Raw genomic sequence first — 70,558 nt, 5'->3', positions numbered from 1 at the left:
CCCGAAGAATGGATTCTCCCGGCGTTGCCTTGCGTCTTGCTCGGCTTGTTCCTGAGCCCGGCGGCGATCACGTCGTCGGGAGTTCCTTCGTTCTCTGAAGACACGTTCCTCCGGAGTTTCTCCTATCTCCGAGACCTCGTCTCGCGAGACAGGCTGCTCTGGATCTCGTTCTCCGGCCGAGTGATGTCGTCGAACGTTCCTGCGCCGGTTCCTCCGTCGGCGGGATTCTCGTTGAGGCGGTTCTTCTCCGGGTGTGGTCGGCTCATCGTCGGAGACGGTAGGCGACTCCACTCTCTCGATGAAGAGGACGTCGGGGTAGAATGGTGCTGCTGTCGTGGCGACCTTCTTTCCGTTCTCCTTTGAGGGCGGAGGAACTGAAAGAACAACTTGCTTCCCCTTGGTCTCCTTCTTCCTTGCGATCTGTGTCCATTCTTTTGTCGGGGAAGTAGATAGTGGAGTTCTCCGGGTCAGCGGGCCCTCGGCCCCTGACTTTCCGGAGACGATCTTTTTCCGGTGGGCTGGAGGTTGCGCTTCTCCGACATTTTCGGAGTTTGTTGGAGGAGACTTCTTTTCCGGCAGATCCGCAATGCGGTGTAGAGTTCCCTCTTCATCTGCTACGGATGAGATTGTTCCGAAGCAGAATACGGATCCGGGACGGTGGGTGATCTTGCTGTGGAAGGTGACGGCCATTGAGCTAGCTTGGATCGTCGACACACCCCCTACCTGGCGCGCTAGCTGTCGGTGTTTTGGGTCCGACCGCACACTCGGGGTTGCCCCTCAAGGTGTTTTTAGGAGTAGGACGGTGTCGACGACTGTAGCAAAATGGTTCGTGCCAATTGCACGAGGGAAAGTGGACAAGGTTTACAGGTTCGGGCCGCTTAGAGATGTGTAACACCCTACGTCCTGATGAGTATGCTGAGTGAATGAGGTTACAAGAGAGCTCTCTGAATTGAGAATGCAGAGAGTCGAAGTGGGTGGCTAAGTAATAGGGTCGATCGATCTGAAGGGGTGCCCCCTAGGCCTTATATACTCGACCGTGGGGCAATACACGTGGATATGATAACGACGTGTAGATAAAAGATAGTGAACTGCTTGAGTTTATCTCCTTGTAGTTCTGCCGACTTATCCTCGCATGGCTCCGTTGCATGGAGGCTCCAGCGCGGGAAAGTCGGATCTCTGTTGTGGTCACTCGCTCGACGTTGTGGGCCGTCCGGGTTCGCACCAATCCGGCCTCATGTCGATCTGCTTTGTTGGTTGTCTCTCCCCAGGCCCACGAAAGAATGACCTTACGATTTATTGGGCCCTTGGGCCTTTCGTGAGGTCTTTTACTCTTTTAGTGGACCCGGGGGATATCTATCCCCCACAGCCCCCCGCTACCGGAGAAGCCCTCTTGATCTACGTAGCCGCAACCACTCAAGTGGTCAGCGCCGCGATCGTGGTCGAGAGATGAGAAGAAGGGCATGCATTGCTCGTCCAGAGGCCGGTCTACTTCATCAGTGAGGTACTGTCCGAGACCAAAATCTGCTACCCAAAAATTCAGAAGCTACTGTACGCGGTAATTCTGACGCGGTGAAAGTTGCGACACTACTTCGAGTCTCATCCGGTGACTGTGGTGTCATCCTTCACCCTGGGGGAGATCATCCAATGCCGAGAGGCCTCAGGTAGGATTGCAAAGTGGGCGATGGAGATCATGGGCGAGACAATCTCGTTCGCCCCTCGGAAGGCCATCAAGTCCCAAGTCTTGGCGGACTTCGTGGCTGAATGGGTCGACACCCAGCTTCCAGCAGCTCCGATCCAACCGGAACTCTGGACCATGTTTTTTTGACGGGTCACTGATGAAAATGGGAGCGGGTGCGGGCCTGCTCTTCATCTCACCCCTCGGGAAGCACCTCCGCTACGTGTTGCGCCTCCATTTCCCGGCATCCAACAACGTGGCCGAGTACGAGGCTCTGGTTAACGGGTTGTGCATTGCCATCGAGCTAGGGGTTCGGCGCCTCGACGCTCGTGGCGACTCGCAGCTTGTCATCGACCAAGTCATGAAGAACTCCCATTGTCGCGACCCGAAGATGGAAGCCTACTGCGACGAGGTTCGGCGCCTGGAAGACAAGTTCTACGGGCTCGAGCTCAACCACGTTGCTCGACGATACAACGAGACTGCGGACGAGCTGGCTAAAATAGCCTTGGGGCGGACGACGGTCCCCCCGGACGTCTTCTCCCGAGACCTACATCAACCCTCAGTCAAGACCGACGACACGCCCGAGCCCGAGAAGCCCTCGGCTCAGCCCGAGGCACCCTCGGCCCAGCCCGAGGCACCCTCGACCCCCGAGGGTGAGGCTCTGCGCGTCGAGGAAGAGCGGAATGGGGTCCCGCCTAATCAAAACTGGCAGACCCCGTACCTGCAATATCTCCACCGAGGAGAGCTACCCCTCGACAGAGCCGAAGCTCGGCGACTGGCGCGGCGCGCCAAGTCGTTCGTCTTACTGGGTGACGAGAAGGAGCTCTACCACCGCAGCCCCTCAGGCATCCTCCAGCGATGCATATCCATCACCGAAGGTCAGGAGCTATTGCAAGAAATACACTCGGGGGCTTGCGGTCATCACGCAGCGCCTCGAGCCCTCGTTGAAAATGCCTTCCGACAAGGTTTCTACTGGCCAACCGCGGTGGACGACGCACCTGCCAAGGGTGTCAATTCTACGCAAGGCAGACACACCTGCCCGCTCAGGCCCTGCAAACAATACCCATCACCAGGTCGTTTGCTGTGTGGGGTCTGGACCTCGTCGGTCCCTTGCAGAAGGCACCCGGGGGCTTCACGCACCTGCTGGTCGCTATCGACAAATTCTCCAAGTGGATTGAGGTCCAACCCCTAAACAGCATCAGGTCCGAACAGGCGGTGGCGTTCTTCACCAACATCATCCATCGCTTTGGGGTCCCAAACTCCATCATCACCGACAACGGCACCCAGTTCACTGGCAGGAAGTTCCTAGACTTCTGCGAGGACCACCACATCCGGGTGGACTAGGCCACCGTAGCTCACCCCATGATGAATGGGAAGGTAGAGCGTGCCAACGGCATGATTCTACAGGGACTTAAGCGAGGATCTACAACGACCTCAACAAGTTCGGCAGACGATGGATGAAGGAACTCCCCTCGGTGGTCTAGAGTCTAAGGACGACGCCAAGCCGAGCCACGGGCTTCACGCCGTTCTTTCTAGTCTATGGGGCCGAGGCTATCTTGCCCACAGACTTAGAATACGGCTCCCCGAGGACGAGGGCGTACGACGACCGAAGCAACCAGGCCAGCCAAGAAGACTCACTGGACCAGCTGGAAGAGGCTCGGGACATGGCCTTACTACACTCGACACGGTATCAGCAGTCCCTGCGACGCTACCACGCCCGAGGGGTTCGGTCCCGAGACCTCCAGGTGGGCGACTTGGTGCTTCGGCTACGACAGGACGCCCGAGGGCGCCACAAGCTCACGCCTCTCTGGGAAGGGCCGTTCATCATCGCCAAGATTTTGAAGCCCGGAACATACAAGCTGGCCAAAAGTCAAGGCGAGGTCTACAACAACGCTTGGAACATCCGACAGCTACGTCGCTTTTACCCTTAAGATGCTTTCAAGTCGTTCATATGCCTCGTTCATACGCAAATAAAGTCTAACCATCAAGGAAGGGTCAGCCTTGCCTCAGCAAAGCCTGACCCTCCCTCGGGGGCTAGAAGGGGGAAACCCCCCCTGCGTAAAAATTTTCCTCAGAAAAAGTCTTCCACCAAAACGACTTTCGTGTTTCCCGACTATATCAGTAACAGAACCCCGAGAAGCGAATAAGAGTGCATGTAAGCGGCAAGGCCGACCGAGCCGAGGGACTCCTACGCCTCCGGGATACGGACACCTCACTCGTCACCTACCGCGAAAAATAACTCTTACTTGGGTAAGCGATCCTGCTACTGACGAACAAGTCCGGATACGCGAAATAGGAGGAAAAGAGACACAACTTTATATCACGATGACAAAGTGTTCAGGCCTCGGCGGCCGCGAAAGACACATACGTGTTCAAAACAAACTGCTCCAGTAGAATCAAGCATCGCCCGGGGGAGGAGCGGCACCCTCGGCTTCGTCTCCAACCTCGGCTTCGTTTCCACCCTCGGCGAGATCCGCCCCGGCCTCGGATGGCGGCGCAAGCGGAAGGATTTCCACCTCGAAAGAGGACGCCAGCACCGCGCTCGGGCCCGCGGCGGCCGCCTCAAGCCTCTGAACTTCGGCCAGGGCAGCTTCATCTTCGTCGGAAAGGCAGTACCCCTCGCTGACCCGCTCCAGATCCACATCATAGTGGGAAGCGAGCACGGCGAAGGCCCGCCTAACGCCGTGATGCAGCGCCTCGTGGAGTCTGCCGCGCGCGCGGTCACCCAAGGCCTGCAGGCGACTCTGGGGGGAGCTTCCCGAGGGGACATCGTCAAGACCAAAGACCCGGCAGAAGGCCGAGATAGCCTCAGACATGGCCACACGGTCGGCCTCCTTCTACTCAGCCGCCTGGGCAAGTGCCTTGGCGGACTCGTTGAGGGCAGACTCGAACTCTGCAAACAGCCAAAACAGAATTCTTCAAACACGAGTTGAAGAGTGAAGCTGAATCAAAATCTCAAAACAGCCAAGACATACCTTCAGCCCGGGCACGCTTCTTCGAGGCTGCGGCTTGGGCGGACTGAGTAGACCCGACGGCCACGGCCAGGTCCTATGCAAGGGCTCCGGCCCGAGCAGATGCCTCGGCTAGCTGGCCTCCAAGGGCCTCAGCCCGGCTTTCAGCCTCGGCGGCCCGGCTCCGAGATTGGTCCTGCTCACCGATGACCTGGCCAAGCTCCAACTGCCGCCTCTGCGCATGTCGCTGCTGTCTCCGCCCCCAGCTCGTCGCAGAGCAATCGAAGGTCCGCCGCCTCGGCGCTGCATTAGGAGAGGTGCTCGGTAGCCTCGGCAAGCGCGGTCCTCAAGAACCACAGCGAACCCCAGACATCGGCCTCGCGGTGGATGAACGACGACTTGGCGGTGCTCAGATCCGTCAGATCCTGAGGAAGGGAAGCAGGGCGTCACAAAGGGTGCCTTGGTCACGTGAAAGGTATGCTTGAAATCCTTACCTGGAGGATCCTGGGAACGTTCCTGGCAAGGACATCCATGGTCGACCGAAGCGACCCCATCGCTGCCTCGGCACACTCGCGGAGCTCGTCCCGAGACTGCTCCTCCCGCTCATCGTCAAGAACAAAGAGGGGCTTCGAGGCACCACGGGTCCAGAACCGGAGCGCCTCCCCACGCCGCTCATTGGGACCGCGCCGCGCGAGGATGAGGTCGCCGCTCCCCAGGACGGGCCGCGGTTCTGCGCCCCCTCCTCCAAGGCGTCGGCACCCCCTACGGTCGGCGCATCGGGTACCTCCTCGACTAAGGGGGCGGGCTTCCGATCACTGGCCTCGGGTAGCAGCGCCTCAGCCATCTCAGCATCGGCAGCGACGGATGGCTCCACGGGCAGAACGGCAACAGCCTCGGCAGAGGCTGGTGCCGGCGTCGACAACACGTCAGGTGGTGTGAAGGCCGCGGCCGCGCCAGCAGTCTCCCCCGGCACGACGGCCGCCTCGACGGAGGGGTCAGCCTTGGGAGCTCGCCCCACGGCAACTCGTGCCGCCTAAGCCCCCCGCTTTGGGGCATCTTGTGAGGAGGCCAGCCGGCCGGCGAGGCCCGGTGCGGCACTGGCTGCAGAAGCCGGCGCCGTCTTGAGGACCTTCTGGGGAGCCAGACCAGTCGAGTCGTGCCTCCGTTTGCTGGGAGGAAAAGGAAAGGCAGGATCAGGAAACACGAAGAAGGAGCCGGGACAGAGGTATCCTCAGATACTTACCCACTCCGGACCACGACCAATCGTGCCTGCGGGGAGGCCCCTCGGGCCTCAGCCCCCGCAAGCGCCGCCAAGGTCTGCCCCGCTGCCGGCTTCGGCACCATCCCCGCCTCGGGCACCCGGGGCACCGAAGGGACGGTTTGCCCAGGCGCAGTCACGACGACATGAGGACCAACCTCCTGTGCGGCCGGCATGGGCAACTGCTCTTGGGGGACAGGCGGGTCAGCCTGACTCCCCGGGGTCACCTCAACTACCTCGGCCGAGGGGTCAAGTACCCCCTCAGCCTGTCCCTGTTCTTTGGACCGGGACCCTGATGCCCCAGCCCCAGATACCGACGGCGCCAGCTCACTCGGGGGCTGGCTTGACGACCCCTGGCCCAGCCTCAGATCCGGGCTGAGGCCAAGGCGGGCCGCCATGTCGTCGTCTTCGTCATCATCATCGTCGTCGTCGTCGTCAGGCGTCTCCGGCGATGGCTCCCTCGGAAGCCCGTCCCTCTCCTGCTTCCGACGACGCCTCTCCAAGGCATCCCGAGCCTGCATCCGCTCGCGAGCCCGAGCCTTTTTCGCGTCCTTCTTCTCCTTCTTCTTCTCCGCAGCGACCCTCCGCGCGGCTCGGTCCACCGCGTCCTTCGGGACCGGTGGCAGAGGGCTTGTGAAACCTCAACTCCTGGAGACGGACGGAAATCTCGGCAGTGAGAACCAAGGGCAATCTGACACAAGAAAGAAGAAGGAGCGGACACTCACCAGGGATATGCACCCGCGCTCGGGACGCATCGAGGGCTGGGTAAGGGCGCTGGCATCCAGCCTCCCTACCATGTCGGCTACCCGCCTATGGAGGTCATCGGCAGGGAGGGGGACCGAGGACATCTGCGAACCCTCCAAGTCGACCCCCCGCGTCATCTCCGAAAGCAGCAGCCACCGCTCCGTCAAGGGGAGCACCCTCCGGCGATGGATGGCGGCAACCACCCCCGCGGCGGTGAGCCCTCCGTCTCACAGCTCCTGCAAGGCCTCCAGAAGGGGCTGGAGATTCTTCTGTCTCTCGCGTGGGGCCCCATAGCGCCAGTTGCTGCCGGCGGCAGTCACCAGTCGTTGAGAGAACGATGGGAGCCTCCCATCGTCGTTCCGGAGGTAAAACCACCGGCGCTGCCACCCCTTGTTCGAAGACACAAGGATGGCGAGGATGTACTGTAGCGCACGCGCCTGCCTCAACTGGAGGATGCAGCCACCGGCCCGCACCGCCATGCAGACTCTCTTTTCCCCCGTCGTTGAGGCAAAAGGCTCCGCGGAGAAGAGATGGGTCCACAGATCCCAGTGGGGGTCAATCCCCAAAAACCCTTCGCAAACCGCCGCGAAGATGGCTGCTTGCGCGATAGAGTTGGGGTTGAGATTGTGCAGCTCCACCCCATAGAAATGCAGAATCGCCCGCATGAAACGGCTTGCCGGCACTCCGAACCCCCGCTCATGGAAAGAGACGAAACTCAGCACATACCTCGACGGCAGGGACGGGGCGACTCCGCTCGGAGGGACCATCCACTCCGGCTGCGGGTCACCGGAGAGGGGACGGAGCAAGCCATCGGCAACAAGGGCCTCCATGTCGTCCACCGTGACGGTGGAGAAAGGCCACGGGTCGCGCGGCGGAACGACGGTTACCCGGTCGGCCATCACCAAGCGAAGAGGGTGGCAGCGGAGCAGACGAGGTGCGCGGTTCTCTTTCTCTGGCTATTCCCTCAGGTTGCGGAAACCAAAGAAGGAGGCGAGCAACAGAGTAAAGAACCACCACCGGTCCCTCTTCCGAATATATAAAGGCCCGGGCAAGACCCGTTCAACACTTCACCCGAACCCGCCACGAAATTCAAAACTCGAAGGCGAAACGCCCGTTCCTCGAACGGCTCGCGCAACGGCTGCCCCGCGAACCACTCGTCCCGTCGCATTAACTCCGCGGCAGGGCAGGCGGCACCTTTGGCAGGCGAAGCGGGCGACGCTTCACCTCCGCCATAATGACCGCGTCAAAAAAGGTGCGCCACATCGTCCAATTTCGTATCCTTTTCCTCTTCCCTTTCTCTCTCTTGCTACAGGGACCGGGAAAGGGGATACTCTGAAAGGGATCCTTCTCTGCGAAGGAAGCGGGCCCCGAGCCCTCCTACTGATCAGAGGTTCGAAGGCTGGCCCCTCGGAAGGGTTCGACAGCCGCCTCAGAGCACTCGGGCTCCGCGCCCACTACTGGTCAGAGGTTTGAAGGCTGGCCCCTCGGAAGGGTTCGACAGTTGCCTCAGGCCGCTCGGGCTCCGCGCCCACTACTGATCAGAGGTTCGAAGGCTGGCCCCTGAAGGGTTCTACAGCCGCCTCAGAACACGCAGAGCGAGGGATGACTCTGGGTATGCCCGATACATGGCCGAGGCTCGGGCTACGCTCCCGAGGTACCCTAGGACATTTCCAAGACCAGCAGGAGCGATTCTGTAACGGAATCCCATCAGAGGGAGGCATCGAGCCCTCGGACCCTATCAAACGGGACCGGGTCCGGCAAATCACCTGCAGGTACTTTTGGAGCGCGCCTCTGGGCCACTAGCCGACCCTTATCGAACGGGGCACGGGCGTCCACTCGGATCACTCGTTAGCAACTCATTGGAGACACCATGTTCGGCGCCCTCCGAGGGCAACATGGCGCTTTCCCCCTCCTCCTTGCGGAAAGGCGACGAAGGGACGTATGATAAAAGCCGAGTCAGTCCTTGACCGTCCTCTCGCTCTGTGCGGAGGCTCGGGGGCTGCTCTCGCAAACCCGGCTCCGGCCAAACCGTTGACAGCGTCAACATACCAGCCCGAGAACTCGAAACCCGACTATGCACCCGGACTACGACCAGTTCGCATGAGGGAACAATCAGACCGACCAAGGCATCACTAAAGGCACTAAGACCTCGAAGGAGTCAAACCACTCCTCCGAGGCCGCGGGGGCTACACCCGGCGGGTGCGCTCGCGCGCACCCACCAGAACGAAATGCAACCGAGAAAGGCCGGTCCCCTTGCAAAAAAGTGCGACAAAAACCTCCAATCGAATACCAACACTCCCTTTGAGGCTCGGGGCTACTGTCGGGGACCATAATTAGAGGTACCCCCAAGACTCCTAAACTCGGCTGGTAACCACCATCAGCACAAAGCTGCAAAGGCCTGATGGGCGCAATTCAGGTCAAGGCTCCGTCCACTCAAGGGATGCGATCTCGCCTCGCCCGAGCCCAGCCTCGGACAGGAACAGTAGACCCAGGTGGATTCATGCCTCGCCCGAGGGCCTCCTCAAGCAACGGGCGCACCTTCGACTCGCCCCGAGGCCCAGCTCGGGCAGGCTTCGCGGAGAAGCAACCTTGGCCAGATCGCCACGCCAACCAACCGCATCGCAGGAGCATTCAATGCAAGGATCGCCTGACACCTTATCCTGACGCGCGTTCCACAGTCGATAGGGCCGAAGTGACTGCAGTCACTTCGCCTCTCCACTGACTGACCTGACAGGAAAACAACGCCGCCTGCCCTGCTCCGACTGCTGTGCCACCTGCCAGGGTGAAGCTGACAGCAGCCAAGTCCAGCCTCGGGCGCCATAGGAAGCTCCGCCTCGCCCGACCCCAGGGCTTAGACTCAACCTTGACCTCGGAATACGGTCTCCGCCTCGCTCGACCCTAGGGCTCGGACTCAACCTCGACCTCGGAAGACGGTCTCCGCCTCGTCCGACCCCAGGGCTCGGACTCGACCTCAACCTCGGAGGAGTCACCGCCTCGCCCGACCTCGGGCTCGGACCGACCACGCCGCAGGGGGGTACATCATTACCCTACCCCTAGCTAGCTCAGGCTACGGGGAACAAGACCGGCATCCCATCTGGCTCGCCCCGGTAAACAAGTAATGATGGCACCCCGCGTGCTCCATGACGACGGCGGCTTTCAGCCCCCTACGGAGGCAAGGAGACGTCAGCAAGGATCCAACAGCCCCGACAACTGTACTTCTACAGGGTCTAAGCGCTGCTCCGACGACCACGACATCACATGAACAGGGCAGCAACACCTCTCCGACAGCCACGTCGGCATGTACATAGGGCGCTGGCTCCTCTCTGCTAGACACGATAGCACATCGCTACACCCCCCATTGTACACCTGGGCCCTCTCCTTACATCTATAAAAGAAAGGTCCAGGGCCCTCGTACGAGAAGATGGCCGCGCGGGAGGACGGGCTGACGAACAAGGCTCTCTCTCTCCCTCGCGAACGCTTGTAACCCCTTACTGCAAGCGCATCCGCCCTGGGCGCAGGACAACACGAGCCGCAATTCTCCTTATTGTTCCCCCTTGTGTTTCGTCTCGCGCCGACCCATCTAGGCTGGGATACGTCGGTCCAGGGACCCCCGGGGTCGAAACGCCGACAGAAATGATATTTTATGGTTGTAATGGTGTATAGGGAGAAAATATAGGGGAGAATCACTGCGGGAGATGAAAACATAAGAGATGAAATGTTGATGTGACGTAAAAAAATAATATATAAAAGAAAATTTAGAGTAAAGTGCTGCGAATAGCCTAACTGGCTGTCCCGCCTCTTTCAGTTTCAGGCGTTCAATCACTAGCGCGGTTATGCTCTGAGCTAAACCCTTGTAGCAGAGCGAACGAGGAAAAGTTCTCCGTTTCCACTTTCCTCCTTTCTCCACGCCCCGAACCTGCAGAAATCACCCTTTCCACCCCACCCCCCGCCGCTCGGATCCCCAGGCCAGCACGGCCTCCCCTCCTCCCCGGCCCGGTCCAGCGGGTTGCATGGTCCGCGGCCGCCGCTTGTGAGCCCGATCGATGGCCACGACGGAGGCGCGCCGCCTCGCGGTCGTGCCGCAGCTAGGTGAGCCGTCCCGTCCACTTCCCCTCCCCCGTGATCCCATGCGCTTTGTTTGCTCCTGATTCCTGAGGCGGGCGTGCTTCGATCTGATCTGAGTGCTTCGGTCAACGCTCCGGTCGTGGTCAATCGGGCAGCCGGGAGATGCGGGTGTCGCCAAGGCGGAAACATCTCTCCGCGTCGCTGGCGCGGGTCTGCGGGCTCTGGGCTTTCCTCGTAACTTATCGGGACTATGGATGTTTGTTACTTTGTATTGGCGTCGGGACTCTGGGTGTTTGTTACTTCGTGCTGATGCCGGCACGGAGGCGTCGGTATGTCAGCCCTGCGGTCGCTGCGGGGCAGGGAGGTCTTTGTGAGAGCTTCCTCGTTCAGGGTTTGTGTGCTTCTCGTAGGGAATCACTGCAAGCAATGGAGTATTTATCAAATACTTGCAGATAGTTACGCAGAGATTGGAGGCAAATTTGGGTGTTAAGCAAGTGTTTGGTAGTTTTGGTGCACTATGGCCGGGAGTTTGTGAGTAGGGGAGGGTCTTATCTATGCGCTCTCTAGTTGGATTTTTCCTGGCCCTCTGACAGCTCAGGGATGAGGAAAAATTGCTTGCTATTTGCTTTTGACAGCATCCATTCTCTGACCTGCTGGAGAATGTAGCGAGGTCAGGGTTGGTTATGTTATGAGGGTCTGTCCAACTGAATCGTGCAATACCGCGGTTTCGGTCGCTGTTTGCATTGCACTGCTTGGAATTTGGATCCCATGGTCATGATAGCCATTTTTGTTCATTGTTTCCAGTAACAGTGCCTCTTTTTGTCTGAAAGAGCCAAAGAGTTTCAACAACAATAACACCAATACCGCACCTTTTATCCCAAGCAACTTAGGTGGGCTAGGGCTAAAAATCCAATAGAACCCATAAATCAAGGTTCACATATATGGATAGTTGTTTTCCGTAAAATCCTATCAAAGCTAAATCTTTGGTTATATCTTATTATTTTAAGTCTCTGCTTCTTTCCATGTCAACTTTGGTCTTTCTCTTGCTCTCTTCTTATTGCTATCGTGCCTTAGGATTCCATTACGCAATGGTACCTCTGGAGGTCTTTGCTGGACATATCCAAATTATCTCAACCGATGTTGGACAAGCTTTTCTTCAATTGAAGCTACTTCTAGCCTATCAAGTATATCAACATTCTAGACTCGATCCCTTCTTGTATGGTCACAAATCCAATGCATCATAAGTATTTCTGTAATACATACTAGCTGAATATATTGGCTTTTGTAGGCCTAACTTCTGCACTATACAACATAGCAGGTCTAATCGCCGTCCTATAAAATTTGCCTTTTATCTTCTATGATACCCACTTGTCATATAGAACACCAGATGCTTGATGCCACTTCATCCAACCTATTTTGATTCTTTGGCTAACATCTTTATCAACATCCTTGTCTCTCTGTAGCATTAATTCTAAATACCGAATGGCTTATTTGGGAGCAAGGGGATTGGAGGGGATTTTTGAATAGTAAGAGATTTTAGCCATCTCAATCGCCTTGCTTCCAAACACGCCCTAAAGCTTTCCTTCCTATGCACTACTTGACCTTCCAAACTAACTTCTCCTTCCTCATGTGTAGTGCCAAAATCATATTTCATAGTTTAGTTCTACTGAGCCTAAAACCTTTGGATTCTAGAGTCTCCCACTACAATTCTAGTTTCCTATTTACTCCTGCTCAACTTTCATCAACTAGCACAATATCGTCCGCAAAAAGCACACACCAAGAGATATTCCCTTGTATGTCCCTTATTCATCACCAAGGCAAAAAGGTAAGGGCTCGAAGCTGATCCTTGATTAAGCCCTATTCTAATCGGAAGATCATCTGTGTTCCCATCACTTGTTCGAACACTAGTCACAACATTGTTCTTAATAAATCCATCTACTTTGTCGGAACTTTGTGTTTGTTCAAGGCCCACCACATAATATTCCTTGGTATTTTGTCATAAGCCTTCTCTAAGTTAATGAAAACCATGCTTAGATCCTTCTTTGTTCCCTATACTGCTCCATCACTTGTCATATTAAGAAAATGACTTCCATAGTTAACCTTCTAGGCATGAAACCAAAATGGTTGAAAGAGATCTTTGCTACTCCTTGGACGATGCTCGATAACTCTCTCTCATAGCTTCATAGTATGGCTCATGAACTTAATTCCTTGGTAATTAGTACAACTTTGAATATCTCCCTTATTGTAGATCGGTACCAATATACTTCTCCTCCTTTACTTGTCAGGTATCTTGTTCGACCGGAAGATATGGTTGAACAACTTGGTTAGCCATACTATAGCTATGTTCTCGAGACATCTCAATGTCTCAATTGGAATACCATCAGGGCTCATTGTCTTACCCCTTTCGTCCTTTTCAATGCCTTCCTAACCTCAAATTCTTGGATCCCACACATAAAGCGTTTATTGGTGTCGTCAAAAGAGTCATCAACTGAAAGGTTGTGTCTTCATCCTCCCCATTGAACAATTTGTCAAAATACTCTTGCCAAGTGTCATCAAAAGAGTCATCCAATTGAAAGGTTGTGTTTTCATTCTCCTCATTGAACAATTTGTCAAAATACTCTTGCCGTCTATACCTGATCTCATCTTCCTTTGCCAAGAGGTGCTTTGTTTTATCCTTAATGCAGTTAACTTGGTTGAAATCCCATGTCTTCCTCTCACGAACCCTAACTATCCTATATATGTCCTTATCTCCTTCCTTTGTATACTCAAGCATTTGTAAAGATCCTCATAAGTCCTACTATTTGCCACACTTATAACTCGCTTTGCAGTCTTCTTTGCTACCTTCTACTTCATTGTGTTGTCCACACTTTTGTCATGGTACATACATTTGTAGCATTGTTTCTTTAAAGATGTTCACCTTTGCTTTTTGCTAACCTTATTTATGCTTTGTGGATGAATTTGGTGTGTGTCAAGTTGATAGCTTATGTGTGGGTTACCTCAAAATTTGGTTTTTGTTAGGGTCAAGGTGGGGTTACGATAACTTTCTGTTTCTCCAAACTGGATATCCATTTCTGTCAAAGTTTCTGTTCCTGCCTTGTGTTGAGCGTGTCTGAAGCCAGCAGAAAATGGGTGCTCATTCAAGTTGTAGTCAAAAGGTTCAACAAAACTCTAGTTAGTTCGTGGTACTTAACTCCGTGTTTTGTTGCCAAAGGTATTGCAAACTTTATCTGAATGGGCTATAAACATTAACATGTGATCTTCCGCAATTCCAACCATGACATCTGTTCTGTGAAATTTTCTGTGTTGTGATTTGAACTTGGCTTGATGGAGGTTCATGCCCTGTTGGAACCTCACTTAGTCAATCAAAAAAAAGTTTTACCACTCTGTTCTGAAACAATTGCATGACACATTTTATGAATGTCTGTTCGTATGGAAAGACTGCTGATCACAGCTACACTGCTTTTCTTGACTTTATTTCATGATATATGAACAGATATCGAGCAGATACTGAAGGAAGCTCAACACCGATGGTTACGCCCTGCTGAAATATGTGAAATACTGAAAAACTACAGGAATTTCCGTATTGCTCCAGAACCACCAAACAGACCACCAAGTATGACATCCGTCTTCTACTCCGAATATTGATGCAGCTTATGGGTGTTTTAGAATAAAAGTAATTAGTTTAGTAATTACCAAGTGTTCTGGAAGCCCAGATGATGATAGCCCATAGCACTGTTACTGCCTCAATTCAGATTGCATGCAAATTTATTTAGAATTTTAGATTCCCCTAAGCAATTCAATACTTCTAAGTTCTACCTTCTGAGCTCTACCTAACTTTTCAGTGTTTCTAGTTTCTTATTGCCCGCTTTATGGAGTGAGTGTGTTTACGAAGTCTTGTTATGTGCTGTAAAGGTACTTAACATGTGATGTGTTAAACTAGGATCGCAATGAGCCTGCAGGTTTCTGGCACTGAACAATTCTTTCTTTTGGGTTTCATCTCCATTAGAATGGCTAGGTTTAACGTTGGCTCGCCACTATCACAACCTCCTTTATCAGGGCTTGGGACTTCCTATGTCGAGACAACATAGGCGGAGTTCACTGAGCACTTCTCGTGTCAGAAAATTTGACATCCCTTTTTTCGAATATGCAGAAGAACTACACATCATTATATAAGAAGACCTTGTCAAAATACTTGAACTTCTCTTAATCCCTGTGTTTACATCCATATACTAGTGCTAGGATGTGGCTGTTGCTTCAGTAACATTCAAACCAAATTATCATAAAGTTGATAGAGATCTGTAATGGTACCACTATAATGTGCAACTTCGTGTTGATCATGATCACTAACATATTTGATGACATGCCTAGGTGGCTCACTTTTTTTATTTGATCGGAAAGTATTGAGATACTTCAGGAAGGATGGTCATAATTGGAGGAAGAAAAATGATCAGAAGACTGTCAAGGAAGCCCATGAAAGGTTGAAGGTAAGTAATTTCGTTTATCAGTATCTTCTCTCTAATGATCCATTTCAATGCTGGCCAACCATTATTTTTCAATGGTAACTTGAGAATAAAACTGAATATCGTTCATAATGGCAGTCTGGAAGTATTGATGTGCTTCACTGTTACTATGCTCATGGGGAAGAGAATATAAACTTCCAAAGGAGGACTTACTGGATGTTGGAAGAGTAAGTTGATTGCTGTGCCAGAGTCCCTGTTGTGTGAATATAAATTCACCAATCTCTGTCATTTGTGCACCAAGTTCAACGGTGTTATTATAGGTGTTTATGCGAAAGGGCCTCTAGTGGTCTAGCCTAGTGGTTAAAGGCTTCCGAGTAGCACCTCCAAGTCCTGGGCTTCGATTCCCCTCGTGGGCGAGTTTTTCGTCTTGGTTAAAAAAATTCCCTCGCTGTGCCCCATCCTCTCTCGGGTTACAATGTCCTGTGCGCCACCCTCCAGTTGGGCCGTTGCAGAGTGGACGTGAAGCTGGCCCGCTAGTGATGGGGGCCAAGGTTTGGGGATTGTCTTGTTCGGGACCATTGTTTCGGTCTCTTAATATAATACCGGGAGGGCGGTCATTCCCTCCCCGGCCGAGTTTTTTTATTATAGGTGTTTATGTTGATGAAATTGAACCCAAATCTGAGAAACCTTTCTCTTTGACTTTGCAGGGACTATATGCACATTGTACTTGTGCATTATCTTGAGACAAAGGTAACACTGATTAGTGCACTCCTTTTTGTTGTACTTAGCATGGCTCTCTTTCTGCGAAGATTTTTATTTCATTGCTTAGTATGTAGAGCGAAGTGCTTTGGTAGCATATTTTTGACACATGTTCTTTTTTTTTTCCTGTTGCGCTGCTAAATGACAAGAGCACTGATATTTACTTTTACACTGTTAGCTCCATGAGCAAATATACATGTCAAAACATACCATATTTTAGAAGATCCCTTTAAGTTTATATTAAAAGATTCTATGGGTCTTGTAAATTTATTGCTTCCGATGAATACTCTTCATGGTTTGGATGAACCGAGTGGTCACATACTAACTGAACTATATGTGTTTGCTTCTTACTGAACATATTTACACACATAACTCACAAAATCAATGTCTTTTGTTCATTATCATCAAATAAATAATGGATGTTATAGGTTTTGACTTTGTGGAATCTTTGTTTTACTCCATTGCAATTTAAAAGCTCGTTTGTACTTTGTACCGATTTTGCTTCCGAGAGAATCAATGTTTAAGCTTTGAAACACACCAGTTTAATATTCTTCACCTTTTCAGAAGTCGTAATTTAGAAAAAGAAGTCAGTGCTGGTTTTCAAAATATGATAAGTCTGTTGCATATAGTGGCACTATACAAACTGTTCAACACTTATAACCAGGTAAACAAGAATCCGCTATATTTCTAGCAATTCCATGGAGGTCAATGTTATAAGCTAGTTAACTTGACAGTGAAACACAAATTGATACAGGTTTTATTTCAGCACTGTTTGCTTTCATATATGTTCTCAAGTTGGTTTATGTCCTGTTTCTTGTTTCAAATGTTGAAGAAAAAGGATTTTAGCAGGTTCTGTTGGAATAGAAATTTTGCATCACCTATTTTGCTCTTGCAAGAAGTTGCATACAATCCTTTCCCCCCTTTTGATGATGTGAATCACTTTCAGGGTGGCAAGTCATCTCGTGCTAGAGGAAATAACATTATTCAAGAAGCTGCTGTGGGTAGTCCTTCACAGATTATGGAGGTAGAAAGCTCACTTAGTGGACAGGCCTCAGAATACGAAGAGGCAGAATCAGGTAGGAAGTTTTGGCTTTTGGTCTTATGTTATGGAAAATAAAGTACCATGCGGCTAAAATAGTTTCACTGATACATACTCCAATTATGCACAGAATATCTAAAGCAAAATTCGGTGCAGCAGATATTTATTCAGGAGGAGCTGGATACGACTCTTTCACTTGGATGCAACAGCATGAAAATGGAACTGGACCCGTGATAGATTCTTCTCTCTTCAGCTCTTACACACCTGCTTCGTCCATAGGTAATCACCACTAGAACTTACTTCTATGTTCTTTGAACCTTATTGTAGTGATTGTAATACCTTTCTTTGCCACAAAATAGCAGGTAATTACCAGGGGCAGCATGCCACACAAAATAAAAGCTTCTATCCTGTTAACCAACATAATGGTCCTCTCATTCTTAATGGATCAAGTGACATGCTTGGAACAAATGGCCGTGCAAATCAAACTGATCTTCCATCATGGAATTCTGTGATAGAACTGGACGAGCCTGGTCAAATGCCCCATCTCCAGTTTCCTGTCCCTTCTGATCAAGGTGCTACCACGGAAGGCCTGGGAGTTGATTACTTAACATTTGATGAAGTATATTCTGATGGCCTCAGTCTCAACGATATTGGTGCAGCAGGAACTCATGGGAAGTCATATCTGCAGGTATGTTGGTCTATCATTCCGTGCATTGATACTTATGAAGTTCTTAGTGTATGATTCAATAAACCATGGTAGTCTACTAGGGTAAGATATCCTTAGTTACAAGATATAAGGAAAATATATAAATGTGTTTCCAATTTTATATTATAGCTGATATATTTACTGTTTGCCTCCACCAATATGGAAATAAAAAAACTGCCATCGTCGTTGATTTGAGAATTCAACTGTATATGTCTGTGCATGTACAAATGCTTTTGTGATTTCTATCTTTTAAACTCCCCACCTCTACTACTTTAAAGAATGGGTTTCATGTGTCGTGCGTCACACACGAAGCGTAGATATCACCTAACAACCAGATAAGATAAGTCTTATATATTGCAATTTGCAACCAACTATACAACCACCATGAGCGCCTCCTCCTCCCTGTTGACTTCGTATATTAACCCTCAAGTTCCCATCTCTTTCTTCGTCGGCACCTCCCCCACCCAGATTGTTCCCAGTCCGCACCGCCATAGAGGACATCATCCTCCTCTATCGTCACCGTATATTAACCCCTATCTCTTTCCCCGTCATTGCCTCCCTCATCTAGATTCTTCCGCACTACCATAGAGGACATCGAGCAGGCCATTTTGCTGGCCTCCGACTCACCAGCCGCCGCTGCCTCACCCCACCCATGGCGCCGCCTTACCTTCCCTCGTTGGTGGTTGTTGACAAAGAATTTATGAGATAATAAGGTTGATGATAATATATGTATTGTTTATTTTTATATAATCGTTGTACGCTAATATTTTATCGAATATTTATGTGCCCTCACAACGCATGGGCATTGTACTAGTTTATGGTTAAAGATGGACTTTAACTGTACTATAACTAGCGCATTGTTGGCTTAAATTAATTATATCCATTTTTTATAATGCCATAACCATTATAAATTTTAATTCATACATTTTTATCTGTTTTTTATGCTAATGGTCATTGGAATCTGTATAATTATTATGGCATTACATTGCTTCGTTAAGAGGCTTAACCGAGATTTTTTCCTTTGTTTCAATAAAGAACAGGGAGAATTAGTATGCATAAGCAGCAATACTGTACTTTTGTTCTCTCTCCGTTCCTAGTTTTTTAGACATTTAACTGAAGTTTTTGCATTCAGTTCTCTAGTGCTACTGGTGATTTGTCTGCAACAGAGAACAGCCTCCCTCAACAAAATGATGGTTCTCTGGAGGAGGCAGCCATTGGCTATCCATTTTTGAAGACTCAGTCATCTAATCTATCTGATATCCTAAAAGACAGCTTTAAGAAAACTGACAGTTTTACAAGATGGATGAGCAAAGAGCTTCCTGAAGTGGAAGATTCTCAAATTCATTCTAGTTCTGGGGGGTTCTGGAGCACTGGAGAAGCAAATGATATCATCGAAGCATCAAGCCATGAGCCGCTGGATCAGTTTACTGTTTCCCCGATGCTCTCGCAGGAGCAGCTCTTTAGTATAGTAGATTTTGCTCCAAACTGGACATATGTGGGTTCAAAGACTAAGGTATGGTACAGCAAGTATGAAAAGTTCATTCATAATTTTTCTCTCAGCTTCAATGTAAAACATTTGATAAGACTGTTCTAATGTTTCTACTTCTTGCACATATTCTCACAAAAAGGTTGCATGCTATACAGATTTTAGTTGCTGGTAACATCCTGAATGACAGTCAAATCACCGAGAGATGCAAGTGGTCATGTATGTTTGGAGAAGTTGAAGTTCCAGCAAAGATTTTAGCAGATGGTACTCTCATCTGTTATTCGCCCCAGCATAAACTCGGTCGAGTTCCTTTTTACATTACCTGCTCCAACAGGTTGGCCTGCAGTGAAGTGCGGGAGTTTGAATTTCGACCAACTGTTTCCCAATACATGGATGCTCCTAGTCCACATGGTGAAACAAACAAAGTTTATTTCCAGATACGCCTTGACAAGTTGTTGTCCCTTGAACCAGATGAGTACCAGGCAACTGTATCTAACCCCAGCCTGGAGATGATTGACTTAAGTAAGAAGATAAGTTCACTGATGGCGAGTAATGATGAGTGGTCCAACTTGCTAAAGTTGGCTGTTGATAATGAGCCTTCTACTGCTGATCACCATGATCAGTTTGTTGAAAAATTGATTAAGGAAAAATTGCATGTCTGGCTTCTAAATAAAGTTGGTATGGGTGGCAAGGGACCCAGTGTGTTAGATGATGAAGGGCAGGGCGTGCTTCACTTAGCAGCTGCCCTTGGATATGATTGGGCTATAAGGCCGACACTTGCTGCTGGCGTGAATATTAATTTCAGAGATGTTCATGGGTGGACTGCACTCCATTGGGCTGCGATTTGTGGCCGGTAAGTTAATAGGTGACATGTTATACATTTGGCTTTCTGCTTCACATATTGATCTTATGGGAATGATTTAACTTGTGATGCAGAGAGCGGACTGTAGTTGCGCTTATTGCTCTAGGAGCAGCTCCTGGAGCTTTGACAGACCCGACTCCTGATTTCCCTGGAAGTACACCAGCAGATATCGCATCAGCTAATGGCCAAAAGGGAATATCTGGTTTCTTGGCAGAGTCTTCTCTGACCAGTCATCTTCAGGCCCTCAATCTGAAGGAAGCTAATATGGCTCAAATATCTGGTCTACCTGGTATTGGAGATGTTACTGAGAGAGATTCACTGCATCCTCCAAGCGGAGATTCATTAGGTCCTGTTCGAAATGCTGCTCAAGCTGCTGCGCGGATATATCAAGTTTTCAGGGTGCAATCCTTCCAGAGAAAGCAAGCGGCTCAATCTGAGGATGATAAAGGTGGAATGTCTGATGAGCGTGCCCTCTCACTCCTTTCTGTCAAGCCACCCAAGTCAGGGCAGCTTGATCCTCTGCATTCTGCTGCAACTCGCATACAGAATAAGTTCAGAGGATGGAAGGGGAGAAAGGAGTTTCTTCTTATTAGGCAGCGAATTGTGAAGATCCAGGTATGTAAATGTAGTGTATCATGTGCTAGTTGAGAATACTGTGCAATATTGTCAAATGTCAGGATCCTTTAAATGTAAAATTGCTTCTGTTGGTCACTCATTTGTTCGAAAAAGACTCGGGACTTTGTTCTCTGTTTGCCACTTAGTACTAATGTGAACTTCCTAATGCAAAGGTGCCTACCTGCGAAGTCAGCTTACTTTTTGGTTACTAGTGGCTAGTTGTCAGTATGACAGCATAGTGTGATAGTGTACTTTAGTATGCCTTATTACTGCACTGCATTTATCTCATTGTAGTGTGCACTTTGACTGAGCTTTTTTTTTTACTTTCATCGCATCGTTTGATGGCTCAGGCTCATGTGCGAGGTCAACAAGTGAGGAAGCATTATCGGAAAATAGTTTGGTCTGTTGGCATCGTGGAGAAAGTTATATTGCGTTGGAGGCGTAGAGGGGCTGGCTTACGTGGGTTTCGGTCTACAGAAGGTTCAGTGGAGAGCAGCAATGGCGGAACGAGTAGCAGTTCAATCCAAGATAAGCCTTCTGGGGATGATTATGATTTTCTGCAAGAAGGACGAAAACAGACTGAAGAACGGCTCCAGAAAGCTCTTGCGAGAGTGAAGTCCATGGCTCAATACCCAGAAGCAAGAGATCAGTACCATAGGATTTTGACTGTTGTGTCAAAAATGCAGGAGTCTCAGGTCTCAGATCCGCACACTGATTTATTCTTTGAAATCTTTAACTGTATTTGACCATGAACTCCTTTCCTTTCTGTCGATTTCTAATCCAAATGAGAGGTGAATACTGTATTGAAACACTGATACCGTTTTTGGCTGACAGGCTATGGAAGAAAAGATGCTGGAGGAGTCAGCAGGGATGGACTTCATGAGTGAATTCAAGGAATTGTGGGATGACGACACACCTATACCTGGTTATATTTAGTTTTCAAACCTACTTTGTTGGATTTCTCTGTAGATTGCCTCCTTTGTCTTGAGTGCTACTGAATTGATGGCGCACATAGCTGATAACCCGAAGTAGCGTTGCTGGAGCAGTGGAGCATGACCTGACATGCTTGAATTTGGACTTAGATGTAGTATTTCATTTGCCTTATGTACAGTAGAATGTTCTCTACATTTGAGGAAGCCTTGTATTTACTGTGTGAAATCGGTGTAAAGAGTTTGACATTAGAGATCTTACCAGATGACTTAACGGTTGCATGTGTGGCGTGCAGTCCAGAAGTTAGGAATTTGACCCGTCGTGGCTTTCTGAACCGATCAAAGGCTGTGGCCGTGCTCATCATCTACTACCACCATCGCCTCGGCCAGAACCACGCCGCTCGCCTAGCTAGCTGGGGTTTGAATGACTTTCGACGCCATGGACTCCCTTCGGCTCTAGGAGCCATCCTCTTGCTCTTCTCTGCGTCTGCATGTTAACAGCACTAGCCTCTTGAACTCAACTAATAACAGCAAGGTACTAGAATGGAAGAGAATCTGGGTACAAGAGAGATAAAGCTGGGGAAGATGAACAGACTAGAGAATGGAGGAAGATGAACAGACTAGAGAACAGAGGAAGATGAACAGTAAAGAGGTTCTCTGTTGATTCCTTGATATCCATCGCCTGTGCAGCTTCTCCATTTTATAGCACAGAATACCCCCACTTGCCTCCTTTCAAGGGCCCACATGACAGTGTACTGACATTCCCCAACGCTTAAAATGCGGCTTGCCCCCAAGCCGCTGACCCTTATCGTCAAGTTGCCGGAGGCCCTGCACAAATCCAATCGCTCAACTCCATAGGTGGAGGCCATGGTTGCTTAATTCCACTCATGAGACTAGCTCTTGCAGCTTCCTCAAGATTCTCGGGAAAGCCAAAAACAGCACCACTATTAATGGATTTGAAGAGCTGAACCTTCTGTGCGTCTCTCTGCTCCAAAATGCTATAGGTGACAGTATTTCTCCTGGCCGTCTCGACGTGCACATCGGGGCCGCGGAATGAGCCGCCTGGCTTGGCGAAGATGTTGTCGTACTTGTCGACGTTGAGCACCTTGTGGCCGCCCATCTTGACCCACAGGCGCTCGCCGGCCTGTTCTAGCTTAACCACTGTTTCCATGCTCGTCGTCCATGCTGCCATTGTCATCCCCTCACCAATGCGATCGTCAGCCTCGTTCTCAACGATGGACAACCGTCGCACTTCGGAAAGATTATTCGCTGCTGACTCAGTGCAGAAGTTCTCATGGTCATACACGTCCTTCGCGAAGGAGCAGATCATGATGGGCATCCTGGCTCCCGCGGCTCCATTGCTTCCGACCGTGAGACGGAGCAGGCCTCTTCCGACCAGCTCGTCGAAGCAACGCTCCGCGGCCTCTGTCAGCTGCACCTTCGTCCTCGCATCTCCACCTTCTTCAGCGTGGGAAAAGTAGCCCAGGAACATGTCGTGTTCTATGACGCCGGTGATCTGAAGCAGACGATCACTGATGCCGCGCAGGTCGCCGCGGATGCCGTCCTCGACGATGTAGTTGTCGTTGTCGGTGATGATGTACTGTTTCGAGTCTTCTTTCCCGTTGGCGGCGGCGGCGGGAACAGACCTCCGCCTGGTGTGGGATCCAGGCAAGCCGTCGAAGAGGCCGCAGATGAGTCCCAGCGCGTGGAGCGCGTCGAAGGGGATGACCTCGATGGGGTTGGCGCCCATGCAGCCGAGGCGCGACACGAGCTTGGACGCGTCGACGATGACGATGAAGTGAGCGCCAACGCCCACGATCATCTTCTCGCGGAACAGCGAGCCGCCGCGGCCCTTGACGATGGAGACGATGAATTCGGCCCTCTTTCCACTGGTCTTCAGTGAAGCGGCCGTGTTGTGGCCGTAGTTGGTGCCGCGGTTGAGGACCCTCATCGAACACTTGGTGAGCGTGTCGAAGGGTACATCCTCCTCAATGCTTGAGGTAGTTGGTGCTGCACGGCGCGCTCGCAGATCGCCTGGCGCTCGTCCTGCCAGAACTGCGCCACGAAGTAGCAGATGTAGGGGAAAGGGATGTCGGCGACCACCCACCCCTCGAGGATGCCCAGGGTGAGCAGCTCCATCCGCGGAACGGACGCACGGTTGAACGTGAACTCGCACGTGTCCAACGGAAACTGCGACAACTCCGGAGCAGAGTGCTCCTCCAGCGTGTCCGCCAGCGACAAGCTCGCCACGGTGAGTAGCTGCAAACCCCATGCATGCTCCATCTGAACCCATCATCACCAGGGACGAAGTGGATCGACATAGGCGCCATGGCTGCTGGGTTGCGACCTCTGCTCCGGTCTCATCTCTAGGAAGTTCGTGCGTCGCCACAGCCTCCACCTTGTCGGCAATGGCACCGCCCGATTCCTGCTCGACACCTCCTTCTTCGTCCAGAGTTTGGCGTCGGCGGTGGTCGACGGACGCCATCAACCTATTGTCGGGTGCAGGGGCCCTGTTGGTGGCCTCACAGGTGGGCGTGAGGTAGGATTGCTCGGATCTGTCGTCGGAGGAGGAATTGCGTCCCCTTGCGGGCCGCTCGTTGCAACGGCCAGCAAGCGCTCTAGCACCGGCTCCCGCCATGGCCTCGTCGCGGTACGATTCGTAGACGATGGAAGGATGCGACGGAGGGTTCGCCACGTCGCGGAACGGCTCGTCCACCTCCTCAGCTTGCGGCTGCAGCAGCTTGGCGAAGCGCCAGTCGAGTCGAGCCTCGGCCGCGTCGCGGTACGACTCGTAGACGATGGAAGGATGCGACGGAGGGTTCGCCACGTCGCGGAACGGCTCGTCCACCTCCTCAGCTTGCGGCTGCGGCAGCTTGGCGAAGCGCCAGTCGAGTCGAGCCTCGGCCGCGTCGGCGAGCAGCACCGCCGCCGCGTCGACGGTGGAGGAAGTGTATGGACCGTAGTAGTCGCCACGGTTGGAAACGTAGTAGTCGCTGCGGTTGAGGACTCTCATCAAACACTTGGCGGGCGTGTCGACAGGTACCTCCTCCTCCTCCACTAGATCTGGGACAGCGCCCACGTCACCAAGCGCGCCTACGGCCGTATCGCCAAAAACTGGCTCTACGGGCCCTTCGCCGGTGTTGATGAAGAAGCTGTCGGCGTCCGCATCGTGTGGTGCGTCGGGGTCGGTGGAGGATGGACCGTACCAGTGGTCGGCGAACTCGGTGTTGACATTCGCGACCTCGCCATCAAATAATCCTCCCCAGTCGTCGGCGATGACGGATGGCGCTGTGCAGTACCGCTCGCCGTCATCGAAGCATCCGCCCCAGTTGTCGGCGATGACGACGGCCCCAACGGCCGCAGCCCGGGTGGACGGCGCGCGGGCAGATGCGTCGGAGGAGGGGTGGTTGACGCTGGGCGGGGTGGGCGGTTGGTCGATGTACGCGGCAGACGAGAAGCGTCGGTCCCAGCGAGTCTCCCACTCGTCGAACCTCCTATTAAACTCGTCGAGGATGAGCTTGACGTTGAGAGTCATGGCGTTGGCAAATTGAAGTCGAGGATCGAACGCCTCTGATACCACTTGTTAACAGCACTAGCCTCTTGAACTCAACTAATAACAGCAAGGTACTAGAATGGAAGAGAATCTGGGTACAAGAGAGATAAAGCTGGGGAAGATGAACAGACTAGAGAATGGAGGAAGATGAACAGACTAGAGAACAGAGGAAGATGAACAGTAAAGAGGTTCTCTGTTGATTCCTTGATATCCATCGCCTGTGCAGCTTCTCCATTTTATAGCACAGAATACCCCCACTTGCCTCCTTTCAAGGGCCCACATGACAGTGTACTGACACTGCATGCCACGGTTCTCGATTTATGAGTCAGGCTAGTTTGGGAATCACAAAATGGTTCTCGATTTATGAGTCGGGCTAGTTTGGAAACCACAAAATCGAAGTAAATTAGAGGCTAAAATTTTCTTATTGAAAATTAAATAAGGAGATTTTAGTCTCTCTAATCCCTTCTAATTTACGGGCGTCTAAACTAGTCCTTCATGTGGTTGTGGCAGAAGGAGTGGAGGAGAAGCTGCTGGAGTTGCCTTGAGTGTGCAGCCGGCCGCGGCACGACCGTAGTGTCCTCTACTGCCATGGTGATTAGATGGACTGAGAAACGGGAGCACGACATGTTAGGGCTGATTGTGTGGATATGGCTTAGGTTGTGTTTGGATCCACCCTAGTCTTTTAAAAATTGGTTTCTATATTTGGTTTCTAAAAACTACCTTTTGACAAAAACTAGCAGAAGGTGTTTGGATCACCTAGTTTCTTAAAAACTGGTTTTAGCTGGGGAGACCAGCTTCTTGGTTTTTAAGAAACTGATAAACTAGTTTTTAGAAACTAAATAAAAAACTGACCTATTTGGAGACCTTTCAGCTTTTAAAAACCAGTTTCTAAGAAACTAGGTGGATCCAAACAGGGCCTTAGTAGATTGAGGCCTTGTTCGTTTGTGCCGGATTGGTGGGTCGGAACAATTCCTAACCGGATCGCTTCTCTAATTTATATAAACTTTGATTAACTGGAACGGTTCCGGTGCAATCGGACACAAACAAACGAGGCCTGAGTAAGGATTAAGAAAAAGGTTTGGGAGGGATTAATGGATTGTATTGGGCTGGATTAAGCCCTAATCCTAGATTCACTCGTGGGCCTTATTAGACACTATAAATCTTGTATCCGAATAACAGAAAAGGGAATCGAATCATTAAAAGGATTAGCCACATACCTGTGTTCTTCCTCACCTCTGATGAGGTTTACCTGAGTAGATCCACCTAGATCAGGAGAAGAGAGCTCACACCTCGGTTGGTGATACCGTGGGCCAAGGGCCATAACAAGTAGTATCAAAGTCTTTGATCCCTGGAAGTCATCAAGACGATGCCAAATTTCAAACCATCTGCTCAAACCCGGTTAATGCTGGAGGCAATGGTGTCTATAGAGCAGCGAGGGGAGGAGAAGTGGGAGCAGATGATGAAGGTGCTGGACCATTTGGGGAAGAAGTTGGAAGGGGTGGAAGCTGGTCAACAATGTCTGGAAGGTCAAGCTGAACTTGCAGCAACGGTGGCAAAAAAGGCAGAGGAGGAACACACCATCCTGGCCAGCCAGATAGAGGAACCTGGTAAGGTGGTGGCGCGTTTATAGTTGGAGGTGATGGCTAGAGAGTTGGAAGAAATAGGCTCTAGGTCATTAGGAGGGGCCTGATCAGGGTGATCAAAAAGAGGAGAAAGAAGAGCAAATTCCAACTGGTTCAGAGATGTTGGAGATCAGGGTGCAGGAGGACATGGATAACCAGCACAACCCAAGTACTCTTTCCCCAAGTTCCAAGGGCGGATCCTAGAATTTGGTTAGAGAAATGTCAAGACTACTTCACCATCTACCAAGTTGTTAAGGCAGTTTGGGCAATATCTGCAGCCATGTACATGGAAGGCAATGTTGTGATGTGGCTACAAGTGCACAAGATGAAGCATGGATTGGGAAATTGGATGCAATTCTCTAGAGATGTCAATGCAAAATTTGGGGTGGAGGAGTATTCCCAAGTCGTGAGGCATCTCTTGAATTTATATCAGAATAATTAAGTGGAGGAGTATTCCTAGGAGTTTGAGGAAGCTAGGTATGCTACATCCATGCACAACCCTTAGTTGGATGATATCTTCTTTGTATCTCAATGGAAGGGGTTGAAGGGAGAGGTGCAGAGTCCAATCATGACTCATATGCCTCAATCTATGGACAAAGCAATTGTTCTTGCTCAAATACAACAAGAAGTGCTGGAGAAAGGAAGGGTGAAGTTGCAAAAAGGTCTGGCTGCTAACAAACCCATGGGAAATACTCTGAAACTTGACATCAGAACATGGCTCAATCCCAGTGAGTTGATCAAAGAAAGATAGATAAGGGAGTTTAGAAGGGCCAATGGACTTTGTTTCACTTGTGGTGAGAAATTTGAACCTGGCCATCAAGGTAAATGTTCAAAGAGAGTGATGCCTCAATTACATGCTTTAACTTTTTAGGATATGGGGAAGGTGTTTATTGATGCAATGTTGTAGTAACTGGATCAAGAGGACAAGGAGATTGAGGAGTTATACATGCTCTCTTTAAATGCCATTAATGAAAGTTCCCTATGCCCGGGAACAGGATCTGGATGTCGCCTAGAGGGGGGGGGGGGTGAATAGGTGAATAATAATTATCACTTTATAACTTGAAATTCTTACTCTACTCGAAGGCTGGATCACAGTGGAATGAAAGACCCTTCGAGTAGGTTGTAGCGGAATTGAAGTTCCTGTCTTAAAATACCCTGCACTTCGAAGACAGCTTGTACCACATATAAATATTGAAGTGCAAGTATAAACAACAAATAAGACAGAGAAACAACACACAACACAGAGCAGAGCACACATACACAGGGATTTATCCCGTGGTTCGGCCAAGCCTAAAATGCTTGCCTAGTCCTCGTTGGAGTTAGCCACACCTTGGCTTGGAGTCTATTTCAACTCCTTCCCCCGTTTGCTCAGATCTGTCAGTGCGACAGGTAGAGCCTTCCACTATGTTGATATCAGTTACAACGATGCCGTGGATGCTTACAATCTTCTCGACAGCACTCCGGCAGAGTAACAATGCGCTCAAGATATTGCTCTAGCTCTCAGCAGCACTTCCCTTCTCTCTAAAGGCTTATAACTTCGCCTCTACACAAACTAGAGAGATACATAAGAGAGGGAGAGAAAGAATTGATCCAAATGATGTATGGACTTGTTGGCTGCACTTGTGTTCTTGTTTGAGGCGCCTAGGGGTCCCTTTTATATCCCCAAAGGGCCTAGGAGCCGTTGGAGCTTCATTTGGAAGCTCCCAGCCTTCCCTGGTTGCGGGTGCACCGGACTGTCCGGTGGCGCATCGGACAGTGAACAATAACGGATCTGATTGGCAGTTTCCTTCCCTGGAAGAGGTAGCCGTTGGTGCACCGGACAGGTTACTATTCAATGTCCTGTGCACCAGACATGCTACTATTCACTGTCCTGTGCACCGGACAGGCTACTATTCATTGTCCTGTGCACCGGACAGGCTACTATTCACTGTCCTATGCACAAGACAGGTCACTATTCACTGTCCTATGCACAGGATATGTCACTATTCACTATCCTATGCACCGGGCAGAGTTACTATTCACTGACCTGTGCACAGGACAGAGTTACTATTCACTGTCCTGTGCACCGGGCAGCTACTATTCACTGTCCTGTGCATCGGACAACAACACACTAAGTGCTTTTTCCTCCGTTCTTTCTCCGTTTGACTTCAACTTTTGGGAGGATTTTCCTGAGACTTAAACAAACACATTTAGAGTATAATCCAATTGATTTAGTCCTAGAAACTTACCTCTTTCTTGTTCTTCTCCTAGCTTTTATGTTTCTCCTCCAGCAGAGCTCAGAATGGTACTTTCTCTATAGAAAGAGTTAGAGAGCAAACCAAAGCACCAAACTTGTAGTAAGAGGTGTATGCAACATGGTTGAACACTCAAACCTTACATACTTAACCTTTTTCATCGTTTTACCCAATTTGGCATGTTTGAGGTCGATGTTGGACTCTAAACCATTAAGTCAACTTGACTTGATCTAGATTGACATATCTGAGCTCCAACTCCCTTGTTCACTTCTCGAGCTTGATCTTGAGCCTTATGACTTACACCACATAACTGTAGATGTTACCTCATTGGTTGTAAGTCATGTCCTTATGTAGTGATCCTTGATGCACCATAACTCTTAACTCGATCAACCTTGACTTTGCAAGTCTTCTTCTTCACCCCTGGCTTTGGGTTCCTGATCTCCTTGACCTTCTCCCGTGCACTCGGTACCTCGAAGCTCTTCTTGCCTCCATCCTTGGCTTGATCGATTATCTCTGAGTTACGCACACTGAGTCTCACTTAAGCAATGTTCATTATCTATAGATAATCCAGTCTTTGGACCATCACACTTGTTCACTTGTGTTGAACCCTGTTAGCTTTGCATTAAGCACCTGTTCAACACTTAGCACACTGGTTAGTCCTTTAATTGGGTTGTCATCTAAACACCAAAACCCATAAGAGAGCTTTCAATTAGTGGTACTGACAGTGACGGGTGTATGGGAGTGCAAGCCTATATGAAGAATCAGGTGTTAGTGGTGCTGATTGATTCATGTAGCTCTACTAGTTTTGTTAGTCAAAATTTGGTGGACACATTGGGACTACCTATACTAAATTATGAGGCATTGGAAGTGAGGGTGGCAAATGGGAGAAAGATGTTGAGCAATAAAAGAGTGGTGGAGATGGAGTGTTGGCCAGGAGGTCACACTTATACAACCTCTTTGAGAGTGTTGGAGTTAGAGGTGTATGACATGATTCTAGGTTATGATTGGTTGCAGTCGCATAGCCTCATGTAGTGTGATTGGCAAAGGAAGATGCTAACCTTTGTGGATAAAGGGTTCCAGTCCAATTGAAGGGAGATGGGTACATGCAAAGAGAGAGGTATCTCAAGAAGTTTCTATGTTGTAGGTGAATAAGTGGTTGAAGGGAAGTGATGTGTGGGCACCAATGATGCTGGAGCAGGAGGTAGAGAAGGAGGAATTAGCAGTTCCTAGTTTCTTTGCATGCATTGTTGTAGGAGTTGAAGATGTCTTTGTAGTTCCTACTGAACTCCCCCCTTCTAGAGTGTATGATCACCATATATCTCTGGTACTAGGATATTTACTTGTTAACTCCAGACCTTACATGTATTTTCTCTTACACAAAATAGAGATAGAGAAGCAAGTAGCTGAGTTGTTATCTGCAGGGTTGATTGTGCGCAGTATTTGTCCCTTTGCATCCCCTGTGCTATTAGTCCAGAAGAAGGATGGGAGTTGGAGGTTTTGTGTGTACTATAGAAACTGAATTATCTGACCATTAAAAATAGGTTTCCTATGCCCTTGATTGATGATATTCTAAATGAATTAGCAAGGATTCCGTACTTTACTAGCTTGGATATGACAACTCGGTATCACCAAATAAGGATGAGGGGGAGGATAAATTTATGATAGCTTTTAATACACATCATGTGCACTATCAATTTAGGGTGATGCCTTTTGGTCTTACTAATGCCCTAGCGACTTTACAATGTGCCATAAATGCCATATTATAGCCTTTTCTAAGGAAGTTTGTAATGGTTTTTCTGGATGATATATTTGTTTATAGTCCTTCAGTGGAGGAACACTTTGAACATCTCAAGCTGGTATTGAGTAAACTCAGGGAGTATAGTTTTGTTTTCTGAAGATGAAGAAGTGTTCATTTGTGCAATAGGAGCTACAATATTTGGGTCATGTTATATCCAGAGAAGGTGTGGCTACTGACCCTAGTAATACATCAGCTATGGTGACTTGGCCTCAACCTCAGAACATTACTAATTTGAGATGGTTCCTTGGTCTCACTGGCTACTATAGAAAGTTTGTAAAGGGCTATGGATTGTTGACCAAACCTCTCACAAGGTTGGTGCAGAAATAGAAGAGTTTTTTCTAAAGTGAGAGGAGGCACAAGGGGCTTTTGATGCTCTTAAACTAGCTATGACCATTACACCTATGTTGGCATTACCTATGTTTGATCTTCCCTTTTTGGTGGAAACTGATGCCTGTGACATTAGATTGGGGGCTATTTTGATACAGGAAGGCAGACCTATAGCTTTTCTTAGTAAATCTTTGTGTGAGCAAAATAAACATCTCCCTATATATGAGGAGTTTTTAGCCTTGATTTTGACCGTGGATAGGTGGAGATTATTTCTACAGAGAGTTCCTTTTGTGATCAAAACTAGTCATCAATCTCTAACTTTTTTGGGTGAACAACAATTGCAATCTGATATACAAAGGAAGGTTATGACAAAACTGATGGGGTTGCAGTTTCGAATAGCAGGGGCGGGCCCACACTAATTCAAGGGTATTCAAGTGAATACCCAATTTTTTTGTTAAAAAATAAGTATATATAGTGTATAATATATGTATATTTATAAAAAACAAAACATAAAGCAATATTAACTTATTTGGGCTAATCTGCCTTCCGCCTATTTTATGATGGGCCTAATGGGCTAGTATGCTCGTTGTTGTGGCCCATGCGGCCAACATGCACTTGGCACTTGCCCTAGCAGTTGCTGGCATGCACAAGTAGCGTCCAGCCAAGAGCCGACTAGCCTTCCGCAATGCCGCCACATCGTGTGTGAAAGTTTCCTAGAGGGGCGGGGGGGGGGGGGTGAATAGGCAAGCGGAAAATTTTCAACAAAAATTAGAAATGAACTGGATAAAACTGGTTCAACCGGTGTTAAAACCGGTTCAACAGCACTACATGATTTTAACTAAAGAATGAGATATAAAACTTAATTGATCTCGAAAATCACCCATTCATCTTTGGAAATGAGATGTTCTAGATGATCCATATGGTTCAAAGTAGCAGATCTGAGAAGGGCACTTCTCAAAATGCACACACCAAAAAGATATAAACAATTATTTCCCGGAACAATGAGAGAACGAAGAACACAAACAAACACAATGAGCAAGAAAACAAGAGACACAAGATTTATCTCGAGGTTTGGTCACACCATAAAGGTGCCCTACTTCCTTGTTGAGGCGCTCACAAAGAGCTCGGTCTCTTTCAACCCTAATCCTCCCTTCGCCGACCACAAGATCAAGCCCACACACTAATCTTTGCTCAAACGAGCGGGTAATACAAACTTTCTTGTGGTCTGCCACAAGATTTGGAGACTCACAAGCGACATCTAGTCGTCTAGGAGCTAGAAGCTCCAAGAGTAATGAATCCATAAAGAACTCAAGGTAGGAGTAAGTATATATAGGTGGGGCTCCAAATCTAGCCGTTTGGGTAAAGTCTGCACAAATCCCAGTTGAAGCATGATTAAACTCGGTTGAACCAGCTTCTACCAGAGAGGAACCTAGATGATTACCCGACTGAGTAGCCAGATGGACCAGGAAAATCTCAGTTGAACCAAGATTAAACTCGGCTAAACCAGAATTTCAATCCCGGCTGAACCAGTCAGAATCCCGGTTGAACCAAGATTTTCTAGAGAGCAATTTTGTTTGAGATAAACTTAAAAGGTTGTACTACGTACTTCCACTAAGGATTAACAAGGGTAAAATAGAAGTTTTGAATCAAGAATTTAGAGCTTTTGTATAAACACCAACCTTCTTTTTGATCCCCTTGATAGTACGACAATTCCTATACTCAAGTTAAATATAATATAATTAAGTAAATTCTTTGAGTCATTGGTGTTTCATGTGTGATTTCTTCATGGTGTTTCTTCATAAGGATCACAGATATCTTTTGAAGCAAACACAAATCGAGCATGTGATTTAAACCATTTCATCATATATGAGTTCAACTCATAGCTTCAAGTCACTTTACTGATGCATCAACACAATATAACTTTTCATAGCTAATTAGTTCATCGACTTAGTGTAAGTACTCTCTTCTTTACCTTAGCCATGGTACCTCGGTCCACAAGCTGTCGCTTGTCCTGCACCTTCGCTTAGTCCCTCGAAGCCCTTTTCTTGCTATCTTCACCTTATCAAGCCATTCTTGAGTCACATCATATTGAGCATCTATTGAGAGAATCATTTCTTCAATATTGTGAACCTTACTTGAATGTCGTCTAGATATAAATGCTAAGATCAATCAAGCTCCAGTTTGATTCTCATAGAAGCATATATGGACTAATAGTAATATGGTCAAGCCAATTCACGATTCCTCATATCTTATTCATTTTGGCTTGATTAATCCTCTTAATCACTTCAATCTCTATCCTGATCATATTTATGCATAGTGATTTCTCAGGTCTTGTCCATTTATTCAAACCAATATAGAGACCATATTATATGCATTTGCATTGTCTCTTTTGACGTCTGATTATCTAATAGATGATATTTTATCTTTTGATCTTCACTGAATATCCCATCTCCATATATCCAAATGACATTACTTATGACATGTCCTCATCATTGCTTAATGTTGATCCTTTATGCTTTTCTATTATGAGAAATCCGTGTATATTTGACATTTTCATATCAAACCATGTCTCTTGACTTTTTTCAATCATGATTGCCTTTTCAACTTTCCTGTTCAACACTTAGCAAACCGATTAGTCCTTTAAGTGTGTTGTTATCTGTTGGAACTTGCTCTCAGTTGCAAGGGGATCCAATAAGGGTGAACAGGGACGTTAACAGGGTTCTCACGCAAGATGGCAATAGCTCTGTTAATCTGGCCTCTCACGTGCACTGTGCGGGGGTATTTATAGGTATCTGAGCGCCCAGTGTCTTGTGTTAAGGACGCATGTGCCCTCAGACACCTAGGTTATCCCCAGAATATTCCCATAAAGCAGGGTTACAGACTGTAATTATAGGAATGCCTTTACAAATTAGGCCCGTAACACGCAGCGGCCACGCAGGGCCCGTTACAATGGGCCGGATCGCACGTGGGCCTCCGAGCTGGACGAGGCCGCACGGTGGGATGACCTCGTCATAGGTCTTCGTCCGGTGTCGTGTCGAGCGAAGGGTGTCCCTGCCCGTTTTGTCTCCGTCGGACCAACGACTGCAGCGAAGGCCTCGAGCGAAGGGTGGCGTCTTTGCCTTCGCCCCAACATTTGCCCTCCGAGGGACCAGTTCGACAAAGTCATCTGGTGCCGAAGACGTCGCTAGATGGCGGAGACGCTGCCCTTGCTCGAAGTGGTTCCGCGGGGGTTTTTGACATGACCGTTGATTGACACCGTACTGTTGGACTGCGGGTTTCCCGAAGCGCCGCGCCCTGTGTATAAAAGGGGGCGGGGGTCGGCGCTTTTTGAACTCCACTTTCCGCGCTCCGTGAAAACCCTAGCCGCCTTTGCCACCGTCTTGCTGCTCGTCTGCCCTCCCTGCTCTTGTTCGCCGGAGATCTGGCTCGAGTGAAGCAAACCGCCCGCCGCCACCGACAGTATGTAGCGATGCCGACCTCTTCTTCTTCTGCTGCCGCTACGCCGCCGGCCGACGCCTCGCCGCTGGCCGACGCCTCGTCTGAGGAGACGCCGAGTACTTTGGTGGCGGAGGAGTTGCGCGCCGGCGATACGGTGGATTTTGGTGTGTCGCGGATGTCGTCGGTCCGCGTGCAAGATATGCAGCGGCTGGGTTACTTTGGCGGCGGAGTTGCTCGCGTCCCAGGGACGGAGGAAGTACCCGAGCCGGAAGGAGAGTTGGTTGTGTTCGAGGCGTTCTTCGCCGCCGGTCTCCGCCTGCCTGCGCACCGATTTGTTGGAGAAGTGTTGCGCAGATTCAACGTTCAGATCCATCAGCTGACTCCGAATGCCGTGGTGGCTCTGTCGAAGTATGTTTGGGCAACGACTTCGTACGACGGACATCCATCAGTCGAAGTCTTTGCGAAGTACTATTGCCTGCACTTGCAGAAGAGGATGATTGGAGATGAAGTTGCCCAGTTTGGGTCCTGTACGTTTACGCCGAAGACGGGCAAGACCACGATGGAGGTAGTCGAGTTGGTTCCTTGCGCCCGCAACAAGTGGGGCAATTGGAAAGAGTTTTGGTTTTACGTCGCGGAGGGTACCGTCGAAGACCATGAGGGGCTCCCCGTGTCCGAGATGTGCTCGCATTTTTACTCAGCATACCCGCCCTTTGAGGTGGCGGAGGAGGATGCGGACGAAGGGGCCCTTCGGTGCGCCGCCGGCCTGAGCAGTGGGCGCGATTTGGTTGAAGAATTTGTGGCGTACGGGGTATGGCCCTTGGCTCATGGCTGGGCGTTGGGCGAAGTGTGCCGTCGCCAGATGCCTTCCTATGGTGGGAAGTTGGTGCGAAGTCCTTGCCTTCGCGCTGGATCTGCAAAGTCGCGATCCGGCCGCCTTTGTGCGTGAGGCGGAGGATGGGGCGGTGCGGATCGTTGGTCGGTACGTGCCGACGACAGAGGGCCAGCGTAGCTGGGATATCCGCGGGTCGAATGACCGTTTGAACAGGGTTTTTGAATTAAATCGACTGTCGTATAACGGCTATCCCGGCCAAGACGATGTGGACCGCCGCGGGAAGAAACCGGTGGTAGAGTCTAGAGACGACCCTGCGCCGGCGGCCGCCCCATCCTCTAAGAAGAGGAAACTAGGTACTGCTATGGGAGGACTTGGGGTTTCCGATGGTTTTGCTAGAGAATTGATGAGGACATGCGCGGCCCCGGGGGGAAGGATGTCTTCGCCCGAGCTCCGGGAGTCTTCGGCGCGCATGCTGAGGGTTACCGGGGGTTGGTGGCCTAGGAATGTTCCTATCCCCCGCGCGGCCGGCGAAGACTCTTTTACATCTCGTATGGTTCGTGCATGGAAAGTGTTTCCTTATGGGCGGAATATTGCTGCTGTTGTGTCGGCTTGGTATTTGTTTAGAGCTTGTAGGGCGAAGACTCGGTCTCCATTGATGAGATCCTTTGACGTGGGCTCGTCCACGTCGGGGACGGCTGAAGGAACTGTTCGCGGGGACCCGTGTTTTATTTCTTGTGGGCTCATTGCCTCCGATCCGTATAGAAGGCAGAAAGGAGTGAACCCGGTCGCCCTGCACTCAGTCGTGTTTAGTGCCCAGACCGCCTCGGGTAACAAATCGGCCCACTTGCCCTTTTTTTCGTCGAGGAGCATCTTTTTGACAGCTGTGAAGATTTTTCCGTTGGCGCGTTCCACAACTCTGTTGGACTGCGGGTGATAGACTGAGGCGAAGGCAAGCTTGGTGCCGATGGAGAAGCAAAAATCCTTGAAGTCTTGGCTGTCAAACTGCTTGCCGTTGTCGACTGTTAGCTCGGACGGTACTCCGAAGCGGCAAACAATGTTTTGCCAAAAGAATTTTTGGGCAGTCTTTGATGTTATTGTGGAGACAGCCCTTGCCTCGATCCATTTGGTGAAGTATTCGACAGCGACGAAGGCGAACTTAAGGTTCCCCTGAGCCGTGGGTAGGGGCCCGACGATGTCCAGGCCCTAGCGCTGGAGAGGCCATGTGTGGGCGATCAGCTTTGTAAATTGCGAAGGGCTGCCTGATCGAGGGGAAAACTTCTGGCAGGCTTCGCAGGACCTTGTGACCCAATTTGCGGCGCAGATCATTGCGGGCCAGTAGAAACCTTGGCGGATCACCTTAGCAGCTAGGGCCCTTGGCCCTGCGTGAGAGCCGCAGGTACCACTGTGGACTTCGCGTAGGATCTGGACACCTTCGGTTTCGGTGACACATTTGAGCATTGGCTGACTGACCCCCTTCTTGTAGAGTTGGCCCTCAATTAGTGCGAAGTCCCGACTTTGATGTTTGAGGCGCTTGGCCTCGTTGATGTCGGTTGGGTGATAATACCCCTGTAGGAACAGAGTTATTGGTGCCCGCCAGTCTTCGGTCATGATAAGGTTGACTATGCGGTGGCCCTCGCTGTCATTGGTTATTTGGAGCCCTTCGGGGCTCCGGACGGCTGGTGTGCCGATGACATGGTAGAACACGTCGGAGGACAGGGACTCGCCTCTGGCGGCAGCCTTGGCCAATGCGTCGGCCTCTTCATTCTTGGCCCGGTCCACATGCTGCAAAGTGAATCCCTTGAATTATCTCTCGAGACTTCGGATGGCCGCGAGGTATTGCATGAGTGCGGGGTCCTTTGCTGCATAGTCTTTCTCGACCTGGCCGGCAACTACCTTGGAGTCTGTTCTGATGATGCATGTGGTGACCCCAAGGGCCCTCAGCTTGCGGAGACCGAGGATGACTGCTTCGTATTCTGCTATGTTATTTGTGCATTTGTCGGATTCCAGAGCGAAGCTGAGGCGAGCCGCATATGTGTGCTTGACTCCGGTTGGCGAGGTGATGACTGCCGCGGCGCCTGCCCCCGCATGGCACCATGCGCCGTCGCAGTGGATCGTCCAAACCTTCTCTGCGGATGGGTCCAGCTGTGTTATTGGCCCAGTCCAGTCGACGACGAAGTCTGCCAGGACTTGTGACTTGATGGCTGTCCTGGGCTCGAAATTGATGTGGTAGCCGGAGAGTTCGGCCGCCCACTTGGCAATCCTCACCGATGCTTCCGGGTTTCTGAATAATTCGCCGAGTCCCCTATCTGAGGTGACCCGGACCTTGAATGCTTCAAAATAATGGCGCAATTTGCGCGAAGACATAACGACTGCGTAGGCAATCTTCTCCAGCTCTGTCATGTTACATTTGGACGGCGTCAGCACTTCGGAGACGTAATAAATTGGGCACTGCCTGATCACGCCCTCAACTGTCTGCTCCTGCACCAGTGCCGCGCTGACCGCATGCGGCGAAGCCGCAACATAGAGCAACAGAGGTAGTGAAGAGTCGGGGCTTGTAAGGACTGCCAACTCCGATAGGTACTGTTTTAATGAGGCGAAGGCCGCTGCCTGCTCTGATCCCCAAGCGAAGTCTTTTGCGCCACGGAGAGTTTTGAGGAAAGGAGACTTCGCTCAGCGGATCTGGAGATGAATCTGTTGAGGGCGGCCAATCTCCCCGTCAAGCGCTGGACACCTCTGGCGGACTGCGGAGGCGTCATGTTTATGATGGCTTGAATTTTGGTTGGGTTGGCCTCGATGCCGCGGTGTGATACCAGGTAGCCCAATATTTTGCCTTGGCGAACGCCGAAGACGCACTTTTCCGGGTTTAGGCGGAGTCGTGCGTCTCGCATGTTCGCGAATGTCTCGGCGAGGTCAGTGAGATGGTCCGCCTTGCTCTTGCTGGCGACGACGATGTCGTCCACATATGTGAATATATTTCTGCCAACTTGCCCGTCGAGCACTGTCTTGGTAAGCCTGGAGAAGGTGGACCCGGCGTTCTTGAGTCCCTCCGGCATTCTGATGAAGCAATATGTGCCGAAGGGTGTTATAAAGCTGGTGCTAGCCTTGTCTTCCTCCTTCATGTATATCTGGTGGTAACCGGAGAAGCAGTCGAGGAGTGACATGACTTCGCATCCGGCCACGCTATCGACTATTTTGTCGATCCGCGGCAGTGGGAAGTTGTCCTTTGGGCAGGCCTTATTGAGACTGGTGAAGTCGATGCACATTCGCCACTTCCCGCTCTTTTTCTGCACCATCACAACGTTGGAGAGCCATGTGGGGTAAGCCACCGGCTCGATGAATTTGGCTTCCAGGAGGCAGTGCACTTCTGCTTTGGCGGCCTCTGTCTTCTCGTCGGACATCTTGCGAAGCCGCTGTTTTTTCGGCCTCACCGAAGGGTCGATTCCCAAGCTGTGCTCGATTATGGATCGGCTGACCCCGACCAGGTCGAGGGCTGACCAGGCAAAGATATCTTTGTTCTTGGACAGGCAGCAGAGGAGCTTCTCCTCTTCATGCGAAGTGAGGTCTTCGCTGATAGTGACTGTCTGCTTGGGCGTGGCCTGGTCGAGGGGGACAGTCTTGGTCCCGTCGTTGCTCTGCAGCTGTGCCTTGTCGTGCTGTTTATCGGTTGGGCTGGTGGGCGCGGGGACCTCGCGCTGGGCCGTGAGGCAGTGCACGTTTCTCTGACCGGGTACGAAGTCCCGCTCTATGTTGCGCGCAGTCTGTTGATTGCCGTAGACCGTAATAACGCCTAACGGACCTGGTATCTTCATACATAGGTACAGTCCATGAATGGCTGCTTCGAACTTATTGATGGAGCCCCGGCCCATGATGGCATTGTATGGATATACCATATCCACAATATCAAAGGTTACTTGCTCACTTCGGGCATTGGGTGCTACACTGAAGGAGAGAGGCAGCTCTATTTTGCCGATAGGAAAGGTGCCCTTGCCGCCGAAGCCATACAACGGGTTGTCCGAAGGCTTGAGCAGGCTGTGGCTTATGCCCATGCGATCGAAGGCATGAAGGAAGATGATGTCCACCTGACTGCCATTGTCGACTAGGACTTTGTGCAGGTCCTAGTCTGCCACGCTGCAATTGATAACCATGGCGTCGCAGTGGGGGGCGCTGCGCAGGTCGACGTCTCGTGCGTCGAAGGTTAGCGGTATGTGGGACCACTTTGTCTGCACGACTGGGCCAGTGACGGCGACGTGGTTGATGCTGCGGTAGTGGTCCCGCTTCTGGCGCTTGGTGTCGAAGTCAGTGCTGGACCCCCCAGTTACCATGTGAATGACTCCGCGATACGGCTGATCGGCGAAGTCTTCCTGCTTCGGGGCGTGGGGGATGTTTTGATGTTGCTGGTGTGGTGGTGGGGGTGGGGGAGGTATGATTTGTACTTCCTGATGGTGTTGGTAAGCGTGGTGCGGTGGATGCGGGGCGGGGGCGTGGATATATGGTGGAGGGGGTTGCTGGTATGTGTGTGCGACAACTCTGGGGTTGTCGGCTGGCTGCGCCCGTGCCATCCTGTCTCTGGTGGCCTTCGTTTCTGGGCAGTCTTTGGTTTGGTGGGCGCAGTCTTCGCCATGGAAGAGGCAGTAGAATCGGCGCGGCGGCTGCGCACGCCCCCGACCCCTACTGCGAGTTCCATTTTCGCGGCCCTGGGGGGATATTCCTGGCGACGAGGGGCGTCAGCAGCGGGGTGCTGGTTGGCGATGTTGTGCACTTGCTGTTGATTGCGGCCGTCTCGACCGGAGTCTGGCTGCGGAGTCCTCGTCCACGTGCGGCTGGACTGTGGAGCATCTTTGGGCTTCCTTTGGGACTCGACCTTGCGCTGGTGGAGCTCTTCGGATTTGGCGTATTTTTCAAACAGCTGATATAATTCCTGGAGGTTCTTTGGCGGATCTCTGATGCAGTGGCTATAGAGGACGCCGGCGCGAAGGCCACTGATAGCGTAGTGGATAGCGATCTGGTCATCGACTGAGGGCAGCTGTGACTTGAGTGTTAAAAATTTGCGGTAATACTCCCGCAGAGTCTCCTTTTCCAGCTGCTTGCAGAGCGAGAGTTCGGCCAAGGCGTCGGTGTCTGGGCGGTACCCTTGGAAGTTGAGCAGGAACTTGTCCCGGAGGCTTCTCCAGGAATCAATGGACAGCGGAGGCAACCTGGTGAACCAGGTGAGAGCTAGGCCTTCGAGGGCGATGATGAAAGACATGGCCATTGTGGCGTCGTCCCCTCCGAAAGATGCAACGGCGACCTGATAACTCATTATGTATTATGCTGGGTCGGTGCTGCCGTTGTACTTGGGATAGGTCCCTGCTCGGAAGTTAGCGGGCCAAGGCATCACTTGCAGGTGTGGCGCCAGGGGACTTCGCTCGTCAAGGTAGTTGACCCCTTGGAATGGCGCGGCGTGCGGGAAGGTGTGGTCGCGCTGGGGGAAACGCGGGTCTTCCGGTTGTGCGCGCTGTTGCAGGGGTGGCCCATGCTACAGGCCGAGGTGGCCTTCGCGCGTGTCTTCCAGTTGTGCGCGCTGCTGCAGGGGTGGCCCATGCTGCAGGCCGAGGTGGCCTTCGCGCTGCATCAGCGCGATCTCCCGCTCGAGGTCCTGGGCCTTCTGTTCTTCGTCGCGTATCATTTGCCGCACTTTGGCTAGTGCGGACACGCGCTGGCGCTTGGCCTCCAGTATCTCTTTCTGCCTCTGGAGATTGCGGTTCTTGAGGCGCAGGGCGTGCAGCTGTAGCTGTTCTTCCGCTGAGACGCTGAGGACTTCACCGTCCTCGGTGAGGTCCGCGCCCTCCAGTGGGGCGAAGCCTGGGGGTGGCTGCGATTGTCCTTCAGGGCCGCAGGTGCGGAGAGTGTCGTCTTCGCAGGTGCGGAGAACGTCGTCTTCAGTGGCTTCTTGGTGGGTGGATTGGGTGAGGGCGAGGGCCTTGCCCTTTCTTGCAGCAAGTAGTGCTGCCTTCGCAGCCTCGTCAGCCTTCGGGTTAGCTTTCTTGGGTGCCATCGCGGGTGGTTTTCTCGTAGCACGAACGGTGGGCGCCAAATGTTGGAACTTGCTCTCAGTTGCAAGGGGATCCAACAAGGGTGAACAGGGACGTTAACAGGGTTCTCACGCAAGATGGCAATAGCTCTGTTAATCTGGCCTCTCACGGGCACTGTGCGGGGGTATTTATAGGTATCTGAGCGCCCAGTGTCTTGTGTTAAGGACGCATGTGCCCTCAGACACCTAGGTTATCCCCAGAATATTCCCATAAAGCAGGGTTACAGACTGTAATTACAGGAATGCCTTTACAAATTAGGCCCGTAACACGCAGCGGCCACGCAGGGCCCGTTACAATGGGCCGGATCGCACGTGGGCCTCCGAGCTGGACGAGGCCGCACGGTGGGATGACCTCGTCATAGGTCTTCGTCCGGTGTCGTGTCGAGCGAAGGGTGTCCCTGCCCGTTTTGTCTCCGTCGGACCAAAGACTGCAGCGAAGGCCTCGAGCGAAGGGTGGCGTCTTTGCCTTCGCCCCAACATTATCCAAATCACCAAAACCCACAAAAGGGATGGATGCACTTTAATTGTGCCCATGTTGTTGGCTTCATACCCATCACCCACTCGCCCGTCGATCGCCAAGTCTTGTCATCGCTGGTGCCCGTCGCCCACTGGCCACCGCTGCTCATAGGTCGCTCGACCGTTCGCCAAATGCCTGTGCGGCTGTGCCCGTGAGAGGCTGAGCGGTGAGCCCATCGGTAGCACTCGGTCATCGCTTCTAGTCCCGCACTCTCCACTGTCTCCATAGCCTCGCATGACATAGTAGAACACGCGACATGCCCCCCTAGCTTGCTGCCTTGCCAGAGGACGGAGGCCGAAACTGCTCTGCTCTGTCCAGGCTCCAGCTCTAGGCTCTATTGGCTGCTGCTTTCTCCTCAAGTCTAAGCGACATGTGTTTCAGTGTTTCTAACAACAATGAAATTCATAGGTAAGGTAAGAGATTCATTTTACATTAGAGTTAATTTAGGTATGGCTCTCAAAGATAGAATGTTCTTAATGTGAAATTTTGCCATTACTATCTCTAGTAACTGCTGGGGTTGAAAGAGTCTTTTTTTCAATGAACCACATCAAAAGAAAGCTAAGAAACAAGATGTGCGAGGATTCTAGAATGGTTGTTTGGTTATATTTATTGAAAAAGAATTCTTCGTGCAAGCCAAGGATAAAGACATCGTCTATCATTTTCAAAATATCAAGGATCAAAAACTTGTCATAAGCTTTGTTATCATTTAGATATATTTATTATTATTTATATATTTCAAATGTTGGCTCTCATTACTAGTATTGAAGAATTTCATTTTTTGATCAGTTTTATGTATCATGTGTATGTTATAAAATTGTTGCGATGTATTATATTATAACATTATACATACCAATTAGTTAGACTTTATACGGTATCATATATACCATTTTTAGCTCTTAGCAATTTTGAATACCCATCCTTTAAATCCTAGGCACGCCACTATCAAATAGTGTATAAGAAAGGGACTGCAAATGTGGTGGCAAATGCCTTTCCAGAGTGGTTCTCTCATGGCATTAACAACCGTGTCTGAAGTTCAACCCTTGTGGATTCAAGAGGTTTTGAATTCTTATGAGATTGATGTTGAAGCTCAAGTATTAAAGACACAGTTAGTGATTCAGGTCCCTAATGAGAATGGTTTTAGTCTGCAACAAAAGTGTGATTAGGAAGGATGGTAGAATTTGGATTGGTGCCAACTCAACTTTAAGAACTAAATTGATTTCATCAGTTCATGATAGTGCAGTTGGAGGGCATTCAGGGTGCATGGTACTTATCAACGAGTGAAGAAGGTGTTTTAGTGGAAGGGACTTAAAATTGATGCGACTTAGTTTGTTGGACAATGTCAGACTTGTCAACAAGCCAAAAGTGAAAGGGTGCATCCAACAGGTTTATTACAACCCTTGCCAATTCCTCAAGGTGCATGTGAGGATGTTTCTATGGATTTTGTGGAGGGCCACCCTAAGTCAGAAGGGTTTGACACATTTTCGGTGATTGTGGACATGTTTTCTAAATATGCCCATTTTATTTCTCTCAAGCATCCATTTACTGCACAAGGATGGATACTGTGGTTAGGTTGCGTAGGGCTCCCAAATCCATAGTGTCAGATAGAGATAAAGTTTTCACTAGTTCATTTTAGGCACATTTATTTCAGTTGATGGGGGTCAAACTCTTGTTTTCTACTGCTTATCACCCTCAAACAGATGGGCAAACAGAGAGGGTGAATCAATGTCTTGAGATGTATTTGAGATGTGCAGTGAATGATAAGCCCCATAAGTGGAAGCAGTGGCTAGCCCTTGCTAAATTTTTGTATAATACAACATATCATCCTACACTAGGTTGTACACCTTTCACAATTTTATATGGATATGATGCTTCCGTAATGATTGCTCCTTGTTTGGAAGATAGAAGGGATACAAATGTGACTGTGTGGTTGGCTAAAAGGCAAACTTGTTCTATGTTACTGAGAAATAGATTGGCCTAGTCACAAAATAGGATGAAGCAAGTGGCTGACAGGTCAAGAACTCCAAGAGAATTTCAAGTGGGGGATATGGTATTGTCAAATTTACAACCTTATGCTCAGAAAACTATGGTGAATAGGCCATATCTCAAGCTGGCTTTTAAGTATTTGGGCCTTTCAATGTGGTAGGGCGTATTGGTGTAGTGGCTTATTGATTGGAACTTCCAGAGGAGGCTCAAATTATTCCAATTTTACATGTTTCTTAGCTCATGGCATTTCATCCTAAGCACACTCCAGTCTTTAATGAGCTGCCAAAGGTGGTTGTCTTTACTAGGGATCACAACGGAGGAGATTGTGGACAGACAACTTGTGTGCAAGGGGAATCATGCAATGCCTCAAGTATTGATTTGTTTGTTCGGATTACTAGTGGCATCGACGATTTGTGAAGACTATTATGGGGTGAAAGAAAGGTTTCCAGACGCCCTCGCTTGGGGACAAGCGAGTTTTGCGGCACGGGGAGATGATACGGTTGATGGTGCAGTTATGGCTTAGTAGATTGAGCAAGGATTAGAAAAGGTGTGTGATGGATTGTGGATGGTATTGGGCCGGATTAAGCCCTAATCCTATACTCACTCGTGGGGCATATAGAGCACTATAAATCATGTAACTGAATAATAGAAAAGGGAATTGAATCATTGAAAGGATCAACCGCATATATGTGTTCTTCCTCATCTCCAGTGAGACTTACTTGAGCAGATCCGCTCGGATCTTCAGGAGAAGAGGGCTCGCGCCTTGGCTGATGACACCGTAGGCCAGGGCCATAACACGACAACTCGTCGTCGGGTGACATCGGCTCGAAAATAGGCGTGTTTGCGAGTCCACTGACTTATAGGGTGTTTAGTTCCACTCATCTAAAGTTTAGTCCCTATCACATCGAATGTTTGAATGATATGTGTGAGTATTAAATATAGTTTAATTATAAAACTAATTATACAGATAGAGACTAAAAGACGAGACAAATTTATTAAACTTAATTAAGCCCATATTTAATACTCACAATTAATATTTAAATATTTGATAGGAAACAAACTAAGCTTTTTGTCAGGATCCAAACACCCAAATATCTACGTGTGGGAGAAGAGTTTTTACAAGTCTGGAAAGATTAACGTGCTGTTTGGTTGGTCCATTTTACTATATAAACCATTAACAGGGGTATCTAATAACGATAGTTTATGTTTGTTTTAGGTTCACTGTAATCGAATCACGGTGGAATTTGTTACCCGCATGTGTAAATTTGATACTGTCCATCTCTTGGAGTTAGACCATTACACAGCTCTCTCCACTCTCCCAACTAGTGGAACTGGACAACCAAACAAAGCACGTAATCACTTGCTCCACCGGTGATACCGCCATAATTCGATTCTATTTCTATTCTCGTTTCTAGTGGTCCAACCAAACACTATCTAAGATATAGTATTAGAAATTAATAAAGATGTATTATTCTTATAATAAATCAAAGATTCAGAAAATGTCTAAGGAAAGTTTTCGACACAGACAGATGCACACGCGCTGCTCTGCGGATATGTACTCCGTGTGATTGGATGGCTACACATGTACAGTGAGGCTTGCACGAGTCTGGTCCAACAAATACAGTGTTTTCTATGTATGTATAGATGTGGACAAATAAGTAGACTGCACCAGCGCTCAGCCCTCTGGAGGCAGCGAACCAAACATACTGCACCAGCGCTCGCCACATGTGGTTAGTTCTAGACCAACCAAACACACGTTGGACTGTGCTGTGTCCGAAAGAAAAGAATAATGGACCGCACTTTACTTCTGTATTCTTTATTGAAAGCAAACAAGCCACGTCCAAACAATATCAGCGAACCGCCAGTTGCCACCTCCTTCGTCCTTCCCCTACCCGCTCCGGCACGACCCCAAGCGCCCCCTCGGCCCCGCAGGACCATCGACATCGAAGAATCCCAAGAGCCCAAATCGCATGGCCATGGCGCCGGAGCCCTTCTTCACTCCGCCGCCCGCGCCGCGGCACCTCGCCGAGCTCCGCATCGACCCCGCGCATCACGCTGTTGCCTTCTCCGCGCCCTGCGCCGCCGACGCGAGGCGCAAGCGCCGCTGCCTCCTCCCGGCCTCCTCCGTGCGCAAGAGGATACTCCTCGAGCTTCCCCCCTTTGACACCACGCCGAACACCCCGTCAACTCCGCCGACGCCCCCGCCCCCGCCCATCTCACCGATGGTGCCGCGCGCCGCGTTCTCGTTCGAGCCGGGACTCCGCCCGCGCCAGCCAACCTCCGCGGGGGGATCCGAGGCCAGCTGTGCGGGGAACATGTTCGCGTTCTTGGCTGCGCCGGAACGGCCCAACACGCCCACGGGTCCCACCTCCAGGGGTGGCTTCGTGTTCGCGGCTTCGCCCGAGGGTCCGCTGACGCCCACCTCCAGGGGCTCCAACACCGGCAGGCTCACGTTCTTGCCTTCGCCGAAGCAGCCTTTGACGCCCATGTGCTCCACTGCCAGCGGCTGCGAGGCGTCTTTGATGCTCACCGGTAGCGGCGCAGCCGCGTCCCTCCACTCCGCGAAGACGGCGCGCACGGGGTCTACGACCCGAGGCGTCGGGTTCGAATTCTTCCCTCCGAAGGGGACCGCGTGCGCGAAACTAGGCTCTCCATCTTCCGCTGCAGCCAAGAAGACGACGCTCCCCTCCGTGGGCCTCGGAGCACCGTCGTTCGTCTTCTCGGCGTCGCAGACGCTGCCTCCGCGGCGCGGCGGGAGCAGGAAGCGCCCACGGCCCAACCTCCGCATCGAGACGACTGATCGTTCCATGGGTCCGCGACTCTGGGAGGAAGATATGACGCCGCTACAGCAGCAGCTCACCCCGTCGCCGCAGAAGCTCGCAAAGACGAACTCCAACGTCAACCCCGCGGCCTCGCGCTCGTCTATCATGTCGGAGCCGTGCTGTGCGTTCTTCGCATCGCCGGGAAAGGCGGCCAAGCAGGTACGCCGTTCTTGCACTTCTTGGTTTCTCTTCTTGCTGCCGTTGCTTTCTTGTGCTCACCTCTAATGCATTGTTGTTTTGACCGCGTTAGGAAGCCAAGAAAGCCCCCAGTGAGGCATCCCGTTCGCCAGCCGGGTCACGCTGCACGTCGTCGAAGGCGAGGACTTCCTCGCCAGAAAATCCGAGAAAGCCGGTACAACCTTCCTTACTGTGTGATGATTCCATGTTTTGTCTTGCATTGTTTGGATCAAGGAGGATAGAACATAATTTGGATGCTTTGTTTGTGCAATTATGTCTGCCCACTAAAAAAATGTCACTTTCCTGCTTACGCATTGGTTGAGTCATGAGTGGATAGATGTTCCTGTGCCAAATTATCTGAAGTTTATGTTCTCATTTATGTGAATTTGGTGCTAGTAATCCTACGCGAATTATCTGAAGCTTACGGTCTCCTTTATTATGTGAATTCATGCTAATAGTCCTGTGCAAAATATCTTCCATGAAATTCCAATGGCACAATTCTTGAAACGAATTTCCAATTTAAAATCTTCTGCATGTGCATGGAATTGACTGGGTTGCTCAGCTTCTTTGGACTGCATGCATTTTGGTATTCTGCGAGCACTTCCTTAATGAAACCTTACCTGTACAGGAGCAAGAGGTGGAAGTGTCCAGCGCAATCTGCTCCGGTGCCGAGCTGCTGCTGCGCGTGACCTGCAAGTGCGGTGTCCACAAAGAGTTTAGCTTCGACCACGGTGTCTGATCAAGTAGCTCCTGTCTATCTTCATCGTCGGTGTTCGGGTTTTACTTTGCAAATCACTGAAGTCTTAGAACAAGGTTAACTGCACCGAATTTTAAATGATACATGCTCACGTAGAAACTAGTTTAAGCCTTGAGAAGCCGCAGTAACGTAGAAATTAAACGAGTATGTTTCTTGGTTGATTTGATCTTGTAGTCGTGTGCTTGTGGTACATACATGCTCATTTGGATGATTGGTAGTGGTAGAGTAACTGAGTAAGAGGTATCATTCCGCTTTATTTGGAAGCACACATGATTTTGATGTCTATTAACATGTTCCCTTGTGTGAAACGACCATAGACTCGGCCAGTTTAATGTCTGAACTGAATGATAGTTCTGATTCTTTTGAATATCTGCACTACCTATCTTCCAGCGTCTAGCTATGATGATTTTGGACCCTTGTAGCGCTGCACACAAATAGCATCAGGCGTCTAAAGGATAAGATATGAGGTGGATAGATTTCGTTGGATGAGAATTCATTCATCCTTTCATAGTATATTAATTTTTTTTTGGGAAGAGTGTTTCTCAATTTCTTTGCTCTTTTATATATAGATAGATAACAACGCCAATCATAGGTGAAACTAGCTAGGTAGCACTATGCTCCATGAACCATACTGAAATTTGGTTTAAGGTTAAACGTACTATAGTAGATGAAGTTGGATGAAAACCCTAACCATAACTAGGTTGGGTGAGCATATATATAAGATGAGTAATTGGGACAAGTCCATTACATAGGTAATTACACAGGGACTAACCCCCGAAACACTAATAGTACTTTAACACCTTTGCAGTCACAACTCTATCATGTATAGATGTTGAGGCTGTATCGAAAATCGGCGAAGACACTCGATGACAACCCTTTGTGAAGATGTCGGCGAACTGCTGCATGGTGGGGACGCTGAGAACCCGAACGTCGCCACCGGCAACCAGCTTGCGGACAAAAGTGTAGGTCGATCTCCACGTGCTTCGTGCGCTGATGCTGCACGTGATTGGTGGAGAGGTAGACCGCGCTGATGTTGTCGCCATAGACGAGGCTGGCGCACTGGAGGGGGCTATGGAGCTCATGGAGAAGATGTCGTAGCAAGGAGGCATCTGCCATGCCGTTGGCAACAACGCAGTACTCGGCCTCCGCGCTAGAGCGGGAGACGATGGGCTGCCGCTTGGCGGCCCAAGAGACGAGGTCGGCGCCTAGGAACACGGTGATACACCCAGCCCAGGTGGGGTTGGCCGAGGCCCAACAAATTAGGGTTGCCCAGAGCCCAACAGTTCATTAAGCACACCCAACTTAGGGAAAGGCCCAATCGCCCCAAAAGACTAGTCCAATGGGGGAAGGGTGGCTCTCCCTTTTAAAGTGGCTTCCTCCTCCCAAGTTAAGCGAGGTGGGATAATTCTGAGGCTCATACAGTCGCCGTCCGACTACAATTGGGCCAACTGGGCCAATTGCGTCTTTGCCAACGAGTAATAGTAGAGGATGTCCTCATCATTCCCACCTTCTTAAAATGGGCCCTAGCTCTGATACCAAATGATACACCCAGCCCAGGTGGGGTTGGCCGAGGCCCAACAAATTAGGGTTGCCTAGAGCCCAATAGTTCATTAAGCACACCCAACTCAGGGAAAGGCCCAATCGCCCCAAAAGACTAGTCCAATGGGGGAAGGGTGGTTCTCCCTTTTAAAGCGACTTCCTCCTCCCAAGTTAAGTGAGGTGGGATAATTCTGAGGCTCACACGGTCGCTGTCCGACTACAATTGGGCTAATTGGGACAATTGCGTCTTTGCCAACGGGTAATAGTGGAGGATGTCCTCATCACACAGAATAGCCGGAAGTGGATCGGCGCGTGTCGGGACAGCCAACCCAGTCAGCGTCGGTGTAGACCACGAGCTCCGACATCGGGGATGGACGGAGGAGAAGGCCGTAGTCGAGGGAGTCATAGAGTGTGCATGTGCAGGCACACCTGCTAGACGACGTAGGTGATATCGGGCGTAGAGAATGTGAGGTACTAGAGCATGCTGGTCAGGCTCCGGTAGGACGTCGCGTTAGCGATCAGGGCCCGTCATCCGCAGAGAGCTTCGCCTGAGTGTTGATAGGTGTGGAGCAGGGCTTGCAGTCGGACATGCCAGTTCGCTCTAGGATGTCGATGGCTTACTAGCGCTGGTGAAGGAAGAGCCCCTGGGGCCGACGTTCGGCGGTGATGACGAGAAAGTGGTGGAGGGGCCCCAGGTACTTCATCGCGAACTCCTGTTGGAGGGCGATGATCGTATGCTGTAGGAGATCAACGGTGGCAGAATTGTTAGGACAACAAGCACAATTGAACACACGAAGGTGGTCGCAGGAGGGGGTTGTGCCATACAAGGTGAAGTGGGGAGTAGGGTGGCTCACTGAAAGGGAAATAGGGTCAAACCTTTTCCTAAATGATTTTGGTGGTTGAATTGCCCAATGTTGGGGACTTGTTCTCAAATGCTATGAATTAAGAACAAGGCAACATAAAATGTTAAATGTTAATGCCCTTCGTCCGCTGAAGCATTATTTCCTTAAGGATTTAATGAACTTCGGACGAAGGTTAAAAACGGTACAATTACGAAGGTTGAATCTTCGTAATTGAACTCTCAGAGATTATATAAAACAATGCGTGATATGAAGTGTTGGGGTCGTGCTTCGGTACGCCGAAGGTCTCACACGAAGAAGCAGCTTCGGCCAAAGTCGTTTCTAAGAGATGGCCGAAGGTCCCTTTTCATGGAGCTTCGGCGTTTTAAACCGACATAGAGGCAGAATGACCTTTTTATACATGTATGTCCGAGTCAATGTTGTAAACTTCCGCAAGGGGCATAATTGTAATTTGTCACAGGCTGCGACCTGTGTCTATAAATAGATGAACAGTACCTCTGTACTGTTCACGCGAACCTGCTTTTTGCCTTCGCATCACATTCGTACTTTTTGCCTTCCGCAAGACCGAAGGTACATTTGTACTTCAAAGTCATTTATATTCATTAATACAAGTAGAGATAATTCTATGATAATATTTACATGTTTATTTCATGATTTATGTGAATGCTTTATTCTTCGTTGTTATGCTTACGAAGGTATGTTCTTTGTAACCTTCGTCCGAGATGCTATATATCCCGAAGGGATATATCGTTATGAAGGACGAAGGACCTTAATACTTAACATTTTCCGTGTTGCCTTGTTCTTAATTCGAAGCATTTGAGAACAAGTCCCCAACATGAAGCATTAAAGACAAGTAAATTATAAATGAACAACATCATTTTCATATTATATAAACTTGATGTATTCAAATATTAGATACATTTATACCTCTGCCTTGGCAAAGAATAATTTCCGAGCGATGCGATCGCGATTACAGGAATGCATGAACAGTAAAGGAATACTGTTCACTATTTATAGGCACAAGACACAGCCTGTGAGGAATTACAATCATGCCCCTCATAAAAGTTTACAACATTGACTCAGACCTTTATGGACTAAAAGGTCATTCTATCTTTAAGTCGGTTCGACCCTTCATCTTCGGATATGTTGTAATACCGAAGCTTCATGAATGGTACCTTCGGCGTCACGTACGAGTAGCTTCAGCCGAAGCTGTCTCTTTCTGCAGGACCTTCGGCGACGAAGCATGGTCCCAACAGTAGCCCCTTCGCGGTGCTAGATCGTTTTTCGTAACGAGCTTGATCCGTGAAAAAAGTCTCTTAGGCTTCAGGAAGCCGAAGGTCCAAAAAACACCTTCCCTGAGCTCGTTGTCGAGAAACGATACAGTTTCCGAGCGCGTAGCGGTCCCACCCTGCAGGGTTACTATTTGGTCTCTGCGGTCCACCGCGCAGCGGGTGTGAGCAGCTGTTTGCCTGGTGTAAAAATCCTGACGATTCACCTTCTTACCTGCAGTACTATATAAACAGACGGGTAGGTGTGAAGTTACCACATCATTCATTGCTATTGCACTGTTTTGCTGCCAAAATTTTTAACCATAGCCGAAGCTTGACTCTCGCAATCAGACGAAGCTCCAGTTTAAAGCCTACTTCGTCAGAAGAAAAGCTTCGGGAGAGGAAGTTGTTTAGTTCCCAAGAAATTCAGAATTAAATGGCCAGAGTGCGCTCTATCGCTAGAGTTAAGCGTGAGGGAGGCGAAGCCGAAGGAGCGGAGACCGTTCCTATCTCCGAAGCAATGCGACGATCTGGATTGGTGACCTCGGAAGGAATCCCCACTGCCGAGACAGAACAGACTGTTGCCGATACAGAACAAGTTGCTGCCGAAGCGGAGGAAGGAGATATTGAGGAAGCTGCTTCCGATGATGATTACCATATCGCCGTACCGAGCAAGCCCAGCCATTTGGACTTCGGAAAGTCGACTGTCTCCAAGGCTGATTTCTCCAAAATGGTGAAGTCGGGCTATTTTAGTGAAAATGAGAAGCTGCTTCGCTTCGGGGGGGAGGAAACTACCCCGAAGCCAAAAAAGGATGAAATAGTTATTTTCAAGAGTTTTCTGAAAGCTGGGTTGAGGTTTCCTTTGAATAGAATGATTTCTGATGTGCTGCAAAGGTTTGGGATCTATTTTCATCAGCTGACACCTAACGCCATTGTCAGGCTTAGTGTTTATATCTGGGCTCTCCGAAGCCAGGCGGTGGAGCCGTTTGCCGACAGCTTCTGTCGAGTTCATGAGCTGCATTACCAGACTAAGGCCAGAAAAGATGGATTGCATGAAAATTTTGGTTGCTATAATTTTGCTTATCGGAAAACCACGAAGTTTCCTGTGATCAGCTACCGAAGCAAATGGCCGGCAGGCTGGAAATCAGAATGGTTTTATGTCAAAGTTGACGAAGACAAAGAGAAGCTGGTACAGAGCCCTCTTGAACTGATCTTCGGAGAAACAAGACCCCGATGCAAAATGGCAGTAGAAGGTCCAACTTGGGCTGCTCTGGCTGAATTCAAAATTATTGCAGAACATATTGGCACTAGAGATTTAGTGCAGGAATTCCTGGCCTTCAGGGTTTTTCCAACTATGAAAGAGTGGACCATGCCGAAGCTTAAAGGGGAAAAGAAAGAGGGGGAACTTGTCAGACTGCCTTATTATTATAAGTTTAAAAAATATTTTAAAGCACCCTGCCAAGAATGGCTCGATACAATTGAAACAATGAGTAATGAAATTCTTGGAAATTACTCCAAAAAAGAGGACTAGCTGATGACAGCAGCCTTCGGCACTCGGCCGAAGCGAAGGCTGAACAGGGTGCTTGACGCTATAGGATTTGAATATGCTGACTATGGTCAAGTGGGCGGGGATGCTGGAGGCCCGAAGCGAAAAAGAATTGCCAGCGCTACTGACAAAGAGGTCGGCAAGGTAGCCAAAAATAAAAAGAAAGATTCTAAAAAACTTAGCCCTGAAGAGTTAAACCCTGAACCGAAGGTGGCCACTACAAGAAAGAGAAAAAGTGTATCTCCAGAGCCGGAAACGCTGGTTCGAGAAGAAGATACTCCTGCTACTCCTTCTGCTGTTGAAGTAGAAGAGATTATGAAGGTAATGACTGAACCCTTGCCTATCAGGCTAAGTCCGCTGGCACTGGAACTGACGAAGTTTTTTCAGAAGGACAAGGCAGCTTCGGCAGCAGAAAGTCCTGTGAAGCCGAAAAAACGGAGAATTATTCAAGTGACAGATGTGATCCATCAGACGCCGCCACCGGCGACGGTGTCAAAAATTGTCTTTGCCGAGACTGCCAAAGCCGAAGGCGCCGCAGCCGAAGCTACTGGAGTGGAAACCACTGAAGCTGAAACCGGTGAAGCCGAAGATACCGGGGCCGAAGCCGGGACCACCGAAGAGTCGAACCTGGAAACCACACTTGAGGTTATTGACAATATACTCCTGAAAATGGCTGAAGAAGAAGAAGCTACTGTGGCTGCGGTGAACACGACAACTGAAAAGGGGAAAGAGCAAATTGATGAAATTTCGGAAGAAGGAGATTTTAACTTTCAAGATTTGCTTGGACAAGAGTTAACAGACGCCGAAAAAGAGGAGTTGAAAAAATATGCCATATCTTGCGGATATAAATCAGGGGCTATGCTATTTGGTGGGGTCAACGAAGGGAAACTAAGATGCCTTCGGAACCGCACCGAGGCCAAAATTGTTAGAACCCTCTCCAAAAGCATTGGCTTGCCGAAGCTGGAAGCAGACTTGTGCCGTTATCAACGACACCATATCGCCGGAAGCTTGCTTTATGCTAACTTCAAGGTAACGAATATTTTTGCTATTTTATTACTATTATTATTATCTTTTAGGTCGTGTTCTAACGAAGATCGTTTCGACAGAGCATATTATTAAGCAAGGTTCTAAAAATGCAACAAGATCTAGAAGAAGAGAAAAACAAAGCCGTCATTCAAGATTTGGCTGAAAAAGTTGAAAATTACGAAGCTAATCTGAAAAAGAAAGACTTCACAATCCAAGACCTTGAAATCATGGTCAAAGAGCACGAAGGTGCATTAGAAAAGAAAGATTTTGTTATTCAGACCATGGAGGGTTCTTTGGCTGAAGCCCAAACTGAGAATGACAAATTAAAGAATGAATTGCTCCGACAGTCAGAAAAATTCGAGCAAGAAAAGAAATATCTTGAAGCAAGCCTGAAAACTGAAGTGGATAAATACTCAAATTTGCAGAAATCCTTTAAAGAACTTCAGGAGAAATGCTTAAGCTTCGGCAGCCGATGCGTGCAGCGGCTGAAGGATGTGTTTCACTCTGTTGGAGCTAGCTCTACGAAATTTACACCTTCAGCTGAAAATCTGCCGAGAACATTAGAATATATTGAAGGCGAAGTTGATGCCCTTGACGAAGTTATTGGTGGGCACGCCGACTTCTGCGCCCTGGTAGCTTCTCGGGGCACAGCTACTGCTTTTTTGAAGGCTGGCTGCACGCATGGAAACATTGTGAACAGACCAAACTTTAGCTTGTCAGCTTCAGATTTGATAGATATCCCAAGCCTAGCTAGAAGCATCAGAAATAGATTCATGACCCAGATCTGGGTAAGTGGCGGGCGAAAAATGGCAGGCGACGAAGCTCGAAGCCATCTTAAGCCGGTAAGAAACTTAAGTTTGTTACTTTTACCTTCTCCTTTGAAATTTGCACCTTTCTTACTCTGCTGTTTGGTATACACAGGATGACGAAGCTGAAGATTGACGACGCTGAAGTTTAACGAAGCTGAAGACGAAGCCTTAGCTGAAGCTTAAAGTTGTTTACAATATGCTTTCCTGCAAAAATTCTGGAGAAACTCTTGTAATATAGCTATGAAACAACTTATGTAAATTTGTACATACCTTGTAATATATTCTGTCTCCCTTATCCGCATACAGTCTGCTTTGCTGTGGGTGAAACTTCTCTTTTGAGCCGAAGGCGAAAAACACCTTCCCTTCTTTTCATACACAACGAAGCATAAAATTTTTTTTCCTTCGAATCTTTTCCTCATTTCTGAAGCACCTTTCTTCTTTGTGTAGTATGATGAAGATTCTATATATGTCTAAATGAATGTTTATGAATGCAAATGAAATGATGAAATGTACTGTGCAAATGAATATTGGGACACATATTCAAAAACCATAAGCACAGCCCTTCATCTCCTCAAGAATGATACAAATCTTTTTGCCGTTTACTTTTCGGCTTCACCGTTTACTTTTCGGTGTATCAGCGTTGACTTTTCGCTGTAAGCCTCCCTTGGGAGCTTCTTCGCCTTTTACTTTCAGCGGAATCAGCGTTTATTTTTTGCTGTAAGCCTCCCTTAGGAGCTTCTTCGCCTTTTACTTTCAGCGGAATCAGCGTTTATTTTTCGCTGTAGGCTCTGCATTCCCTTAGGAACGACTTTTGAGCTTCTCTCTGTTTCCTTTTCTTTTTACCTTTGTGTTTACATTTACATTTTTGGGGGATGTCATTCTCATAGAATTGAAATAAGGAAAATTACATATTGTGGCCCCATTAAAAACCTTTCTCCCCCTTTGGAAAGGAAAAGGGTGCCACAAAAAAGAATATAAAAAATTACATCAAACTAAACATAATATCGCCGAAGCTCATCCGCATTCCACGATCTAGGAATGTCGTTGCCATCCATATCCTTCAATCTGTAGGAACCGAGTCTTGACGAAGATACTACTAAAAAGGGGCCTTCCCACTTCAGCTGTAGTTTGCCTACTGTCTCAGGATTGGCTATTCTTCGAAGTACCAAGTGTCCTGGTTCAATGTTCTTCAGCTTGACCTTTCTGTCACGCCATTTTACTGTTTCGGCTTGATATTTATTGATGTTTTCCATAGCTTGAAGTCTGATCCCTTCAATAACATCTTTTTCTACAGAACAATCAGCTTCGTTTTCGCCCTCTGCCGAAGCTACTGTCCTTATTGATCCTGTTTTGGCCTCTTCTGGGGTTATTGCTTCGTCACCAAACAATAGTTTAAAGGGTGTAAAGCCTGTTGATCTTGACATGGTTGTGTTATGACTCCACACCACTTTGATTAACTCGTCTGGCCACTTTCCCCTGGGCTGATTGAAGATTGACTTCATTATTCCTGTCATTATGATCCCATTGGCTCTTTCGACAAGTCCATTTGACTTTGGGTGTCGGACTGATGCAAAATGGATCTAAGTGCCGATTTGATCACAAAATTCTCTGAAGGCTTCAGAATCAAACTGTGTCCCATTATCCACAGTGATAGCCTTCGGCACTCCGAAGCGACAAACAATGTTTTGCCAGAAAAACTTTTGAATAGTAAATGAAGTTATTGTGGCTAAGGGCTTCGCCTCAATCCATTTGGAAAAATATTCCACTGCCACCACCACATATCTTAAGTTCCCCTGTGCTGGTGGTAATGGACCTAGCAAATCCAGACCCCACCTTTGCAACGGCCAAGTGGGTTGTATTAATTGAGTTAAAGACGAAGGTTGTTTTTGATCTCTTGCACATTTCTGACAACCTTCACACTTTTGAACTAAATCCGATGCATCTGAAGCTGCCTTTGGCCAATAAAATCCTTAGCGAAAAACTTTCCCAAGCAAGGGCCTAGATCCAATGTGAGATCCACACAGACCTGCATGTATGTCCTTCATTAATTCTATACCTTCGGATCTGGATAAACACTTGAGCAATGGGGAACAGACCCCACGCTTGTATAGCTCCCCTTCTATTATGACATATGGTCGAGCTCTTGCTTCTATTCTCCTGTTATAAGCTTCGTCGTTTGAAAGAAAATTACCCTGGAGAAAAGAGATAATCTCAGTTCTCCAATCTTCACTATAAATAGGGGATATATTAAGGATTGCTCTTTCAAGAAGCTCGACCGAAGGTGCTTTTATTGTTTCAAAAAATAATTCCGAAGGTATAGGCAGCCCCTGGGCTGCTGACTTAGCCAATAGATCAGCGTATTCATTTTCTCCACGAGGAATATTTTTGACAGAGAAGCCTTCGAAGGAAGCCTCAATCCTTCGGACTGTATCTAGATACTTTTCAAGCTTCGGGTCTCTTGCTTTGTAGCTCTTGTCAATATGACCAGAGATAACTTGAGAATCAGTTTTAAGAATGGCCCTTCTGATTCCCATTGCCTTTAATTTCCGAAGACCCAAGAGCAGAGCTTCATACTCAGCGATGTTATTTGTGCAACTAAAATCAAGTCTTGCCGCATAACAAGTTTTAACTTTGGAAGGTGAAACCAACACAGCAGCCGCTCCTGCTCCGAAAGTTCCCCAAGACCCATCACAAAACACTGTCCATGCTTCGGCATCTTTATTTGTTTCTTCCTCCTGAGCCCCTGGCGTCCAGTCAGCAATAAAGTCTGCTAATGCCTGGGACTGAATCGAAGATCTATGAACATAATCAATACAAAATTCATTGAGCTCTGCAGCCCATTTTCCAATCCTTCCAGTAGCTTCTCGGTTTCTCATAATATCCTTCAGAGGTTGTGAAGAAGGAACAATTATGTTGTAAGCTTGAAAATAGTGCCGAAGCTTCCTGGAGGCCATCAAAACAGCATACAATACCTTCTCCAATTCTGTATAATTTTTCTTTGATAAACTAAGAACCTCGGATACGAAATATATTGGGGCCTGCCTCTTAACTTGACCTTCAAGCTTCTCCTGGACAAGTGCTGCACTTACCGCTGAGTGCGAAGCTACCACATATAACAACAAAGGAGCCCTGGCGTAGGTGGAGTTAATGTTGTTAGATCTATCAAATACTGCTTCAGCTCTTCAAAAGCCTTCTGCTGGATTGGTCCCCATTGAAAGACTTCGGCTGACTTCAACACTTCGAAGAATGGTAAGTTTCTCTCTGCTGATCTGGATATGAATCTATTGAGAGATGCCAGCCTTCGTGTCAATCTTTGAGCCCCCTTTTTTGTACTTGGTGGCTCCATTCGAAGTATAGCTTCGATTTTACTTGGGTTGGCCTCAATTCCCTTTGTTGAAACTAGGCAACCAAGAAATTTCCCCTTCTTTACTCTGAAGACACATTTTTCTGGATTCAGCTTTAAACCAGCCTGTCTAAAATTAGCGAAGGTCTCCTGTAAATCAGCAATGTGGTTATCCTGCTTCGTGCTTTTTACAATGATATCATCAACATAAGTTAGTACATTCCTGCCTATCTGAGAATGGAGAACCTTTGCTGTCATTCTGCTGAAGCTTCCTCCAGCATTCTTAAGCCCCTCAGGCATCCGAAGGTAACAATATGTCCCACTAGGGGTTATGAAGCTGGTTTTCGGTTCATCCTCCTTCTTCATCCAGATTTGATGATAGCCTGAATAGCAATCCAGCAAACTCATAAGTTCTGATGAAGCTGCTGCATCGACTAAAGAATCTATCCTTGGCAATGGAAACTCGTCCTTCGGACAGGCCTTATTGAGGTCAGTAAAATCGATACACATTCTCCATTTACCATTGGCCTTCTTCACCATAACAGTGTTAGCCAACCATTCTAGGTATTTTACCTCTCTAATAACTCCGGCACTGAGGAGTCTTTTCACTTCATTCCGAGCACCTTCGGCCTTGTCATCAGACATCTTCCGAAGCCTCTGCTTCCTGGGTCTGAAGGATGGATCAACATTGAGCGAGTGCTCAATAACATCCCTGTTAACTCCGCAAAGATCATTAGCGGACCAAGCAAAAACATCTTTATTGTTGAACAAAAACCTTATCAAGGTTTTCTCCTGCTCTTCGGACAATTGAGATCCCAATAGCACCTTCTGCTCTGCTATATCCTCACATAAGAGCATGGGTTTCGGCTGGTCAGCCGAAGCAGCTTTTTCCCTTCTGAACTTGTATTGCTCACAAGCTTCAGTTCCATCTATATTATGGATTGCTTTTGAGTCTGTCCAATTTCCTTCGGCCCTTCTGGCAGCTTCTTGACTTCCATGAATAGCAATGGGCCCTTGGTCCGAAGGTATCTTCATGCAAAGATAAGCTGGATGCAGAATTGCTTCGAAGGCATTAAGAGTACCACGACCAATGATTGCATTGTAAGGGTATTCCATGTCGACAATATCAAACATGACTTGTTCAATCCTTGTGTTGTTGATAAATCCGAAGGCCACTGACATTGAGATTTTGCCGAGTGCTACAATCTGCCTTCCTCCGAAGCCGCAAAGGGGATGTGTGGCATCAAGAATTTCATCTTCGGGCTCTTGCATCTGTCTGAAGGCTTTAGCAAATATGATATCAGCTGCACTGCCTGTATCAACCAAAACATTGTGGACCAGAAATCCTTTGATAACACAAGAGATAACCATAGCATCGTTGTGTGGGTAATCCTTGAGTTGAAGGTCCTCTTGGGAGAAGGTAATAGGAATGTGAGACCATCTTGACTTGATGAAGGGTCCTTGCACCCCGACATGCTGTACCCTTCTCTGTGCCTCCTTCTTCTGCTTCTTGTTGGCTGGCTCTGAACATGAACCGCCTGTTATCGGGAGTACCAGCTTCGGTGCCGAAGCAGCTCCAACTTGATTGTTGAACGAAGCCATCAGCTCAAAAACGTGGAAGTGAGTTCACCGGAGGTGGGCGCCAATGTTGCGGACTTGTTCTCAAATGCTATGAATTAAGAACAAGGCAACATAAAATGTTAAATGTTAATGCCCTTCGTCCGCTGAAGCATTATTTCCTTAAGGATTTAATGAACTTCGGACGAAGGTTAAAAATGGTACAATTACGAAGGTTGAATCTTCGTAATTGAACTCTCAGAGATTATATAAAACAATGCGTGATATGAAGCATTAAAGACAAGTAAATTATAAATGAACACCATCATTTTCATATTATATAAACTTGATGTATTCAAATATTAGATACATTTATACCTCTGCCTTGGCAAAGAATAATTTCCGAGCGATGCGATCGCGATTACAGGAATGCGTGAACAGTAAAGGAATACTGTTCACTATTTATAGGCACAGGACACAGCCTGTGAGGAATTACAATCATGCCCCTCATAAAAGTTTACAACATTGACTCAGACCTTTATGGACTAAAAGGTCATTCTATCTTTAAGTCGGTTCGACCCTTCATCTTTGGATATGTTGTAATACCGAAGCTTCATGAATGGTACCTTCGGCGTTACGTACGAGCAGCTTCAGCCGAAGCCGTCTCTTTCTGCAGGACCTTCGGCGACAAAGCATGGTCCCAACACCCAACACAAAAATAATTAGACTAACTAGTTTGCTCTAGATTATAAGTTTTATAGGTGCATAAGTTCATCTACAACTATTCTAAATCGACTGTCCGGAATAACGTAGATTATTCCGGACAGGAGAAGCTTTTTGGAAAAATGGACTAAGCGCGGACCGTCCGGGCCCTTGCGGCGGACCGTCTGCGACACCAGGGTGACCCTCGGACAGAACCAATGCAAAAACCCATGTCCACACTACGGACCGTCCGGAGGGAAAGCAAGCACCGTTCGAGACCACGCGCGGACCGTCCGACCTCAGGCGCGGACCATCCGGTAGGTGAGGAACCGAAAAACCCGAAGGTAACGGGTTCGGTAAAATGAATTATAGCGTCCTCGCGGACCGTCCGGGGTGCACGACCGAACCGTCCGTGACTGCCTTTATCTGACATCTGACGACGCATTTAATGCATTATAGCCGTTGATATAGCCGTTACTGCTGACCGTTGCGATTTCAGCCGTTGATATACAGGGGCGGACCGTCCGGACCAGGGGCGCGGACTGTCCGCGGTCGGCAGAATTGGAGCAACGGCTAGGAAGTGGTTGGTGGCTATAAATACAACCCCAACCACCTCCATTCATAACATCCAAGCATTCTAATCTTCAACATTCAATATAAGAGCTAGCAATCCATTACAAGACACAATCAAAGCCTCCAATCTCTCCAAGTTCCACAATTGAGACAAGTGATCATTAGTGATTAGTGACTTGAGAGAGAGAGAGAGTGATTCGTGTGTTAATTTGTCGCTCTTGTCGCTTGGCTTTTGCAATCGTGCTTTCTTCTATTCCCATTCTTATTCTCTAAAGTGACTTGTAATCAAAACAAGAGACACCAAGTGTGTGGTGGTCCTTGTGGGGTCTAAGTGACCCGTTTGATTAAGGAGAAAGCTCACTCGGTCTAAGTGACCGTTTGAGAGAGGGAAAGGGTTGAAAGAGACCCGGTCTTTGTGACCACCTCAACGGGGAGTAGGTTTGCAAGAACCGAATCTCGGTAAAACAAATCACCATGTCATCCGCTCTTATTTGCTTGTGATTTGTTTTCGCCCTCTTTTTCGGACTCGATTATATTTCTAACGCTAACCCCGGCTTGTAGTTGTGCTTAAACTTTATAAATATCAGATTTGCCTATTCACCCCCCTCTAGGCGACTTTCAATTGGTATCAAAGCCCGATACTTCATTAGAGCCTAACCGCTCGAAGTTATGTCGGGAGCTCACGCCAAGAAGGAGATGGTGACCGGCGAGAAGCCCGCCACAAGCCACGGGAAAGCTCCATCGGGAGAGTCCGGCAACAAGAAGAGGGAGGAATCACCTCCCTGCGTCAAGTCGCACCGGAGTGGCGACATGAAGAAGAAAATGAAGAAAGTAGTCTACTACGAGACCGATTCTTCGTCGCCTTCCACCTCTGGCTCCGACACGCCGTCCGTCACTTCTAAGCGCCATGAGCGCAAGAAGTTTAGTAAGATCCCCTTACGCTATCCTCATATTTCCAAACACACTCCTTTACTTTTCGTCCCATTAGGCAAACCACCGGTTTTTGATGGTGAAGATTATTGTATGTGGAGTGATAAAATGAGGCACCATCTAACCTCACTCCACGCTAGCATTTGGGACATTGTTGAGTTTGGTGCGCAGGAACCATCCGTGGGGAATGAAGGCTATGACTCGGACGAGGTAGCCCAAATCCGGCATTTCAACTCCCAAGCCACTACTATACTCCCCGCCTCTCTAAGTCGAGAGGAGTATAATAAGGTGCAAGGGTTGAAAAGTGCCAAAGAGATTTGGGACGTGCTAAAGACCGCGCACGAAGGAGACGAGGTGACCAAGATCATCAAGAGGGAAACGATCGAGGGGGAGCTCGGTCGCTTCATGCTTCATCAAGGGGAGGAGCCACAAGCAATGTACAACCGGCTCAAAACCTTAGTGAACCAAGTGCGCAACCTCGGGAGCACCAAATGGGATGACCATGAAATGGTCAAGGTTATTTTAAGATCACTCGTTTTTCTTAATCCTACACAAGTTCAATTAATTCATGGTGATCCTAGATACAAGCTAATGTCTCCCGAGGAGGTTATAGGAAAATTTGTGAGCTTTGAATTAATGATCAAAGGCTCCAAGAAAATCATCGAGCAAGGCGCCACCTCCACACCCGAGGTGCAACCCATTGCCTTCAAAGCAACGGAGGAGAAGAAAGAAGAGTCTACGACAAGTAGGTTCCCCATCGACGCCTCCAAGCTCGACAATGAGGAGATGACTTTAATCATCAAAAGCTTTCGGCAAATCCTCAAGCAAAGGAGGGGGAATGACTACAAGCCCCGCTCCAAGAAAGTTTGCTACAAGTGTGGTAAGCCTGGTCATTTCATTGCTAAATGTCCATTATCAAGTGATAGTGACAGGGGCAATGACAAGAAGGGGAGAAGGAAGGAGAAGAAGTATTACAAGAAGAAGGGCGACGATGCCCATGTTTGTCAGGAATGGGACTCCGATGAGAGCTCCACCGACTCCTCCTCCGACGAGGACGCTGCCAACATCGCCGTCAACAAGGGTCTACTCTTCCCCAACGTCGGCCACAAGTGCCTCATGGCAAGAGACGGCAAAAAGAAGGTAAAATCTAGAGCCTCAACTAAATATGCAACATCTAGTGATGAGGATAACTCCAGTGATGATGAGGACAATTTGCTTGCTCTTTTTGCCAACCTCAACATGCAACAAAAAGAAAAATTAAACGAATTAATAGGAGTTATTCATGAGAAGGATGAACTCTTGGATAGCCAAGAGGTCTTCCTAATTAAAGAAAATAAGAAGCATGTTAAGGTTAAAAATGCTTATGCTCAGGAAGTAGAAAAATGTGAAGAATTGACTAGTGAGCTAAGCACTTGCCATGATGTTATCTCAAACCTTAGAAATGAAAATGCAGAATTAATTGCTAAGGTTGAGAAGTTAGATATTTGTGATGATTCAATTTCTAGTCTTAGAAATGATAATGATAGTTTGATTACTAAGATTGACAAATTGAATGCATCTCTCTCTAGCCTTAAAATTGAGAATGAAAAATTAATTGCTAAGGCTTAAGATTTAAATGTTTGCAATGATGTTATTTCCAATATTAGAAATGAAAATGTTTTGTTACTTGCTAAGATTGATGAATTAAAAGTTTGCAAACCCTCTACATCTACCATTGAGCATTTTACTATTTGTACTAGATGTAGAGATATTAATGTTGATGCTATTCATGATCACCTAACTTTAATTAAACAACAAAATGATCACATAGCTCAACTTAGTGCTAAAATCAATGAGCATGACTTAGAAAATGAAAATTTTAAATTTGCTAGAAGCATGCTCTATAATTGGAGACGCCCTGGCATTAAGGATGACATTGGCTTCCAAAAGGGAGAGAATGTCAAGCTTAATGCCCCTAAAAGATTGTCTAACTTTGTTAAGGGCAAGGCTCCCATGGCTCCGGATAACGAGGGTTACATTTCATACCCTGTCGGTTATCCCGAGCACAAAATTAGGAGAATTCATTATAGGAAGTCTCACTCTGGCTCTCATCATGCTTTTATGTATAAGAGTGAGACATCTAGTTCTAGGCAATCCACTCATGCTAAATTGCGTAAAAAGAAATCTCCTATTGCATCAAATGAGTCTAACACTTCATTTAAGACTTTTGATGCATCATATGTTTTAACTAACAAATCAGGCTAATTAGTTGCCAAATATGTTGGGGCCAAACACAAGGGCTCAAAGACTTGTGTTTGGGTACCCAAGGTGCTTGTTTCTAATGTGAAAGGACCCAAGACCGTTTGGGTACCTAAGAACAAGGCCTAAATTTGTTTTATAGGTTTATGCATCCGGGGGCTCAAGTTGGATCATTGATAGCGGGTGCATAAACCATATGACTGGGGAGAAAAGGATGTTCTCCTCCTATGAGAAAAACCATGATCCCCAAAGAGCTATCACATTCGGGGATGGAAATCAAGGTTTAGTCAAAGGACTTGGTAAAATTGCTATATCACCTGACCATTCTATTTCCAATGTTTTTGTTGTAGATTCTTTAGATTATAACTTGCTTTCAGTTTCTCAATTATGTAAAATGGGTTACAACTGTCTTTTTACGGATATAGGTGTTACTGTCTTTAGAAGAAGTGATGATTCAGTAGCATTTAAGGGAGTGTTGGAGGGTCAGCTATACTTAGTTGATTTTAATAGAGCTGAACTCGACACTTGCTTAATTGCTAAGACTAACATGGGTTGGCTCTGGCATCGCCGACTAGCCCACGTTGGGATGAAGAATCTTCATAAGCTTCTAAAGGGAGAGCACATTTTGGGACTAACAAATGTTCATTTTGAGAAAGACATGGTTTGTAGCGCATGTCAAGCAGGGAACCAAGTTGGTGTTCATCATCCACACAAGAACATCATGACGACTGACAGTCCGCTTGAGCTACTCCATATGGACCTATTCGGCCCGATCGCTTACATAAGCATCGGCGGGAGTAAGTACTGTCTAGTTATTGTGGATGATTATTCTCGCTTCACTTGGGTGTTCTTTTTGAAGGATAAATCCCAAACCCAAGAGACTTTAAAGGGATTCTTGAGACGGGCTCAAAATGAGTTCGGATTGAGAATCAAAAAGATAAGAAGCGACAACGGGACGGAGTTCAAGAACTCTCAAATAGAAGGCTTTCTTGAGGATGAGGGCATCAAGCATGAGTTCTCTTCTCCCTACACACCACAACAAAATGGTGGTGGAGAGGAAGAATAGAACTATACTTGACATGGCGAGGACCATGCTTGATGAATACAAGACTTCGGACCGGTTTTAGGCGGAGGCAATCAACACCGCTTGCTACGCCATCAACCGTCTCTACCTTCACCGAATCCTCAAGAAGACATCCTATGAACTCCTCACCGGTAAAAAGCCCAATGTTTCATATTTTAGAGTCTTTGGTAGCAAATGCTTTATTCTTGTTAAAAGAGGTAGAAAATCTAAATTTGCTCCTAAGGCTGTAGAAGGCTTTTTACTTGGTTATGACTCAAACACAAGGGCATATAGAGTCTTTAACAAGTCCACTGGAGTAGTTGAAGTTTCTTGTGACATTGTGTTTGATGAGACTAACGACTCTCAAGTAGAGCAAGTTGATCTTGATGAGCTAGATAATGAAGAGGCTCCATGCGTCGCACTAAGGAACATGTCCATTGGGGATGTGTGTCCTAAGGAATCCGAAGAGCCTCCACAAGCACAAGATCAACCATCATCTTCAAATCAAGCATCTCCACCAACCCAAGATGAGGATCAAGCTCAAGATGATGAAAATGAAGATCAAGTAGAGCCACCTCAAGAGGAGGACAATGATCAAGGGGGAGATGCCAATGATCAAGACAAGGAAGATGATGAGGATCCAAGACCGCCACACCCAAGAGTCCACCAAGCGATACAACGAGATCACCCCGTGAACTCCATCCTCGACGATATTCATAAGGGGGTAACTACTTAATCTCGTGTCGCTCATTTTTGTGAACATTACTCCTTTGTGTCTTCTATTGAGCCATACAGGGTGGAAGATGATTGGGTGTTGGCAATGCAAGAGGAACTCAACAACTTCACGAGGAATGAGGTATGACATATTGTTCCACGTCCTAATCAAAATGTTGTAGGAATCAAGTGGGTCTTCCGCAATAAGCTAGATGAGCATGGTGTGGTGACAAGGAACAAAGCCCGATTTGTGGCCAAGGGTTATTCACAAGTCGAAGGTTTGGATTTCGGTGAAACCTATGACCCGTAGCTAGGCTTGAGTCAATTCACATTTTACTTGCCTATGCTACTTACAATGGCTTTAAGCTCTATCAAATGGATGTGAAAAGTGCCTTCCTCAATGGACCAATCAAGGAGGAGGTCTATGTTGAGCAACCTCCCGACTTTGAAGATAGTGAGTACCCTAACTATGTCTATAAACTCTCTAAGGCACTTTATGGGCTCAAGCAAGCCCCAAGAGCATGGTATGAATGCCTAAGAGGTTGTCTTATCGCTAATGGCTACAAAGTCGAAAAAGCCGATCCTACTCTCTTTACCAAAACTATTGCAAATGATTTGTTTGTATGCCAAATTTATGTTGATGATATCTTATTTGGGTCTACTAACAAATCTACTTGTGAAGAGTTTAGTAGGATAATGGTTCAAAAATTCGAGATGTCTATGATGGGGGAGTTGAAGTATTTTCTAGGATTTCAAGTCAACCAACTCCAAGAGGGCACCTTCATCAGCCAAACGAAGTATATTCAAGACATACTCACCAAGTTTGGAATGAAGGATGCCAAGCCCATCAAGACACCCATGGGAACCAATGGGCATCTCGACCTCGACACGGGAGGTAAATCCGTAGATCAAAAGGTATATCAGTCGATGATAGGATCTTTACTCTATTTATGTGCATCTCGACCGAATATTATGCTTTCCGTATGCATGTGTGCAAGATTCCAAGCCGATCCTAAGGAAGTTCACCTTAGGGTCGTAAAACAAATCTTGTGATATTTAGTTCATGCTCCTATGTTTGGCCTTTGGTACCCCAAGGGATCCACTTTTGATTTGATAGGATATTCAGATGCTGATTGGGCAGGGTGTAAGATTGATAGAAAGAGCACATCAGGGACTTGTCAGCTCTTGGGAAGATCCCTGGTGTCTTGGGCTTCAAAGAAACAAAATTCTGTAGCTCTTTCTACCGCCGAAGCCGAGTACATTGCCACAGGCCATTGTTGCGCGCAATTGCTTTGGATGAGGCAAACCCTTAGGGACTATGGTTACAAATTAACCAAAGTTCCTCTCCTATATGATAATGAGAGTGCAATCCGCATGGCGGATAATCCCGTTGAGCACAGCCGCACTAAGCACATAGCCATTCGATATCACTTTTTGAGGGATCACCAACAAAGGGGGGGATATCGAGATTGCATATGTTAGCACCAAAGAACAATTAGCCGATATCTTTACCAAGCCATTAGATGAGAAAACTTTTACCAAACTTAGGCATGAGCTAAACATTCTTGATTCTAGGAATTTTGATTGATGTTTTGCACACATAGCTCATTTTTGTACCTTTGATCATATCTCTTTCATGTGCTATGACTAATGTGGTTTTCAAGTGTATTTCATGCTAAGTCATAGATTGAAAGGGAAATGGAGTCTTCTGTGAAGACAAGGCTTCCACTCCACTCTATCGATTTATTCATCCTTCGCCGTCACTCCGCATCGCTCTTCACTTTGGTATAATCTTCACTCATATATTATTTGCCAAAGGGGGAGAAAGTTTGAAGAAGGGCTTATATTTCACTCACAAGTATCTATTTTTGGCGATTCATGCCAAAGGGGGAGAAAGTATTAGCCCAAAGCAAAAGGACCACACCACCACCAATTTCAAAAATGTAGTCCTTCAATTGGTATTAAAAGAAGTTTTTCGATTGGTATCTGATTTTTGAGATAATTTCAAATTGGTATGACCTCTTTCAAAATTAATATATAAAACCCTCTTGAACACTAAGAGGAGAATTTCATTGAGGGAGAGTCTTGTTTAGTCAAAGGAAAAACATTTGAAACAGGGGGAGAAAATTTCAAATCTTGAAAATGCTTCTCAAAATCTTATTCATATACCTTTGACTATTTGCAAAAGACTTTGAAAAAAAATTTCCAAAACATTTGCAAAAACAAAACAAGTATTGCAAGCGTGGTCCAAAATGTTAAAATGAAGAAAGCAATCCATGCATATCTTATAAAATGTAAATTGGTTTAATTCCAAGTAACTTTTGCACTTACCTTATGCAAACTAGTTCAATTCTGCACTTATATATTTGCTTTGGTTTGTGTTGGCATCAATCACCAAAAAGGGGGAGATTGAAAGGGAAATAGGGTCAAACCTTTTCCTAAATGATTTTGGTGGTTGAATTGCCCAACACAAAAATAATTGGACTAACTAGTTTGCTCTAGATTATAAGTGTTGGGGACTTACAAGTTTGCTCTAGATTATAAATCGGTAGAGCACAAGGCTCTTAACCTTGTGGTCGTGGGTTTGAGCCCCACGGTGGGCGCCAATGTTGGGGACTTGTTCTCAAATGCTATGAATTAAGAACAAGGAAACACAAAAGTTAATGATTAAAGACTTTTCGTCATTCGAAGCATTATTTCCCTTAGGATATAATTGTCTTCAGACGAAGGTCATGAAGGACGTACCTTCATCATCTCAATATACAATGGAAAGCATGATCATATGACACATAAAAAACATGAATAATCATATGGTATCATTCAAACATTTTTATTATATAATCATGAATAAACATGGATAATATTGAATTACATTTATACCTTCGGCTTGACAGATGGTGAGAATCCGAGTGTGACGTGCGAGTGAATACAAGCCAGCGTGAACAGTACGGGGGTACTGTTCATCTATTTATAGGCACAGGGCACAGCCTGTGAGATATTACATTCATGCCCTTTACAAAAGATTACAATTATGACACAGACTCTCATGGATCAATCGGTCATTTCATCTTTAAGTCGGTGCAGTCCTTCATCTTGAGACATGCCACTATGCCGAAGCTTTATGGATGATAGCTTCGGCACTGCTTTTGAGAGGATCTGTCGAAGGTGTTTCTTCTTACAAGATCTTCGGCGACGAAGCATACCCCCAACAATAAGTTTTACAGGTGCATAAGTTCATCTACAACTATTCTAAATCGACTGTCCGGAATACCGTAGATTATTCTAGACAGGAGAAGCTTTTTGGAAAAACAGACTAAGCGCGGACCGTCCGGGCCCTTGCGGTGGACCATCCACGACACCAGGGTGACCCTCGGACAGAACCAATGCAAAAACCCATGTCCACACTATGGACCGTCCGGAGGGAAAGCAAGCACCGTCCGAGACCACGCGCGGACCGTCCGGCCTCAGGAGCGGACCGTCCGGTAGGTGAGGAACCGAAAAACCCAAAGGTAACGGGTTCGGTAAAATGAATTATAGCGTCCTCGCGGACCGTCTGGGGTGCACGACCGGACCGTCCGCGATTGCCTTTATCTGACATCTGACGACACATTTAATGCATTATAGCCGTTGATATAGCCGTTACTGCTGACCGTTGCGATTTCAGCCGTTGATATACAGGGGCGGACCGTCCGGACCAGGGGCGCGGACCGTCCGCGGTCGGCAGAATTGGAGCAACGGCTAGGAAGTGGTTGGTGGCTATAAATACAACCCCAACCACCTCCATTCATAACATCCAAGCATTCCAATCTTCAACATTCAATACAAGAGCTAGCAATCCATTGCAAGACACAATCAAAGCCTCCAATCTCTCCAAGTTCCACAATTGAGACAAGTGATCATTAGTGATTAGTGACTTGAGAGAGAGAGAGTGATTCGTGTGTTAATTTGTCGCTCTTGTCGCTTGGTTTTTGCAATCGTGCTTTCTTCTATTCCCATTCTTATTCTCTAAAGTGACTTGTAATCAAAGCAAGGGACACCAAGTGTGTGGTGGTCCTTGTGGGGTTTAAGTGACCTGTTTGATTAAGGAGAAAGCTCACTCGGTCTAAGTGACCGTTTGAGAGAGGAAAGGGTTGAAAGAGACCCGGTCTTTGTGACCACCTCAATGGGGAGTAGGTTTGCAAGAACCGAACCTCGGTAAAACAAATCACCATGTCATCTGCTCTTATTTGCTAGTGATTTGTTTTCGCCCTCTCTTTCGGACTCGATTATATTTCTAAGGCTAACCGCGGCTTGTTGTTGTGCTTAAACTTTATAAATATCAGATTTGCCTATTCACCCCCCCTCTAGGCGACTTTCACTCACCGCCTTCGATGGAAGGCGATGGAGGAGGTGGGCGGCGGTGTGCAAGGCCTCTGCCCAGTAGCTGGCAGGGAGAGACGCATGGAAGAGAAGGCAACAAATCATATTGGTGGTGGTGTGAATCATGCGTTCGGCTCGGCAGAGGTGTAGGGGCACGAGAGATGTAACTAGACGCCATGGGTGAGGAAGGAGCGAGACGCGTTGTTGTCGAACTCGCAACCATTTATCACATTGGAGGACACGGACTGAGCGACAGAACTGGTTGGAGACACAGGCTAAGAAGTGGGTGAGGGTGGTGAACGTGTCGGAGTTCAGGCGAAGAGGGAAAATCCAAAGAAAATGGGAGTAGTCA

At 48.2% G+C, this 70,558-nt stretch overlaps 3 protein-coding genes across 24 annotated transcripts; 2 read left to right on the top strand and 1 right to left on the bottom strand.

Annotated features, from left to right (window-relative positions):
• Positions 1–10,398: 10,398 nt before the first annotated feature.
• On the top strand, positions 10,399–21,844 carry LOC100501241 (calmodulin-binding transcription activator 3). 22 transcript variants are annotated; one of them, XM_035964094.1, is made up of 14 exons: positions 10,468–10,717; positions 14,187–14,306; positions 15,062–15,177; positions 15,292–15,380; positions 15,861–15,903; positions 16,477–16,576; positions 16,859–16,988; positions 17,111–17,230; positions 17,314–17,639; positions 18,790–19,170; positions 19,302–19,996; positions 20,080–20,620; positions 20,971–21,315; positions 21,455–21,844. In XM_035964094.1, the coding sequence occupies exons 6-14, from the start codon at positions 16,520–16,522 to the stop codon at positions 21,554–21,556; spliced, it is 2,697 nt and encodes an 898-aa protein (XP_035819987.1). In that variant the 5' UTR covers positions 10,468–10,717; positions 14,187–14,306; positions 15,062–15,177; positions 15,292–15,380; positions 15,861–15,903; positions 16,477–16,519; the 3' UTR covers positions 21,557–21,844. The 22 variants fall into 22 exon arrangements, with proteins under 22 accessions (XP_008660102.1, XP_020402071.1, XP_008660096.1 ...); XM_035964090.1 differs by lacking the exon at positions 10,468–10,717 and adding an exon at positions 11,768–11,877 and having other exon boundaries at positions 17,311–17,639; XM_035964089.1 differs by lacking the exon at positions 10,468–10,717 and adding an exon at positions 11,773–11,877 and having other exon boundaries at positions 17,108–17,230; positions 17,311–17,639.
• A 209-nt stretch (positions 21,845–22,053) lies between these two features.
• On the bottom strand, positions 22,054–25,418 carry LOC103639093 (uncharacterized). Its single transcript, XM_008661897.4, has one exon. It carries the CDS (start codon positions 25,082–25,084, stop codon positions 22,361–22,363), a length of 2,724 nt encoding a protein of 907 aa, XP_008660119.2. The 5' UTR covers positions 25,085–25,418; the 3' UTR covers positions 22,054–22,360.
• A 20,373-nt stretch (positions 25,419–45,791) lies between these two features.
• On the top strand, positions 45,792–48,009 carry LOC100383627 (uncharacterized). The gene is made up of 3 exons (NM_001176275.1): positions 45,792–46,904; positions 46,996–47,097; positions 47,551–48,009. The coding sequence occupies exons 1-3, from the start codon at positions 45,894–45,896 to the stop codon at positions 47,659–47,661; spliced, it is 1,224 nt and encodes a 407-aa protein (NP_001169746.1). The 5' UTR covers positions 45,792–45,893; the 3' UTR covers positions 47,662–48,009.
• The last annotated feature ends 22,549 nt before the right edge of the window (positions 48,010–70,558 follow it).

Source organism: Zea mays, chromosome 1 (assembly GCF_902167145.1).
Source record: "Zea mays cultivar B73 chromosome 1, Zm-B73-REFERENCE-NAM-5.0, whole genome shotgun sequence".
Taxonomy (NCBI): domain Eukaryota; kingdom Viridiplantae; phylum Streptophyta; class Magnoliopsida; order Poales; family Poaceae; genus Zea; species Zea mays.
The sequence above is the reverse complement of the archived record's forward strand: the minus strand, read 5'-3'. Positions and strand labels throughout refer to the sequence as shown.

Excerpts from the sequence above, each read along its gene's own strand:
- LOC100501241 (XM_008661861.4), top strand. The coding sequence starts at position 10,672 with ATGGCCACGACGGAGGCGCGCCGCCTCGCGGTCGTGCCGCAGCTAG. Across the intron at positions 17,231-17,310 it reads CACACCTGCTTCGTCCATAG|CAGGTAATTACCAGGGGCAG; the intron begins GTAATCACCACT and ends GCCACAAAATAG. Across the intron at positions 17,640-18,789 it reads ATGGGAAGTCATATCTGCAG|TTCTCTAGTGCTACTGGTGA; the intron begins GTATGTTGGTCT and ends TTTTGCATTCAG.
- LOC103639093 (XM_008661897.4), bottom strand. The coding sequence starts at position 25,084 with ATGACTCTCAACGTCAAGCTCATCCTCGACGAGTTTAATAGGAGGTTC.
- LOC100383627 (NM_001176275.1), top strand. The coding sequence starts at position 45,894 with ATGGCCATGGCGCCGGAGCCCTTCTTCACTCCGCCGCCCGCGCCGCGG. Across the intron at positions 46,905-46,995 it reads CGGGAAAGGCGGCCAAGCAG|GAAGCCAAGAAAGCCCCCAG; the intron begins GTACGCCGTTCT and ends TGACCGCGTTAG. Across the intron at positions 47,098-47,550 it reads CAGAAAATCCGAGAAAGCCG|GAGCAAGAGGTGGAAGTGTC; the intron begins GTACAACCTTCC and ends TTACCTGTACAG.